General features: G+C 43.6%; 1 protein-coding gene across 1 annotated transcript; it reads left to right on the forward strand.

Annotated features, from left to right (window-relative positions):
• The first annotated feature begins 2,041 nt into the window (after positions 1–2,041).
• BMP2 (bone morphogenetic protein 2) lies at positions 2,042–55,778 on the forward strand. Its single transcript, XM_068279624.1, has 3 exons — positions 2,042–2,503; positions 9,071–9,429; positions 54,706–55,778. The coding sequence occupies exons 2-3, from the start codon at positions 9,078–9,080 to the stop codon at positions 55,548–55,550; spliced, it is 1,197 nt and encodes a 398-aa protein (XP_068135725.1). The 5' UTR covers positions 2,042–2,503; positions 9,071–9,077; the 3' UTR covers positions 55,551–55,778.
• Positions 55,779–72,089: the final 16,311 nt, after the last annotated feature.

Below are 72,089 nucleotides of genomic sequence, written 5' to 3' on the forward strand. Positions count from 1 at the left end.
ATTTGCTTTAGGTTAGATACTTACTGATGCAGAGGGAAGCCTCTGGATACCATTGAGCCTTCCCAGTCCTTTTGCCATCCTGTTGTTCCAGCACCATTCCCCACGAGCAGCATCCTCCTAGGTCAAATACCTTTTAGGGACTCCTCGTGCCGGCTTCGGAGGTACTTGTGTCATGGAGTACTCCCACAGACACGCGGATCTATACTGCACACGTGCGAGTCTGGGCTCTCGCATGCATGGTACCGATACGCCCGTCTAAGGAAGCACTCGGCGACACGTACTTACGTAGCCTGACGAGTGGTATTGAAGACACACCCTGGCGCGTAAATTCAACGCGGTGGAATCACGGGACGGACTGAGGACCGGAAAGGCTCTTTGGCATCCAGAGCCTTCCCTTTACATAGGCAAGTAACTAACCTGATGCAGGTTTCCTTGCTTCAGGTTCACTTTAAAGAGGACCTGCAGGGAAAACAAAATCATGAATAAAATTGCTTATTTTTTTGCAATATTCATTTATAGATTATTTAGTCAGTGTATGCCCATTGTAAAAATCTTTCCTCCTCCTGGTTTACACTCTGAAATGTATCACTGGTGGTGACATCTTTAGTCCTGCCAGGTGATGTGTACAGAATGTTCATTTACAGAGCGTTCTATGCACAGAGGGAGATATTTCTTGCTTGGCAGTTGGAAAAAGATGCCATTTCCCACAAAGCAGCAAGGTTCACAAACAGCAAATCATCAGGACCATGGTCATGACATCACACTGTGGGAGGGGATATCACCACAATATCACCCATACAGAGCCCCCTAATGATCTATTTCAGAAAAGGTAAAGATTTCTCATGGAAAAGGGGGTATCAGCTACTGATTGGGATGAAGTTCAATCCTTGGTTACAGGTTCACTTTAAGGCCTGGAACCCACTACAAATCGCAAATCGTTAGCATAATCATTAGCGATTTTAATTAGCATTTTGTAAGCAATTTCATGAGCATTTTCTGGCGATTTTGGTAGCGATTTTAAAAAGTGTAAGCTTTTTGCCAACGATTGTAATAGCGATTAGCAATTTTAATTCGGATTGGTCCTTTCAATTTGTTTTACATTTTTTTTTACAGTGTGCAGTCATTTTAAACTGCACACAAATCGCTACGTGTTGCAATTCATGAGCGATTTGCCAGCGGTTCAGAACTTTACATTGAAGCACAAACACTCCCAATCTCCTGCATGTCCTGCGATTGCGATTTTGCTAATTGCAAATCGCTACTGTGGAATGTTACATTAATTTACATTGGCAGAGCGTCTAAGGAAATCGCTATTCAAAAGTGCTTCCTAAATGCTCAAAAAAGCACTCTAGTGGCTTCCAGGCCTAAAGGGGCCCATATACTGGTTGATTTCAGCCATTGATCGATTATATGGAATCGATCAAAAATCAATTCTATCAAATCTAATAGATTTTGAAATCTATTGGTAATCTGTTACTAGTGTGTGGCTTCCACCAGATAGATTCCTGTCAGATCAATCGAATGAATCGCACACCTATAGTAGAGCAGTGCTGCAACCCGTAGCAGCGATAATCAAACAGTCAAAAGAGGGATCCGCACACAATCTTCAAGGAACAACGTGCTTTTATTGTTCCAATGCACACATATAATCGTCAATCGTCGGCTGAGACAATTTGGTGTGTATTAAGTGTATGCATTGGAATCTGCTGCAAATCTTTAGGTGTATGGCCACCTTAAGGCAGTAGACATGTAAAGACATGTAAAGCCATCTAAATACTTTTGAATCTGGGGAAAAAATACAGTTTATGGAAGACTTCAGCCTTTGATAGTGAAGTACCGGGCTTTCCCAGTAGGTGGCGCATCTATTCTGTTCTTTCCGTAAGAACGGAAGGAGGGATATATTGAAAGTGGTTATGGAGTGCACTCTGCGTGCTGATTGGCTTCTGATTAGCAAAGCGCTCCCGTGACATCAGCAGAGCAGCAAAAAGCAGACAAATGCAAAGTGCAGTCTGCAAGTGAGGAAGCTGACCGGTGAAGCATAGATGAAGCAGGTAGCCTCCAAGCCTGACTAATGCTGCACATGGGACAGAGAGGCAGCAGCTGGAAGCAGGACATCAGCTCTGGCAATTCTGGATCTGTGGACATGACTTTCCCATCTCTCTGCCACATCTCCCATTCACAGCTGTAGCAGATCTCTGATCGTTCTGCAGCCTGCAGGGGTACTTTGCTCTTGTCTTTATAGATTTTCTTTAGTAGCGCCGCTTTACCGAACAGGAGATCAAATCAGAAGTTGGGACAGAAGGAAAAGTTGGGACTGGCTGCTTGGGAAGGAGATCGGTTTCCCAAAGAGTAGCAAAACATGTTTAAAAAGAGGCGGACTGTGTTAAGGATAAGCCCGGCTTACTGCTCAGAAACCCTGGGGAGGACACGGAGGAGCAGCAAGTGATGTGGAAGGAAGACAGAGAGCATCAAACTCTCATCCGGATCCCAATTCGGCACACAGGTACCTTCCAGCCCTGCTCTGCGCGCGGCCACCTGCCCCGCTGCCGCCGACCCCACTTTCTGCAGCGAGCATCCCGTCCCCACTAGTAGGTCGCCGACACTTTATTCCTGTTAAAAAACGTAAGCTTTCACACCTCGCCATGACATGTGACTAAACATACATTGAAACGCACTGCAGCTTACATTTTTAACAGTTTAAAAGATAACCTTGATTCATTTTTTTTTTTTTTGATTGGGGTTCATCAGAGAAATTTTAAGGGACAAATTATGCATGCTTATATCTGGCATGACAGAGACATTATCCTAGACAAATGATCAATTCTTACATTTGTTTGCAAATATATAGAACATTAGTATTTATGTATATTTCATAGCAACTTTGTCCAAAACAAGTAGTGGGTATTATGAATACATGAAACATTTAAGGGCTAGTTTACACTTGGCGCTTGGAGCACCGCTAGCCCGTGATCACGTTTGGCTCCACGTTCACGGTTTTAGATAAAAATCTGGCGATTCTGCACGATTGGCGCTTGTGATTCCCGTTCCATATTACGAGAATAACAGAGCAATCGCCCCAGAAATGCTGCATGCAGCGCGTTTGCGATTAATCGAAATCGCAACCACCGCAGTGTGAATGTATCCATAGGGATACATTGTAGCGGCGCAAGCGCTGAAGAATCGCCCAAGTGTGAGCCAGCCTTAAAAACTTTGCGCACTCAGGACGTCCAGCAATATAAATACATACAAAGTTGATGTGTGGTTTGAGACATCACCGATACTGGCGCATGATCCCATAATAAATGACATCAGATTAGGAAACAGTAGGAGGAGGTCCCTGTCTTGCGAGCTTACAACTTAGAGTATCTCTCAATGTTAGGGCTCCCTCCACACTGTGCATGTTGCATTGTGATACATTGCACATTGTGTGTTAGATGTGCTGTGCAACCAAACTGTATACAATGAAAGCCTGCTTTACCGCCACTGTGAATGTGCATGTTGCCTGGTAAAAATCACAGCACGCTGTCGCTGTGCGTTACTGTGCGTATACTCCTATGTACCATAGAAATATCATGTCAGCTCGTTGGGATGTGATGGTTTTGTCTTTTGCAATGGAAGGCAACTGACTCATGAATGAACGATAGTGATGGTTGCCAAGTACCCACTGATGTAGGTCATTTGGAAACATTCTCCGATGCTTTTGAGTAACTATGCCTATTTCTATAGTTTTGTTTCTATAGGATTTGACTTAGCCTAGGCACACATTGGGAAGTTGTGTTCTCTATTCAACAGGAGCACAACAAAAAAAGTCGTACTGCACATTACCACTGCATTGCATCGCATACAATAGGTACAGTGAAGCATAAAGACAATGAAAAGTATGCTTCCCTGTACCTGTTACTGTGTACATTTAGAGGAAACTTCTCCATGCAGTGCGTTATAACGCAACACATTACACCTTAACACTAACACCACGCTGTTAACGTTGCATAGACTTATAATTACAGTGCGGTAAAGAGCGTTAGAAGACTTTAAAATGCGCGACCTAAGCGCCGCACTGTGAACTTAGCCTTATTGTTTTCTGAAACTTAAAATTTACCAAATGTTTACGGAAGCATTTTTCCCAAGTATTTAAACATCACTAAAATGCTCTCTGGCAAAATCTTCTTTTGCCCCACTTTTCCAGTAAATAAGGAAAGGTGTTTGAGGGTGGCCAAGTAATACATGGTGGCAGGTCGAGAGACCAAGTAATACATGGTGGCAGGTCGAGAGACCAAGTAATACATGGTGGCAGGTCGAGAGACCAAGTAATACATGGTGGCAGGTCGAGAGACCAAGTAATACATGGTGGCAGGTCGAGAGACCAAGTAATACATGGTGGCAAGTCGAGAGACCAAGTAATACATGGTGGCAGGTCGATAGACCAAGTAATACATGGTGGCAGGTCGATAGTCCAAGTAATACATGGTGGCAGGTCGAGAGACCAAGTAATACATGGTGGCAGGTCGAGAGACTTATTAATGGGAGGGGGGGGGGGGGGATTGCATTGGAACGCATTGAAAAGAATGCAAATCCATATTCAATCATCTATCGCCTCCTGATAAATGCATTCCAATGCTGTATACACTTTTCCAGCAATTTTGAAAACATCCGTGTAAGATGAGCTGTGAAAAGGGCACTGTGAAAAGTTGAAGTACCCACTGAAACCATCAGAAGTAGCCCTACCCCACGCTGAGAACCTGTGATGTAGCCCTCTGCAAACTATATTTAATACAGGGCACTATCACTGGAGTATACACTTATAATATATATGCTCTTCTCTCAGTGGCTCACACACTTCTGAAGTTCAGTGAAAAGTTTAATCTTTCATTCCTCACCTCATAATAGGCTGATGTAGTTGCAATGGTATAGTAACACCTATACTGTAGCTCCAGCTCAGATTCTGCAGCTCACAGACACAACGCTTACTGTTTACATGTGCTCCCACCTCACCTCTGCCCAGCTGCCCCCTGTGTCTGATCTCTCCCGGGGCATCAGCCAATTTCCAGCACCTCCTAGAGGGATCAGAGCCTCCCCTGCAGCCCTGGCACTCAGCTCGCTGTTCATACCTGCGCCTTGTTTAAAGTGATCCTCTAAGGAGAGCACTATAGTAGCTGCCATTGCTGCAACAGTTTTTTTTTTTTGTTTTTTTTTTAAAACAAGCACACCCTGAGATTGCCATTACATATCTTGGCTTAGCTACAAAGTGAATGGAACAATTATCAGCTAGAATTCCATATTGGAAGTCCCAGATGAAAAGTTTGCTAGGCAGTCACAACATCAGGGCTCGCATGTTTAAAGAAAAAAATGGCAGCCATGATCCTTATAGGGAAGTTCCATTTTTATTTAAAAATGATATAGATGGCTGCTTCATCTATAAATATATTTCTAAAATTACAGTACAGTAAAACAGTAATCTTAAATTGTAGGACTTTGCAGTCATGGTGGCAGCTCTCTGTTTGGATTACAGACTATCCACCAGCTCCTATCTTGTTGCACAGAGCAGGAGGCACTGTTTTTTCTCTCTCAACAGTTGCACTAATCCAATCATTGGCAGCAAGTTTTGAAACTCCCACATGCCAGTTAGAAACCTTTTTGCTTTTTTGAATGGCTATGTTTTGTATGTATGTATGTATGTATCTATCTGTCTATCTGTCTGTCTATCTGTCTATCTATCTCTCAAGTTGAATTAATGTTTTCTTAACTGAATGGATTGTGTATTTTTTTTACCCCAACAAAAGTGGCATTTCCCTTTAAGAAATTCCTTTCAACTCTGTTAACCCCTTCAACTTCCGCTAGCCTGCCATGTGTCATCATTAGAACAGGTCTTCTAAGTAATGTATTTTGAAAGCTTGTTATTAAGTGTCTTTTATGTGCGTTGACCCGGCTATGTTTGCTGCATGCAGTTGTTTCGCCCAGGGCTAGTGTTACACTGTTTTAATATATAAAATAAAAGTGTACAACTATGTAGAAAGTAGTTACAGACTATTAAGAATGAGTGTAGTATCATTTTGTTCATCTATGATGTCATTTTTGGGAGCACGTTCACGGTGCTGGGATTTCAGATGTAGTTATAGGTTATTGAGCAGCCAAAGTGTTTCTGATTGGTCACCAAAACCAGCACAGAGGTGTTCCCATATAACAAACCAATGTTACCACCTCCATGTAGTATGAGGGTTCACCTACATGATCCGCTTATTGTAGTCAATATCTGTTGACTATCATATTACATGGAGATGGTAAAATTAGTCAGTGATTGGCCAATTATAATTGAAAGTGTATACCAGGCTTTAGTAGCATGTAATAATCAATCTGAGATCACTCACTCACTCACTCACTCACTAGGTACTGGTTCAGATGCCCCCAGCCAGCACCTACATTTAGGGCTCAGACACACTATAAGCGCTTTTCTGAGAGTTTTTGATTGCTGAGCGCTTTTTAAAAAAAGTTCTCCCATTTACTTGCATTAAAATAGTGGTAAACTGGTGTGAGGGCTGGAACCCACTAGAGCGATTTTTCTGAGCATTTAGGGAGCGATTCAAACCGCTAGCGATTTCCCTAAACGCTCAGCTAATGTTAATGGATAACCCAAATTCCACTGGAGCGATTGCGATTACCAAATCGCAAAACTCAGAACATGCAGCATTTTTCGCGATTAGCAATTAGCGTTTCTGCAATGTAAAGTATATAAACGCTGGCATTATCGCTCGTCAAAACCTACACAGAGCGATTTTGCAAGCATTTTTACATTACTGCACACTTTAACAAAATGAAAATTGAAAGGGCCAATCAGAATTAAAAACGCGAATCGCTACACAACCGCTGGCAAATTACACTTTTTAAAATCGCTACCGAAAACGTTCATGAAATCCCTTACAAACCGCTCAAACAAAACGCTAGCGATTGCGATTAGCGATAGCGTTTTGTAGTGGGTTCCAGGCCTAAAAATCACCGCGATTACATACGTTTTTACACATCCGCAATTTTATGCAAGAGTTTTGTCAGCGCTTTTTCCTGCGCATGGAAAGTCGTCAGTCAGGAAGTGAACTCTTTCACCGAAAATGAATACATGCAATGTATTTATTCATAGAAACGCTCAGGAAATCGCTATACAAAGCGCTTTGCAATTTCCCTATACCTCGCATTGAGCCAAAGCGCTCAGAAAATGGTACAGGCAGCACTTTTAAAAAGCGGATCGCAATTGAACCGCTCATATGTCAACACTCTTATAGGGAATCATTGCACAAGCGCTTTTAGGGCGATTTCTAAAGGGAACCTGTAGCGAGAAGGCTTTCCCCCACCCGAGGAGAGTACCCCCTAGGGGAGATTTTTTCCATTACAGATTTTCGTTAAAAACGCTAGTGGTTGCGCTAGCGATTTGTAGTGGTTTCCAGGCCTAATATCAAGATGATTAGTAGGATGCCAGGCAACTAAAGTAAATATGGCAGCCCTCTGAGTACCCCCCAGGGGACGTTTTTCTTTTTACAGTGTCTCTTTAAAAAGCGCAGACTTTTTGCCAGCGATTGTGATAGCCATTTGCGATTAGCGATTTTAATTCTGATTGGTCCTTTCAATTTATTTTACATTTTTTTTAGTGTGCAGTAATTTAACGTCACACACAAATCCCTATGTGCAGCAATTCAGGAGCGATTTGCCAGCGCTGTAATACTTCACATTGAAGCATAAACGCTCCCAAAATGCTGCATGCCCTGCGATTTTTGCGAATCGCAATCACTACTGTGTAATTTGTTACGTTTGTTTACATTGGCAAAGCGTTTAAGGAAATCGCAGGTGAATTTAAAGCGCTCCCTAAACACTCAAAAAATAACTCTAGGAGGTTCCAGGCCTCAGTAGTGTTTGAATCACCGACCTGAAACAAGAATGTGGCTAATACAGTCAGATTTTGCCAGAAACATCTGAATTGCATGCTTGTTCAAGGTCTATGGGTAAACATATTAGAGGCAGAGGATCAGCAGGACCGCCAGGCAAGGTGCATTGCTTAACAGGAAATAAATATGGCAACCTTCATGTCCCTCTCACTTCAAGGATACATGAGCGAAAAAGAAGACATGCTGATCTACTTACCTGGGTCTTCCTCCAACCCGTTGAAGTCTCTGTGTCCCCCGCTGACACCCACTCTTCTGGGGTCCCCTCTGTAGCGGGCAATGACCTGGCCAGGTCGGCACCTTCTGTGCATGTGTGAGTGCGAGCGTGCGCCACTTGGGGCTGCGCCCATGTGGCTCGGAGCGTTCTTACTGCAACTGTACAGAATGTTCCTGGCCACGTGAGAGCGGTGCGTGTACTCACATCACTATGGAGGGGACCTCAGAAGAGTGGCTGCCAGAGATCTCCATCCAAATCAGTTAATCACTACGGATGGAAAATATCGATTTGGCGGTGGGTCGGAAATGGCAGCAGATCGACGAGCGCTAGTCTAGCTTAGGGCACTCAGCAGGAAACCCTTATGGGGAAATTCCAGTAATGGGTGGTTAGCACCTTCTTGAAATGCTAGGTTTCAGACAGGTTGTAGTAAACTACGCCCACATAATTCAGCCAATCGCAACACTTCATGTTATATAGGGAGCTGTGATTGGAGAACTGTTACCTATGGTTTTCTGCTGGTTCCCCTGAACTAGACTAAAGCCAATCGACCGCCCCCCATAGCGGTCCACTGCATTGAGCCATGCAGTGCTGTGGTTAGAGAAATTTTCAATAGTTTTCATGCTGAAATCTATTAAATATCCATGCCTTGAGTGTGGCAGTAATAGCTCCTTCTCAGACCAGATGTGAGGGATCTATCTGATGGTTCAATCTGGTGGCCATCTATAAGTGTATGGCCATCTTAGCCTGTGCTTAGACAGATGCTTGTTAAGAGGCTGCTGGGAACATCATCAAAGGGAGTTGAGACCTGCATGTGACTACTGCCCCCATACCCTTGCACTATGTACACGGTGCCCCCAGTCATCTGCATGCTACCTCTGTTTGCTGTAGGAGTTACTTATGTCTGCTCCTCTTCCTGCTTCTCCTCCAGGTTGACCATGGTAGCTGGGATTCAGTCTCTGCTCCTTCTGCTGCTTTATCAGGTGCTGCTGAGTGGCTGCACTAGTCTAATCCCTGAAGTGGGGAGGAGGAGGTACGCAGAGTCCGGCCGGGCGTCACCCCAGGAGTCGCAGGGCATCCTCAGTCAGTTCGAGCTCCGTCTGCTCAACATGTTTGGCTTGAAGAGGAGGCCGACCCCCGGCAAAAACGCTATAATCCCTCACTACATGCTGGAATTGTACCACCTGCACTTGGCCCAGCTGGACGAGAACCAAGACATGCCCCCTATGGATTATCAGAAGGAGCGGGCAGTCAGCCGAGCGAATACAGTCCGGAGCTTCCATCACGAAGGTAAAAAAAAAGATAGGAAAGATGACCTATTAAACTTTGTATGACCCATTTTCAGGCTGAGGAGATCTCTGCAGCTATGTAGTTGATGAAAGGATTAAAAGTTCCAGCACTGTGGGACATGCTGGGGCTTGTAGTTCCTGATTGTTCCTCTGCTGTCTTATTGATAAAGTATTTATGTGTAATAACCATTCAGTTTTTTTCTTTTGTAAATTGTAAACTTTTCATCAAATGGCATAAAAAAACCTCTCTAAACAGTATTTGTTAGGACCAGTGCACACCAAAAACCACTAGTAGATCTGCAAATGCTAGCAGTTTTTGAAGCTGTTTTTCAAAACAATTCTAGGCATGTTTAGAGAGATTTTCTAAACATGCCTAGCGTTTTTGTATAGCTTTTTTATTATATTGCTACAGTACAACTGTAACTGAACAGCTACTGTAACAAACGCTTGAAAAACCGCTCTGCTCTAGCGCTTTTCAGAGCGGTTTTCCACTTTCCTATACTTAACATTGAGGCAGAATCGTCTCCGAAATCAGCAAAAATGCAGGACCCGAGTTTGCGTTTGGGGAAAAAACAAGCCGCTCTGGTGTGCACCAGCCCATTGAAATACATTAGCCAAGCGGTTTCCCCCCCAGCAAGCATTTTAGAAACCGCTCAGAACCGCTCTTGGTGTGCACCAGCCCTTAGTTCTGTTGTTTATCTATGGCAGTCAGAGATGAGCAGAAAATCTGACTAATCTGCTAATTCAAGTTTCACAAGAAGTGGAATTTGTAGGGACTGAACTGGAACTCTGTGGGGAATAATCAAGAGTCCAGATTAAGGATGATCAATAATATGCAAATATTTCAGTTTATGCAAATGTATGTACATTTTTATGCAAATATATGCAGCTTGAAAGAGGACCTGGGTGGGACTTGATTGGTCTGCTTTCAAGTTGCAGATATTTGCATAAAAATTTGCATACATTTGTATTTGTCCCTTGTCAAAATCTGCAGGTCCGCTTAGCAGAATTATTTGACTGTTGATTCATTGATCGGGGCCCTAAAAAGTTACAGTTCACGCCCTCCACATTTGGGTTTTGCCACAAATGGAGGTCGCCTGAGCTGAGCCAGGACTTTTTATGAGGCATATGCTGGGTACACACGGTGCGTTTCCGCACTCGATGCCATGCTCGATTCCCGGCTGCTCGATTATTTCCGAGCATTTCTGATCACATTTCGATGATTGTTAACTCGATTCTCATGTAAAGTATGCCAAATCGACCTAACGATCCATCGAAGCGCGAATCGGACATGTCGGAAATAATCGAGCAGCCGGGAATCGAGCGGGGCATTGAGTGCGGGAACGTACCGTGTGTACCCAGCATAAGGAGTAGTGTTGATTAATGAGATGCAAATATTTCAGAGTTCATGTAGGATTATGTAAATGTCTATGCAAATACAGGTAGTCCCCGGTTAGCCAACGAGATAGGAACTGTGTTCAGGAACACACTAGGCAGAAATGCTAGCGTTGTGAAAAACGCACATAATGTAAGTCAATGGGCCACATGGAAAAATGCATGTTTGCGTTTTTAAAATGCAGGACTTGCTGCATATTTTTCTAAAACGTACATAATGAATGTCAATGGCGACGCAGAGGTATTGCGTTTTTAGTGCTTTTTTGCTTTTTTTTTTTTATTTTTTTTTTAGAAAAAAAGTTTTGTATTTCTGCTTCCTGTTAACTTCCTAGTGATTAGCATAAAACTCATACACAATTTATATTAAAACACACGCAAATGCAAGAAAAACGCATGTGCGGAAAAAATACACAAAATGCACCAACGCATATGCAGCAAAATGCCAGCTTTCACACACTGCCTAGTGTGTTCTCACCCTGTAGGTTTATTCTTAGCCTTAATCTTTATTTGGAACTCTGTGCCATCTCTGTCCCCTGTGTCCCCCTGTGTGTCACCTCTGCCCCCTGTATCTGCTTGTACAAGTTTAAGGGCTCTTCCACACTAGGACCTTGCGTTTGATGTGATGTTCTGGTCGCACAACGTGCCCCTAATGCAAAGCATGTCACATTTGAAGTGTGATGTGAAATTGCCCTGCATTATGTGTCTCGCGGTGCGCCATTTTCGTTGCGTACTGATAGAACAAAAACGGCGCATGCGTCACATTTAAAAAAACAAAACATTACTGAGCATGTGCAAACAGTCCGTCGTAGTTAATAACGCAGAAAACGCACAGCATGCAGCACTTTCTAAATATTGCTACACGTTACGCACAACGCAACGTGAGCACTGTGAATGTCACACATACCGTATTTTCCGTCGTATAAGACGCACTTTTTCTCCCCAAAAAATAGGGTGAAAAAGTCCCTGCGTCTTATACGGCAAAGGCAGGGAATCCCCGACTTATGAACGCCCGCCGATCGAACTGCAACCCGCCGCCATGTCGGGGATTCCCTGCCTGTTTGCCTGCTCTGTCCTGCACTTCCATTACTAGTGTCCCCGATACATTTCCGTGACCACGTTTCCCTCCCACGTGTCACCGATTCCCTCCCTGGTGTCACCACTTTCCTCCCTCATGTCCCCGCTACTAACACGTGTCATCGCTAAAGTCCCTGGGTGTATCTGCAGCCCATGTAAATGAGTACATGTGTAGCTGCAGGCTCTTACCTCTCCAGCAGCGCCCGCGGGGATAGCCGACCTCTTCACCGCCGCACTTCTCGCTCTAGTGACCGCAGCTTGTACTGACGCGTCATCAGTACAAGCCAACACTAGAGCGAGAAGTGCGGCGGTGAAGAGGTCGGCTATCCCCACGGGCGCTGCTGGAGAGGTAAGAGCCTGCAGCTACACACGTACTCAATTACATGGGCTGCAGATACACCCAGGGACTTTAGCGATGACACGGGTTAGTAGCGGGGACATGAAGGAGGGAAGCGGATGACACGGGGGAGGGAAACGTGGTCACGGAAATGTATCGGGGACAGGAGGTGAGGCACCTGAGGACAGGAGGGGGGCACATGGGGAGAGGAGGGAGGGCACATGCGGACAAGGGGGAGGGCATTTGAGGACAAGAGGGGGGCATTTGAGGACAAGAGGGGGGCATTGGAGGACAGGAGGGGGGCATTGGAGGACAGGAGGGGGGCATTGGAGGACAGGAGGGGCGCATTGGGGGACAGCATTGGAGGACAGGAGGGGGGCATTTGAGGACAGGAGGGGGGCATTTGAGGACAGGAGGGGGGTATTTGAGGACAGGAGGGGGGCATTTGAGGACAAGAGGGGGGCATTTGAGGACATGAGGGGGCACCTAGGAGAACAGAAGGGGGCACCTTGGGACAGAAGGGGACATCTTGGAGGACAGCAAGGAGGACCTGGGGACAGAAGGGGGGACCTCCTGAGTACAGCAGGTGACATTTGGGGGGGCACCTGGGGATAGAAGGGGACACGAGGATACCAATTAGGGGAGAACACCTACAAGACGCTCCTGCCTCCTGGAACACTTCAGGTTTAGTATATATATATTTTTTTTCCCTGGTTTTTGCCCTCTAAACCAGGGTGCGTCTTATATTCCGGAGCGTCTTATACGGCGCGAAATACGGTACTTTGTGTTGCTGTGCGTTAGTCTACGTTATTACTTTTTATAACGTGCGACCTTAACGTCGCACTGTGACCAAGCCCTAAAAGCCATTTTTTCTTTGAATTTATTTAAATAGATTTTCTCAAAAAAAAAGTCCAATTTAATTTTGTTTTTTTGTTTTTTTACACTTGTTCCCACAGAATCCATGCCATTCAGTTTGGCTATTCGTTCATAAGTCAGTCGTTTGTAAAGCCACCATGGACTTGCTTGACTTTGTAACTCACAGACACTTTGTGATTTCTTGAAAAGTGGTTCCCTGGCCTCAATGATATTCCAGAGCTTGTGGTGATAGCGTAATTCTGGGCTTATTTCCATTGTGTGCTGCGTCTGTTTCCCAATCGGATGCACCACCCATGCTACTATGGTATGGATATGGCTTCTGGCTTTAATAAAAGAGCTACTGAGCTTGATACAGCAGGCTGTCAGCCGCTAAAGCCATTTTTAGCGATGACTTGTAATTTTTTATGACTTTTTTTATAAAGAGCTACTAATTTACTGAAGGTGGTGCCTGCTTCGCTTGGATCTCCACCCATGCTACTGTGAAACCAGATTGCATGGCACGGCTATAGATGCGTGTTACAAAAAAACCTGCTGCCATCCAGAATGCACCGGCATGCGACGCAAACAGCATGCCTATTGACGGATAGGTAGAGTTTCCAGGTCTAGATCGGATGCTGGGAAACGCTGCGTTTATTCGTACATAGTGGAAATGAGCCCTAATTATCCAGCTATCAGTCAATTATTAACTCTTGAATCTGATCAGCCCTGTGCAAATTTCCAGTAAGCTCTGCTATTTCTGGTCCCTGCAGATAAGAAAAAGAAAAATATCTGCATAGTTGTGTTGACCTAAAAGCTTTACCTCTAATCATCTCTCTGCACAATGAGGAGGCAGCTCAGGTCTTGCACTCTGCAGTGCGGCTGATTACTGCTGGAGACGGCTGTGTTCACTTCAATTATCCAATCATGTCTAGAGAAGTTCTTATGTTTGTTTGGATTTCCTGGCATGTGATTGGAGGTTTGAGTTTAGCGCTGCAACTTTGCTTAGTAACCTACCCCAGTGATTATGTGGAAGTGATTTATGAAAGAATGTGAGCAATGATGGCTTCATTGAAGCACCCAATCATGTAAAGCCTTTGGAATCCCTCCATGGTGTCTGATAACTGTAGATGGTTATGCTACTTAAGGGGCCCATACACTCAGCCGATTTTCTGGCCAACCGATCGATCCCGATCGATTGCAAATCGGTTGGCCAATCGACCGATCGATGGCCGATTTCAATGGATTTCCATCGAACTGGCAGGGTGGAAAATTTAGGTTGATCTGATGAGATTGCTTATCATTTTGCATTGGCCTTAATGGAAATCTGATGGCAAAAAATGCCATCAGATCGAATTTCAATAGATTTCAAACTGAACTGGAATTCTATCCTGGTAAAAAATGTTCTAAAAACGCATCAGATAGATCATCAGATGCATTTCTTATCTATCTGCTGCCAATCTGACGAGTGTATGGGCACCTTTACACACAAAGCAAATTCCCCGCCTGATCGACAGTTGATTGGATGGGAAGTTGCAATGTTTGTTCATGTCCAAAGTGAACCCGATCGATAAAGCGATCGATTTTTCAATTATTAGTGCACAAAATGGATCACTTTATCAATCGGGAGCAAATCGGACTGGTTGGAAATAATCGCCCGATTCCCGTCTGTCGGGCATGAAATTGCATTGTGTGTGCCCAGCATACAAGACAGACCTCCCTGACAAAGAGCAAGTCTACATATTGCTTAATAAATCTTGTAAAGTTGCCCATACACCAGATCGACCAAGAGACAGATCTCTCTCTGATCATATCTGATTGGTGAGAGATCTGTTGGGCAACATAATCTGCAGGCCGATTCCCAATCAATTTCAGCAGGAAATCTTTCAGGAATCGGCCTAGTGACGCCGTCCCCCAGTTTAAAATGTGCCCTGTGCATGAATACTTTACATGTTGGTGTCCATGACAAAACAGATGGCGCTGACCCAACCCCCTCATCTTAAATGTGCCCCGTGCATGAATGTCTGCCGCTGTCTCTTACCTCTTCCTCATACATGCGTCCCACGTGGATGCTGGCGTATATGTGGGCTCCTGTGTGACGTCATACATGTCCCACATGCAATATGTCAACAATGGCGTGGATCGGGTGTATGTGAGGAAGAGGACGGGCGGGCACTGGGGAGCACATTTTATACTGGGGGGGACAGCCCGGCGTGTTCTGTCGTGTTCATCGCTTGTCCCGATATCGCACTCCGTCACATCGCTGTGCACCCGATTGAGCATGATGGCCCGACATCTTGCAGTCGGAGCAATTTTGGGTACCTGGAGTCGGAGTCGGTGGTTTCAATAAACTGAGGAGTCAGATGATTTGTGACCCAAATCCATAGCCTTTGTAAAAATTAGACTGAGTCGGAGTCGGGGCAATTTTGGGTACCTGGAATCGGAATCGGTGGTTTCATAAACTGAGGAGTCATGTCGAGTCAGTCGGATGATTTTTGTACCGACTTCACAGCCTTGTCTTGCAGTACGTCTGATTGATAAATGTGACAAATTTTCGGGCCAAAATTGGCATACATTTTCATCAGATTTGATTATAATAATCGAATCAGATGGTAGATTGGCCACCAAGGCACCTGATATATGGCCACCTTAACACATATACAGGCGTAACGAAGTAAAACAGGCAAGGGATGAATACTGATTTAAAGTGTCCAAGAATTTTGCTCATCTGCTCCACTACCGCTAGCACATTTTTGTATATGAAACATTTGCTGAAATTAATAACACAGAAAACCCAGGTTAGCCATAAAAATACTGGTCACGTGACCTGGGTCAGCCTCTCTAATTAAAGGTGCGTTACACATGTACCATTAGGCTAGGTTCACAGTGGGTGTTGCGTTCCCTGTAAAAGCAGGGCCGCAATGGCAAAGTCACGCTGCACGTTAACCATGCAGTGCGTCACATACAGTGAAGCACACAGTCAATGAAAAGTATGCTTCACTGTTGGTGTTAAGGTGCATGTTTTCCGATAAGGCACTGCATGCAATAAGTTGGATACTGCATACCATTAGATCGAAGCCCACCGGGTGCACTGCGAGCATCGCATTTGTTTTTTCATTGCAGTGTGGCTTTCTACATTATAATACGGTTTTTACTTTGCAGCGCCCCACTGTGAGCATAGCCTTAGTTTGGCCCATTAAAATAGACCTCAATCCTGGTGGCGGCACAGCAGGGAATGTGCACTGTACTGTTGCTATGGGAAAAGGAGGGAAGACTACACTGATCACAATGGAGCGGCTTCTGTTGGGTTGGGTAAGGAGCAGAATAGTGCGCTAGGGCCTTGCTGTCTTTATTTATGCTTGGTTAAAACAAACTAGGGGGACACCTGTACACACATTGGATTCTGGGCACCGGCAGCTGTTTGGAGCCATCTTGGTCGGGTTTTAGTATTGATTGTGTATGTATTTTTAGTGCGAATCAGCGGATTTCGGCGCGTGGCTCTGAGAGCCGAGCGCCGAAACTGGGCGCCCCATAGCAGCAATGCCATGCTGCGCGGGGCGCGTACCGGTAATTCGGGGCTCTGGCGGCTGCCAGACCTCGAATTACATCTCCCTCTGAGTTGCAACAACTCGGAGGGGGAATAGTATTTAACGCCGCCTCGGACTTTCGCGGCATCGGTGAGAGCCCGGCTGCGTGGTGTCAGTCCAGCTGCGTGGGTTGTGGTGGTTAGAACCGGCGAACTTACATCAAGCTTGATTTCTTCACAAAAGGCCTATGTACACCCTGTTAGACAGTGAGGGATTCAGGTGCGTGCTGCAGAAAATCGGGGTTCTTGCAGGAACGCGATGTTGCCCTTGTGTCCGATTGGATACCGCAAGGGACTGCAAGAAGTGTGAAAGTCCCCATATACTTTCATTGCTTCTGTGGTCCCTTGCGTCAAAATAAGGTAACGCAACACAGGTTTACCCTGCTAATGTAAAAGGAGCCTCTATGATCTGCTGCTCATGTGCTCCTGTATATGTTTCGGCAACCACAGGACAACTTCTGAGGTCTGAGGGATTTTATGCCTCAATGTACTGGAACTGTTTTAGGTTACACGTTTCCAGGACTTAATATTAGAACGGTTGTAATGTTTTCTCTGATCGATGTGTATGTAGGAGCTAAACATTGACTGTTTTCTTAGAAAACATGCTTTATTCTCATTACACAACTTCTCATGCTAGATGGCTTCACTACCAAGGATGGACATCTGAGGAAGGGCAGCTTGTCTTGAAATGTTGTGGCAGTCTTTGCCTGCTGCCTATGTATGTAATAAGTCTGGATGTTCCCTGTATTGGCTTGGCTGAACCCTGGTTGCCCATCATTTGATTTGGTCACACACCATTCAAGGAAGCCTATAGATATCTTCCATATTTGGGTCTGTGAATTTAGGCAACCTAAAAAGTATGCAACAGAAGAGGAGAGGGATCGGCACTGCAGAGATACGTTTATTATCCCAAAAGTGAGGCACAATTCAATACAATACGTATGCGACAGCTATACTTGTGAAGACATACCAGTGCTGCGAGATGTGGTTGGTGCGGTGGGTGCTGGGCACTGAACGCCTAAGCTAAAAAGTATTGCTTCTATTAAAATGAATCAGTTTTCCTGGGCAACAGTGGCCAATACCTTGCTGACAGCAAGAAAAAGATCATGACCACACGAGGTGGTGGAACATTCCAATGTGTTGAGTAAAAGACCAAGAAGACTGGTGGATTCAGTCAGTTGTGATTTGATTTTTGCTACAGGGTGACCCAATAATTGGTGCTCCTGGATTGGTGTTTACATTGGGGAGTAACTGGGCTGGATCAGCCCAGTTACTCCCCAGTGTAAACACCAGCTTGTGTGTGGCAAGATTTAGTATTGTTCTGAAAAAGTAGCAAATTGTGTGACAGTCCTGACCTGTTTCCTTTTGTTGTACTGTATATCACCAACTTGTGACATAATGACTCCATAAGACAACACTAATGGAACTAGCCATTAACCTCCCTGGCGGTACGCAGCTTCAGAGGCTGCGTTCGCGGGAGGATTTTTTAAAAATAAAATGTTGTTTTTTTTAATGTTTTATCTAGCACTTCGCTAGCTAACTACTGTATGTCCCCCAAGCCCCGTCGCACCTAACTAACCCCCCCCCCCGATCGCCGCTGGCAATATTTACCCCTCCGTGATTCTGCAAGAGCCGCAGCTTCACCATTCAGCTTCACTCATCGCTATGGCGACGATCGGACATGACGACGTCTGACATCATGCGCAGTCCCGATCCTCCCCATAGCGAAGCCTGGAGCTGATTGGGAGGCTGCGCCATCGCGGGATCCCTGGGGGGTACGTATTGTGGCTGCAATCGGTGGAGAGCGGCGAAACTTGAGGGACATAGTTAGCTAGCCAAGTGCTAGCTTAAGCATATACAGCAGATTTTATTAAAAATAATCTTTCCTGGGCCATGTGATCCTCTGCGGCGGCTAGCCCGAGCATAGCTCGGGGTTACCGCCAGGGAGTTTAATAAAGTTAGTATTGGCACTCTCATATTTGGTATCATTTCATGCTTATAGCAGGAAATGCATTACTGCCCAAGCGTATGTTTAATGTGTTCCCACCTATATTTAAAGTGTATCTGAACTGACGTGCCAAAAGAAATAAAAAAAAACAAACAAAACAAACCTAAGCACTTGCAAACTCTAAGTAGACCCTTGTATATTTTTGTATATCGCAATGGTTAATAGAGAATTGCTTTATGCATGCAGATAAGGAAGTTGAACTGCAGTGGAATGCAGCCCTAGCTCACCAAAAAACTTCGGGCTGGTAGACATGGATGTCTGGCAAGCTTTTGTCAAATGTTGCGTTCAGACGTCAGCTTTAAACGCTGAACTGCTTTCTTGGCGTTTACCGCACCTGAAAGCATCATGCTGCTTCTTTTGAGATGAAACGCAACGCCGGGATCTACCGCCAGGCTTTCATGTAAGCCTGTAAAAGCTTGCCCCAAACGCTCCCATTCACTTGAATGGGACGGCGGTGAATCACGAAAATGTTGTGTCCAAAACTCTGCGCTTAATGCCACAAAAGTGTCAGTGTGAACCAGCCCTAAGAAAGGAAACCATTTTATCAGGCTGTGCAGCCAGTCCTAAGAACCAGAGAGTGCTCAAAGCTAATTTTCTTTTTGATAGGTGCTGAATGAACCAGGTTCTACTCACACTGACATGGCTGCTGTGCTCAACCGAAATTTTAACTTCTTATGCTGGGAAATACACGGCTCGATTTTGAGCCATTTAGATGGCTCGATTGATCATTTCCGACATGTCCGATCTCCCGCCCGATCGATTCCGCGCTCGATTTTTGCATAGGTAACAATGGTAAAAGATAAGAAAGATAAGCGAATCGAGCGCAAAAAATCGATGGGGCGTGAAAATCGAGCCATGTATTGCCAGCATTCGATCAATAGTGCAGTATACTTGTATTACTGGCACATCATCCTCCGTGTGTACTATTTGCCTCTACTGATAATAAACTACCTGCATTGTGTGCTGATGCTGTTTTTGAAAAATACACTTCTAAAGTGCTCCCTTTCTCCTCCATGGTTGTAAATTTGTCTTCCTGTTTTCATTGTGCTTTATGTGCAGATCAGTATCATCCCTACAGTAAACCCTGAGTAATAGAGAGGGAGTATTTAACAGGTCTAATGCTGGGAATACACGATGAGATTTTTCAGCAGATTTACTGTCCCATCGTTTTTTTCTGATCGATTTACGTTTACTTCTGTGAGAAATCGATCCGATCAGACCTGTCAGAAATTATCTATCAAACCATCTATCTGTCAAAAAATCTCATGGTGTATTACCTGCATAAGTTTTATTTTGGCTCCCCAACATGTTTTAAAATCCCATAAAAGTTCAGAAATCTTCTGTGTGGGAGTGTTCTTCCCTGCTGCAGCAACTGGATGCATCTTTCTCTGAACTGTTGCTATTATTTATTTTACCTGGTTGTTTATTATATTGCATTGAGGCAGGGGTGGGCAAACTTTTTCTTTTTTAATGGGGCCTGCTGCATGAGTTAGTGTTTGCCTCACCCAATCCCTCGTTCCAGCGGTGATCTCCATGGCGACGGTGGCATCATGTGATGCACCTGTTACGTAATGATGGCAGGTCTCGTGATGCCGACCGTTGCCATGGAGATTGCTGCTGAAACGAGCGATTGGGTGAATTTCTTCTTTTACATGTGCTGCACATATATATTTTTTTTACTGAACCATGGTAGTGAGAAGGGGAAAGGGGTGGAATACGGCCCCTCTAAGGACGGTACACCTTCATAGCACCAGTTTGCATAGGCCTGCATTGACGGTCAGCGGCGGTGGCACTGATTGGCTGAGGGCAGTTTAGTGAGCTGCTGGAATCTGATCTATGCCGTGCTCACATGTGTTTACAAAGCAAGCTAAATATGACAGTGCAGTTTCTAGAAGAGTAAAGTAAGGGAGGAAATGGCATCAGGATTGGCTTCAGTCAGAGGGAATCAAGATGGGAAATGCCAGGAACAGAATTCTCTTTATTTACTATATAAAATTCACTGAAATCAAAACATGACAGTTCAATACATGTTATGTCTTGTCTTTTATGTAAATAGTTATCTACATATTTGTTTTTTTCCTTGAGATAGTATGGCTGTCCCTTCTGCTTTAAAGGATACCCAAGGTGACATGTGACATGATGAGATAGACACTGGTATGTACAGTGCCAAGAACACAAATAACTATGCTGTGTTCATTTTTTTTTCTTTCTCTGCCTGAAAGAGTTAAACATCCAGTATGTAAGTGGCAGTTCCTGTCTACAGTGTGACCCTCACTGATAAGAAATTACAACTATAAAACACTTTCCTAGGAGAAAATGGCTTCTGAGAGCAGGAAAGAAATAAAAGGTCAATGGTTCATAGATTTTAGCTCTGGCATACTTCAATGAATGTGTCATTGAGCAAAAACAATAAAACAGTAAAAACTTAAAAAAGTAGATTTAAATATAAAAAAAAGTCTGGCATATCTTAAAAAGTCATTTTAGGAGGAGGAAGATAGATACAATTGTTTGTTTCATTAGTTTATTTTCACCTCGGGTGTCCTTTTAAAAGGAAATAAAGATGGCAGCCTCCGTAATGCTTACCCCTTCAGGTCCCCCTTTAACCTCAGAACAGTAGCGCTCCCCATGGCCTTCATGCTAGGTGCGCCGAAGAAGCCCTGTTTAGCTTTAGCAGTTTAATTTCTAATACAGGCTCCTAATTGCTTCTAAACAAATGTTACATGCGTTGAGCCCAGTGCACACTTCAGCAGCGATTAGCGAATCCTCAGGCTGGTTGACTTGATGCCTCGTGAAGTTTATCCACTCCCCTTGTGAGTCCCTCAGAGTCCAATGCGAGAGTTCCCACCGATGGATTTCATCTCTAATGCTAAATGCGAGGTAAATCCCCTAATTTACAGTTGATCTGAGGTTGTTTGTAACGTTTTCTAATCCTTATCTAATCCTCGTGAGATATTTAGACAACTTGTAAATGCCTTGTTTTTACAATGACTTTTTTGTCTTCGCTGGAATCTTGGATGGGTCTCTGTGTGGCTATAAGATAAATCTCTGCAAACAGCCTGATAATAGACTTGCAGCAGCTGTCCTCTTGGCTCTGGTGCATTCCTCTGAGCACAGATAAAATGATTGCAGAAAGATGCAGCAGATTCTTTTCATACAGCATCTATTTTATTAGGTGTAAATCCTGCCTGTAATCTTGCAAATACCCCAAGCAGTCCGTGAGCCATCGGCCTGCATATAAACATTGCTGAGATGTTTTCTGGCATCCTGTTCCAAGTGCTTAAAGCCAAACAGGCAGAAAGCTAAATACACAACTGAAATGCGGTATGAGGCATATTGAATGGACTACTGCTCAACAGACTTCTAACTCTGTCCAACCAATCCTATAATTCAGTTTGTTTTAGTAGAGCAGTTGCTCTAAGCAACTCTGTGCCCACCGCTTTCTCAAATCTTGAGCTCAGCACCACAGTATGGGCAAAGCTCCTCCCTAGTCTGCTTATCGGACAGGGAAGATCATCAGCTCTGTGTCCATTCTCTTCCCTCTACAGTTCAGCGATACTGGAGACCACAAAAAAAAAGCTGCTCTCCCAGTCAGGTGATTGGACCGTGCCAATCAGCTACTAATGTTTGAGTCAGTAGGGCTTTGTCACCTTTTTGTTTTTGCGGGGGGTTGTATGCAACAATGTGACTGTCATGCTGATCTTTATTGGGACTTAAGACATATTGTTGATGAGTCTAATGTGCCCCTCTCGCCTCTGCACCAGAGGCTCAAACTACTTTTACCTCTGACTTGCCTGCTGCAAAGCTTCTTCTCTATTAATAAATGGTGGAACTATTTGGTTCACTAGAGCTAAGCCTAGAAAACAGATTACTACAGTTTAGTGGTGCTATAGCTCTGAGGACTGGTGATGATGTGTCCGCTTTATTTTAAAAACGGCAGTAAAGAACGTCTGTTATTGCACTGGACCCTTTGTGGATGTAGAAATTAGAGCGAGAGAGAAGGGTGTTTTGGAGCTCATGTAATCATTTGGTGAAGTAGACACATTTCTGGAGTCCTTCCATCTGATTGGCCACAACTTCTATGGGAAGTGGTGGCCAATCCGAGGATTAGTTTATGTTCTTACGCCTATTCCTACTGTTGAGAGTTCATGACAGTAGGTGTTGCCACCATTCTTAATTTAATCAATCAGGCATTGCCATATGGAGGTTCCATTTTGGCCACGATTTATGACATGGCCTATTTAGAAAATTTCAAGACGGCGGCAGCTCCATAGCAGTTTTTTTCAGGGCTGTGGAGTCGGAGTCGTGGAGTCGGAGTCGTGGAGTCGGGCAATTTTGGGTGCCTGGAGTCGGAGTCGGGAAAAAATGCACCGACTCCGACTCCTAATGAATTTGTAACTGTAATTAAAATAGAAAATATGATAAAATGTTCTATTTCTCAGATAATAGTCATTAAAAATAATGTATATATACAGTAATAGCTGTGCTTAGTCCACAAAAATGAAATAAACCAATCAAAATTAGTTACTTGTGCTGCTTCAATAAAGCAGTCCCCGTATTTTTAAGGTCAGATTGTGACTGTATATATGATGTGTACACAGGAATCTCTTATATATACTAAATAACATCTATGCTGTAAGAATAAAGCCTGATGTGTAGCTATGTCACTAATAGAGATGGTCAACGAGATGGAAATAATTCTGCATTGATGCTGATTTATGCAAATGTATGCACTCCCTTTGCTGATGAAATAAAATAATTTGATATGTTATTAAAATTTGGTTTGGTGATTACAAATTAAAGGGTAACTGAGACGGATGAAAAGTAAAGTTTTATACATACCTGGGGCTTCCTCCAGCCCGCTTTAGGCTAATCAGTCCCTCACTGTCCTCCACCACCCGGATCTTCTGCTATGAGTCCTGGTAATTCAGCCAGTCATCGCTGTCTGGCCGTATGCCGCTCCCACAGCCAGGAACATTCTGCACCTGCGCAATAGTGCTGCACAGGTGTAATATGCTCCTGGCGGCGGAGTGTGTGCATGCGCACTACGCTTGACTGGCTCAAGTACCTGGACTCATAGCAGAAGATCCAGGTGGTGGAGGAGGACAACGAGGGACTGATTATCCTGAAGGCGGCTGGAGGAAGCCCTAGGTATGTATAAAACTTTAATTTCATCTGTCTCAGGTTTACTTTGTTACACAGTAGTACTATACTCTACATATGCACTCCCCACAGAGCTGCAGGGAATCCACTGAGAATGCTGTGCACATTGAACACAGAGGTGTTGTTTGTTTACAATCTCCTCACATTCTTACATGCACCCACACTTGATAGATGTTCTTTGTTCCGGTTGTACCTTTTACAAGTACTCTTACCAAGGACTAGTTTTAGTCTAAAGGGAATAAATATAGTAGTCTACATATCCTTCTCACTTCAGTTGTCTTGTAAAATTCCTAAGCGTTGGCAGTTAAGAGACAAATTTCATGTTACATACTTTTAATCAACAAAATTGTAATATGCAAATTGGAGGAGTCGGAGTCGTGGAGTCGGAGTCGGTGGAATCCTAAACTGAGGAGTCGGAGTCGGTGGATTTTTGGACCGACTCCACAGCCCTGGTTTTTTTTGTCCTTGCATAATCTTGTAAAGTATGGATAGAAGTTCACTAATAAAGTAGCGTTACTTGCAGTGTCCCCTTCTTATCCCACTTACTTACTTAAGGTGGCCATACATCTATCAACTTGGTGGCTGATGGACCATCCGATTCGATAATTATTATTGAATCAGATGAAAATCTGTGGCGCCAAGTGCATGCCCAATCCACGAGGGGACCAAATGCTGCAAAGCTGGCTCCATTCTCCGTCCATTCACGTGCCCCATGTGGTTGCCGGGGTCATCTGACATCACACACTCGCCCACCTTATTCCGGCAACCACGTGGGGCGCGTGTATGGACGGAAGATGGAGCCCAGGGCCAGCGGCAGACTCGGACAGGTAGTCTATACTGCACTGGGCATGGGGAGTAGGGCACATTGGACATTAGGGGGGCGAATGCGGTGTCACAATGCCGACTCCGGATCGATTTCGGCATGGATCACGTCGCTGGATGCCATGACCGATGATTGATGTACAACGCTATATGGTCTAATTGTTACCATAGTTACTTCTGGGGACAGTAATAAATAAAATGCACTTTAAAAGCTGGTAAGTATATGTTTTTGTGCTTTATTTCAATAAAATATTTTTCAGGTAGTTTGTATTTTTTTTTTTTTTTTTTGCTTTGCTTTGTTAATAAATGAGAGGTCTGCTACGGTCACTAGATTTATTCTAGGGAATAACTTTTTTTTTTTTTTACTAAAGGTCACTTCCCCCACTATCTTCAGTTTTACTAACCATTACCTCTGGTCACTTGTCCTGCCCCAGGGTGATTGTGTCTTGGGAAGAAGGCTTTGATAACTCCCAATACCCTTCTGCCCACTGTTGGGGTATGTGGCCTAGGCTGGTCCAGGTGGTGCAGGACATGCTCAATGCACTCTCTTCCCTAGACATGACCTGTCTAGTTGCTTTGCCAGGGGACACCATTGGGGTATTATTTGTTGACATTTTATTGATGTTGCCCAGGAAGCACCTGAGATGCCAACAGTCAAGGAATGTTTAAAAAAGTTAAACTAACACACAATACAATTTTCTGTTAGATTATCTGTTAGCTTGATTATTTTCTGTGAGTGGATCGTTCAGGAATCAGTCCTCCTACAGTGCGTACACACGCACTACTGTCGACTGAAAGTCCGCCCAGCGCCGCAGAGCCGGGACAAGGTCTTCCAGCACCCAAGGCTGAGACACCAAAGTGCGCCCCTCCATCCCTGCCACCCCAGCCATCACACACTGATTGCTATTAGACTATGAGGGCCACAGGGCCCACAACCTCCCCAACACCTTAATATCTAGTTATCTGGCTTGCAGTCACTGCCATGTATCCCCTTTTTCTTATTTATTTCTGCTTCAAACACAATTAGGAATGACAGCTGAATGAATTCTGCGCCCCCTCCTACACTGCGCCCTGAGGCTGGAGCCTCTCCAGCCTATGCCTCGGCCCGGCCCTGAGCGGGAGGGTCTGACGGACCCGTCGTTGGCTTCCGTAGTGTGTGTGTACGCACCTTAAAGTACTGGTAGAGACTGGTCATTATCTCTGGTGCATTGACTTCTGGTTATCTCCCGCTGAGTAGAATAATGCCTAATTGCTAGGCAGATAGATGGTTAGATAGATAATTTCCAACATGTTGGAAATTATCTATCTGGCAGGTAAATCTACAGAAAATCTAACAGAAAAGTGTATGGTGTGTATCTAGCATTAAAGATCAAAAATGGAATCCATTATGAGATCTTCTTTTAAAAGTGAAACCAAGCTGGAGGAACGCTACACAAGATTACAAAATCTGTGAGGATGGAAATTCATAGAAAGCCATGATCAAGCAATAATTGCCGTAATTAACCACTTCTGCTCTTGTGAACACCCACCTGAAATGGCAATTGCAAGGTTACTGCATGATACTTCCTCTTGTTCCTGGACCGCCAGATCTTTTCATGAGGGAGGTGTAGGACATCATCTCACAGTCCCATCTTCACCTGAAGCGTGGAATTTGGGCACCTGCTGTATCACGACTCTGCCGAGATATATAGGGTTCTGCACCACTTGCTTTTGATGTAAGCAATCTTTATCTATTCCAGAGCCTGTGGTATCTAAATCAGGTGCTTAAAGAGGAACTCCAGTGAAAATAATGTAATAAAAAAAAAGTGCTTCATTTTTACAATAATTATGTATAAATGATTTAGTCAGTGTTTGCCCATTGTAAAATCTTTCAAATCCCTGATTTACATTCAGACATTGATTACATGGTGACATTTTTACTGTTGGCAGGTGATGTAGCTGCTGCATGTTTTTTTTGGCAGTTGGAAACAGCTGTAAACATCTATTTCCCACAATGCAGCAAGGTTCACAGACAGGAAACTGCCAAGAGTACTACTCAGAATTTCTTTGTGGGAGGGGTTTCACCACAATATCAGTCATACAGCGCCCCCTGATGGTCTGTTTGTGAAAAGAAATAGATTTCTCGTGTAAAAGGGGGTATAAGCTACTGATTGGGATAAAGTTCAATTCTTGGTCGGAGTTTCTCTTTAAGGGGAAACTTCATGAAGTTTCATTTGATTGGGTGCTCTAGAATAATAGTTGTAATTTATACTTTAAACCCCATCCCCCCCCCCCCCCCCCCACACACACACACACACACATCCCCACTTCCCATTTTTATATGTTCACTAAACTTTTATCTCCACAAGTTTTAAACAGTCTTTAGCCAACTGTCCCATTTACTTATTTGAGTGAGTCTGAAGATAACTAGTGAAACAGATTATTTGCATTTCAACTGTAAGAAAACTTGTGATATCTTTTTAAGACAATACTGTCTACCTTTACCTGTTTATTATTAACACAACAAGGGGTGTAAATAAACCACATTACAAAAGATTAACTTAAAACTCCCTTTACCATGCACAGTCAGCAGCAGCAATCTTTTACTGCATTTTATAAACAAAGGGAGAGCTGTATTCACAAATGAAAGCCTTAACCCTTCACATTTTTAATGTATGTTATAGAATAGTAAGTTGACACTAATCGGTCAACAACGTTTTGTCCGTTGCAAGTCCGTACGCTGTCCAATAACTATACAACAACAAATGTGTGTATGTATCATAGCTCCCAACTGTCCCTTTTTCGGAGGGACAGTCCCTCTTTGGGAGCACTGTCCCTCTTTCCTCCTCATTTGTCACTCTTTCAGGACTTTGTCCCTCTTTCTATGTAAATCTATGTATTGCTCTTCTAAAAAGTGTGTTTGACTCTAAACTTTATTCCCATCCTTTAAATTGATATATTACTAATTGTAAAATGTTAAAATGAAGGAAAATTAATCCGGATAGAAAGGAGCAGTGTGGTTTGAATTATAAAACAATGTATTTTTCTCATGAAATTTTTATCGTATGAGTAACTGATGAGTGTGATAGGGTGTGATCAGGGGTGTGGCATGGGCGTGGCTTAAGTGTCCCTCTTTCTCATCTCAAAAAGTTGGGATGGATGTGTGTGTGTATATATAGATAGATTTTTTTTTTTCATTATTTTTATTTCAAAGTACCTGGCTTCTGTATCTTCCATTTCCTGTTGAGATGATTTTGTGAGAGTGTGATTTTATTGGAGAGACTGCTATCCAACCTCCTCCGCATCTCATTATTACCCGCTGGAGACAATTAGGAACGAGGATGGAATAGGCTGCAGTCAGTCCGTTTCTATGTGGCCATATCTGACCACATCCACCTTCTTTCTGCTGATATTTTAACTCTGTGGAAAAAACTGGAGAGCTACGGTTTAGCAGAATCTACCTCTCTCTGTGCCTGCTTATAAAAGGGATAAGATTAGTGAGAAACTCCTGTCCCAGGTAACAAAGTGTAAAGTGGCTACTGGTCTTCACCAAAGTGTTCAGCAAGGGTTAAAATAGCTGTTGCCCCTAGTGGTCATTGGACTGCTTTGCTACAAGTGGCTGTCAGGTCATGAACCCCAGGATCACCCCTACGGAGAACAAATGAGTTTGGAAACTGGTGGACAAAACTTGGGCTCAAATTCAAGCCAGGGGTTATGGACAGGCAGGGGTAGTTGTGTAGACCACAGAGGATCATGGTTAGAACCTGGCAGGTGTAAAGAGGGGATGAGCAGGAGGTCCAGGCAGGCAGCAATCTAAAGCAGTTGTGTGGTCACAAGCAAAGGTCGAGGCAGGTAGGAGATGCATTCTGTACAAAGGCTGATCAGAACTGTCAGCACTTTAGGTGTTGTCAAGGGAGGCTGTGGCTAGTAACATGGCCCTGTGTGCACACAGAAACAGCTAACACCACCCATGTGCGTCTATATGTACAATTTTGTCATGTGAAAAATATGAGGCTCAACCGGTTGGGTGGGGTTGGGGGGAAGGAGATGAATGAAGTGCATCGTGGGCTAAATTGTCTCCTTTTGAGTGTCCAAATGCTGCTCTGTCTTCAGGGTCCCGCCTGTTCCACATATGCGGTCTTCTAAGTATGCAACGAGATCCTTCAGTTGAATACTCTTCTGGAAGTTCCCCAAGCGGTGGCGCAGATTTCAGGACTGTGCAGGCGTGTGTTCTGAATCGCGCATGCACTGCGAAAGTATGTGCTTGTCCACTAGGGCTTTATCTCTCTGCTTGTGCATGAATAGTTCAGAAACAATCTTCACTGCTCTGAGAAACATCTAAGACTTGTGAGGTAAGAGGTCCAGGTTCGTGGAACAGGAGGGAGCAACATCGGGACACTTGAGAGAATAAATCTAGCCCACCAGGGGTTTAATTTATAGTTACATAGTCCTTCCAGTTCAACCAAAAAGTAAGATGCTAGCATAATTAATTGTACAATTAACAAACTGACACTCCATTGCATTCCAGTGGTTCTGGAGGTGTGTTTAGCTTCCAGGGGCAACAAAGAGACAATTTGCATATTCAGTAGAGATGCATTGTGGGACACTTTATATGCGTACTCCAAACTGAATAATGAATTGTAAATACCTTGGCTCATATGCAATTCACTTTTTTCAGCTGAGTTTTCTCCTCAGTGATATTTTCACCTTTTTAGTCCCTTACACACTCGTAGGCGTTCTGGTTCACCATGAGCTTGCTGAGCAATCTGTAACCATGAATTTAAAGGTGGAAGAGAAGAGGGGTGAATCTAAAAATATCTTGGTTATATAGGCTGTGGGTGTAAATATCCCAGGTAGTGACAACTGTGTAAGCTGGCATTTGCTCTCTTTGGGTGAGTTCTAGCTTCCTGTTTTGCCTCTGGGAGAGGAAGTGAGGGGAAATTTTTCCAGCAGGAGCACCTTAACACTCCCCCCCCCCCCCCCCCCCCCCCGGTCTCTGAGCTGCTCTTTCACTCAACCCATTTGTGCATTTTAGGGTGGATGGGGGAGGGTAAAGATCGTTCAGTCCCCTCCCTATTAACAGGTAAATGTAAGGACCGGTTTACACGAACATCTGAGGAGGCCTGTCGTTTCTGTTCTTTCAAATGCTGAACACTGTCCACTTTGAAATGCCATGCCGTTTAGTCAAGTCGTTTGTATGTGGTTAACAGCGTTTGTTATAGCGTTTGGTTTGAAAGCTTTTTATGGTGATTTAATGGCCCAGAGGATTATGGTCCATTTCCTGTCTTCGCCACCTTGAGAATTGTGGTCCACTTCCTTTCAGCTGCATCCCTCCAGGACGCTTTTGAAAAGACAATCAGAGCGTTTGTTGGCTTTGGAAGATGACTGCCAGTGGTTTAAATTGTCGTTTGGTGAACGCTGATGACTCCAGAAGCCACATGCGGCTTCTGAGAGAAGTCACTCAACCGCAACACAAATACGCCCCCATTAGAACCTATTGAAAGAAACTGATTTAACAACAATAAAAACCACTGACTGTCATCCATGGGAACCGGCCATCTAGAACAGGGAGGGAGGAAAGAGATTTCCTCACCTGCTCTTTCAGGAGCTGTGCAGTTTCTACTTCGGTGTCAGAGAGCATGCTGCTCTTGTAGCGCGCTACAGACAGTTGCGGAATCTAGTTGAAGCAATTACGTGTAATAATGAGCTGATTACTGTCTGGCCGCGGGTGGAAGCTGCACGGACCTCATCTGTGGAACTGGAAATGCCCTTTAACTGTCTTTTAGTTCTAATATCTTCCCAAAACATTGCGTCTCTATTTACGAATGTTATTAAAGTGTTTTACACAAAACCTCCTGTAATTTATGTTTAGCGTCCCTTTAATTATTTTCTTTGGGTTGGTGATTTATTGTTCAATAGCCAAAAGAGGCATTTGTTTATGCGGAGCAAAGCGAAACATTTCTGCCTTTTTATAAAATCGGCTTTGAAAAGCCCTAGGTGAACAGAGGGCCATTGATGGTGTTACCGAGAGCCTGTAATCAGCAGACGCAACAATATCAACGGATACACTGTGTAAATCTTGACAGAACTCCAAAATTGTATATTTTGTTTTCCTGCTTAAAGGTCTAGTACGGGGTAGAGCAATCTGCGGCCTAAGTCCTGTCATCCTTGTTGAGCTACTGGCTATAGATCAGTGTTATATATAGTTCTTAGCGGCTGCAGTGTGTATATTCTGCTGGGCAGCCACGCACACAACAGTAGTTTGTTAATTTTAGTATTAACAGATGTTGAGACTTTTTACGGCTTTGGTTTAAAAAGGGGTGGAAAAAGTACATTATAAAAAAGTATCTCTTCACCATAGGGGTTAGATTGTGAGCTCCTCTGAGGGACAGTTAGTGACAAGACTATATTCTCTGTACAGCTCTGCGTAAGATGTTGGCGCTATATAAATGGTTAATAATAATAATCAAGTGTTTACTTACATCATTTTAAAGGACTAGTCCATCTCCTCATTGGGGATTCTCTAGGGTTTCTTTGTTTTCAAAAACATTTTCTGCTAAGTCTAACTGCCAAAATAATGTGCTGGCTGGTAGGGAGGCTGGCTGGTATCTTACTATTTTGATAGTTAAACTGCTTTTCAGGAAATTCTTTTGAAAACCAAAGAAAACCCTGATAATCCTCCATGAGGAAATGGACTAGTCCAAAACCTGTCGACTGCCAGATTTTAACTGCTTGCTTTTTTCGCTGGAGTTGTCCTTTTGGACGTTGGGCTGGTTTGGACGGACGGTTGTCGGCGTCTGTCAACGTCGTTGGGATCCACCACGTCCCAAATCACAATGCGTTGCCAGTGATTGCGCAAACACCACAGACGATGAATTTCCCGAGATGATGCACGTAGCTTCTACTGACGGTTGTGCCTGTTGGTTGCGTCCATGGACAGATGCTGGCATCTAGGAGCTTGGCATGCTCAGTAGTAGTACGTACGTAGATCAGAAATGTGGACACTAGCAAAAGGGCATGAACAATCGCTATGTAATATTACTGAGAGATGGTAAGGGGAATCCCACTCGCAGGGCATTTAAAAAGGAACTGTAACCAAGGATTAAACTTCATGCCGGTCTGTATGGCTGATATTGTGGTGAAATCCCTCCCAGTGTGATGTCAGGACCTAAGTCCTGGCAGTTTTTTGTCCGTGATCCTTGTTGCATTGTGGGAAATAACAGCTGTTTCCAACCGCCAAGCAACCAGTATCTCCCTTTGTGCATATGTATGTCTATAAAAAGAACAACCATTTAGCCTTTTAGCTGTCAGATTTTAAACTGCTAACAACAAAACACACCTTGTGAACTGCATAATGGGCTCCACTGAATAGCGTTGGTTGTACGTTTGCATGCAGTTTTGCATCGCAGGAGAGCTAATCCTGAACAGGGCCAGAACTGGCGATTGCTGATGAAGGAGAATTGTTTGATAAGTAAAGGAAAGTGATACCTGGAGTAGGGCTAGATTTACATAACCGGAGCCTATAGGCACTATAGGGGTGGACATGGGGCTCTGAGAGAGATTTGAAAGAAAAAGACCTGACAGGTTGTTATAACATTTTATACTAGAAGTGGATCAATTAAATGTGGAATTTAAGCTGAATTTGCTCTGTAAAGAGCAGTTACCTTTCCATGCGCACTTAAAGCCAATGTATATTGAAATAAAAAAACAAACCGATACTTGCAGTACCAATGGACGGGGAAGACTCTGGATCCTATAGAGACTTCCCATTCCTTTCCTGGTCCCCTCGTTATAATCTGCCGCTGTGGGAGTCTTCAGGAGCCAGAGTTCTCCCCAAGACGGGCGGCTCCGTACTGCACATGTGTGAGCGGGAGAGAGTGCGCCTGGGCAGGTACAGTATAGAGACGTCCGTCTTCCGAAGACCTCCGAAGACTCCCACGGCGGCACAGAGTGGTCAGATACCGCTAACAGGGGTGACGGCGCTGGAACAAGGGGAACAGGAGACGAACCCTGTCCTCTACAGGACCCTGAGCCTTCCCTCTCCATAGGTAAGTATTTGTTTTGTTTTGCTTTTTATTTCAGTTTACATTCACTTTAAAGAGGAACTGTAGTGACAATAACATAATGAATAAATTGCTTATTTTTTTTTACAATATTCATTTATAAATGATTTAGTACGTTTTTGGCCATTGTAAAATCTTTCCTTACTACAATCTACATTCTGCGATTCATAAGAGGTGGCGACAACTTTAGTCCTGCCATGTGATTTCTGTGCATAAACCTCTCAGTAAATGAACATTGCGCAGAGGGAGATACTGGTTGCTTGGCAGTTGGAAAAGGCTGTTACTCCCTGCAATGCAATGAGGTTCACAGACAGCAAACTGTCAGGACCATGGTCATGACATCACACTGTGGGAGGGGTTTCAACACAATATCAGCCATACAGACGTCCCTGATGATCTTTTCGAGAAAAGGTAAAGATTTCTCGTGGGAAAGGGGGTATCAGCTATTGAGTGGGATGTTCAATTCTAGTTTAAAGCTCATTCCTGCTATCAGATGACATGACTACAGTTATGTCACAGCACTTTGCTTTTAGATACAGGAACATGGAAGATGAGCAGCTGCAGTACTGCACACTATTCTTCACAGGTATAATTATGTATGTGATGTTTTCCCACAGCTGTTGCAAATTGGTTGGAAGTAGCTCTTTGAGTCAGTCATATATCTGCATTGTCAGCTAAAATGGTCTTATAACAGGCTGTAAACTGTGACCTCAGGATGTTAGAAGCATGGAGAGGAGGGAAGGGGTGGAGTAGGACTGCTTATGTCATTTTTAGAAATTCCAAGAGATGACAGATTACTTATCAATACGTTTCTTGGCACTGAATGCGGGTATTAAAATGCATGGACTTTTTTTTTTTCTCAATGTCCTCAGGATCCCCATCCCTATTAAATATACACCCATGCTCCCTGAAACATAAACTACAATACTTCCGTAATTGTATTCTTGAGGTTTGCTGCCAAGGCTGTGACGGGGTCCTCCAGTGCCCAAGGAAGTGATGCTAAAATGTGCCCCTCCACCCATCAGTCTTAATTGCTTAAAAAATAAACAACATTTCTAAAGTGATTTTTCTCCCGTAGGATTCAAAGTGCATAAGTATGGCTCAGACCAGTATTTGGTTGATTGGTAAATTGTGGTACAGAGGAAGAATTGTACAAGTCTGCAAATGCCAGGCTAAACAGGTGGCTTTTCAGTCTGGATTTGAGTAACTGCAGGGATGGGGCTGTCTTTACTGAGTGTGGTAGGTAATTCTAAAGTGTAGGGGCAGCATGAAAATCCTAGATTAAGGAAAACAAAAGTTTTGCTTTTCTTAAAACCGAAAGCGTTTGCAATAAATCAGGTTGGAGTTAGCTCAGAGTATTCTCCCAGTGCACCACTGCTAAATACTGATGCCATTTCTTCCCTTAACTTTTAGGGCCTGTTCATACTTGCTGCGTTTGTAGAACGCGTATAAATTCAAAGAAACGCAAGTTGAAAAACGCATGCGTTTTTCTTGCGTTCGAATGCGTTTTCTATTGCGTTTTGCACAAACACGTGACCCAGGGGAAAAAAAGAATTATGGGAACCGCAGAGGAAACCGTACGCTAAAAACGCAATAGTACGCGTTTTTGATATGCGTCCATAGACTTTCATTGCGTCCGTTTCTATGCGTGATGCACAGAACTGCGTGCAGCAATGCGGAAGAGAAACGTATGCGTCTCATACGCATACATGTGAACTAGCCCATTCAAAGACGTGTTCCCTGAAAACGGCTAGGAACGCGCATAGTCTGAACAGGCCCTTATTGTTCTTTTCTCCTCCAATCGCTAAGTCACCTCAGCCTTGCGTGTAAACACAAGTGAGCAGAGGATCATGTTGCAGCTAGGCAGGGAAATAAAGGGAAGAGGAGGAATATATTATAGATAAAAAGAACCCCCAGCATGCAACTGAATGGCAATGGCTATTAAAGGGCCAGTGCTCCTAAGGTATGTGATAACTCCAAACCATAACAGCAGAAAAAGTTTTGAAAGTTTTGAGTGCAGGATTAGCATCTTTATCACTTAATACACTCAGACTAGTTGTTGTTGTATTATGAATTTTATAGTGACAATCCCGCTTTAAGAAGGGTCACTCCATGCAATGTAAAGTTGATTTGTTGAAGGAAATGGATAATGTTCTTTACTCTGTGACCTCTACAGTCTGCCCTCCTTTCCTTTTTTTACTTGCTTTGAAGGGGCGGCCCATGTACTGGAAGGAAGAAGAGTAATAGAGTGGGACACTGGAGGACCCCCACAGCTTTGCACTTCCCTGTTGCTGCAAGGACTGCTCCACATACAGTTATGCTTATGACGCAAATTAACATAGAAGCACATGCAGAGAGCATTTCACGAGCTTCAAGGACACCTAAAGTAAGAAGCACATGGTGGCTGCCATATTAATTTCATTTTAAACAAAACCAGTTGCCTGGCAGTTCGGCTGAACTCTTTGGCTTCAGTAGTGTCTGAAGCACACACCTGAAACAAGCATGCAGCTAATCTAATCAGGTTTCTCTCAGAATCATCTGATCTACGTGCTTGTTCAGGGTCTATGCTAAAAGTGTTAGAGGCAAAGGATCAGCAGGACAGCCAGGCAATGTGCATTTTTTTCAAAGGAAATCAATATATCAGCCTCTATATTTCTCTCACTTCAGGTGTAATTTAAATGCTGCTACTAAGGTACATGAGGAAATTCCTACACTATAGTAAGTAATTTAACACCAAATGCACGCACGTGTGAAAGAGGGTTTATAAGCTGGGGAGTGGTTTGATTTAGGAGATATAATTCCTCTGAGTTAGGCCTGGAACCCACTGAAATCAGCAAACGCAAAACGCAACCGCTAGCGTTTTGTCTGAGCGGTTTGCAAGCGGATTCATGCGCGTTTTTGGTCGTGTTTTGCTACATTGTATTTTTTTGCCCAGCGGGTGCATAGCGTTTTGCGTTTTTGCGTTTTTATCCTGATTGGTCCTGTGAATTATTTTTAATTTTGTTACAGTGTGCTGAACCGCAAAACGCTAGCAAAACCGCTCAGTTTAGGTTTTGCTGAGCGTTTCTGCTAGCGTTTCAATACTTTACATTGAAGCGCTAACGCTCCCAAAATGCTGCAGGTCCTGCGTTTGCGTTTCTGGGAAACGCAAACGCTCCTGTGGAAGTTGCCCCATCCATTAACATTAGCCCAGCGTTTTGGCAAACTGCTAGCGTATCGCAGTGCTGCCAAAACACTGCCAAAAGCGCTCCTGTGGGTTCTAGCCCTAAAACATGCTTGCACTTAGTCCTCAAGGCCTACAGAGCAGGTGTGTACATCATGAGCGGCTTACTCTCCTGTGTACACTGATCATTAGTCCTGGCAGTGCTGCTAATAACATGTTTCACAGCAATGTCTTTGATAGCCCTTCAAGTCCTTGAGTACTTTATGGTCTTGAAATCTCTTTGTAGGGATCCTTGTTATTACTATAGAATGGTCACTACAAGGTAGTTCTGGGTGATTTATGTCTCGGCAAACCGATTCTTATGCTGGCTGTGCATGTGTGGCGTTTGCTTTCAAGTTTGTTTTCTCGGTGACTATACACCTTGTGTTACAAAATTGTTATTTAGGGCTGACAGTGTAATAAGGTGCAGTGCCTAAACTGCATTCCACAGTGTGTGTGAATTTGCTATTTTATATAAACAAGCCACACAGAGACAGTAGGGGCTAGAATAGGCATGGGCAAACTTGGCCCTCCAGCTGTTAAGGAACTACAAATTCCACAATGCATTGCAGGAGTCTGACAGCCACAGTCATGACTCATGAAGGCAAATGCATTGTGGGATTTGTAGTTCCTTAACAGCTGGAGGGCCAAGTTTGCCCATGCCTGAGCTAGAACATACTATCTGTTTTCAGCAAAGTATCTCCGTGTGCAGTGTGGAAGGACATCAGACGTTGCATAGACTGCATTATCTGACAGCATTATCATGTTTAAAGGGAAGCTGAGATGAGAAGCATCTCAGGTTCCATACTTATCTGGGTTTTCCTTAAGGCCGATCATCCCTCGCTGTCTCCCCTTGCAGTTTTGGGCCCCAGCAATTAAAGGAACACTATCAATAGTCAAGTGTACTAAAATGACAATGTCCAAATAATGTCTAAGTAGCAGGGTAAACCTTTTCCTACTTTTCATGTTAAATATCAGAAGCAGAAGCTTTAATTTATGGAGTGTAGGATTTAGCTATATTGGGACACATCAATTGCAGAAGGGGTGTCTGCTTCAAAGCACAGCCAATGTTGCATGTCTGACTACAGAGTATTTTTCTCTGAAAGGAAAAAAAAGTATGAAAAGCTGTGGTGTCACAGACAATTACAAATGTTTATAACAAGTTACATTTTCTCTGCTCTCTTCAGACACTTCAGTCAGAGACACAGTGCACAGGCAGCTGCAGCTACTGTAAGCTTTCTCTCTCACACACACAGGGTTAACAGATGAAGTGTGAGGGGAATTTCCCCTCCCCTCATGGTTCATTCTGCCATCAGTTTTGGCGGCAGTAAAGTGTGAAAGTATTTTGATGACAGTATACAATGAGGTTGCCATTGAAATGTATACACCAGTAATTAGCAGGACACTCCAAACAATTCCTATCTCAATTGAAAAAAACATGGTAATCGATAGTGTTCCTTTAAGCCGAAAGCCTGGCTGAGTTGCGCATGCACGGTCCGGCCAGTCGCGCTCCCGCAACAGCAGAATGTTCCCAGCTATGGGAGCAAGTCGAGGGAGTGGGATGCACAACGAAACACGACTCGGCCAGGCTTTCGGGCTTAACCACCCTGGCGTTTCAATTTTTTTTTTTAAAAAAGGGTTATTTTTCAGTGTAGCTATCACTAGGCTAGCTACACTCTCCCCCCAAGTCCCCCGGCACTGTAACCCCCTCCCTCCGCTCGCCGCCGGCGATATTTACCTGGCCGAGATCCCGCGATGGCCGAAACTTCCGCCCTAGCTTCAGGCGTTACTGTGGAGATGATCGGATATGATGTCTGACGTCATCGACGTCATGTGCAGTTCCGATAGCCACCATAGCGACCCCTGGAGGCTATGGAGAGGCTGCGAGTAGGAGGATAAATAACATTGTTTATCTCATCAGTTTAGTCTCACCTCAGGTTCACTTTAAGGTGGCCATTAACCATACACTTCTTCGGACAATCGATTCCCCGATTCAAATGTAACATCGATCGAATCGATCCGATTTTCAACACCACTGAAACATTTATAAAGTGCTTTCTCCCTGAGGACCCACAGGATATAAGCTTGTCTTAGATCAGTACATAGTGATGTGTACAGGTGAAAAAGTTATGTGATTATAAATGCCAGACTAAACAGGTGGCTTTTCAGTTTTGATTCAAACCGGACCAGGATTGGAGCTGTCTTCATTAAGTTTGGTAAGGCATTCCAAAGGGGGTAGGTGCAGCATGACAAAAAGCCTTGGCTCCAAAGGTTTTTAATTGGACACTGGGGGTGGTCAAGTTATTGGATCCTTTTGATCTGAGTGCATTTGAATGGGGGCCAGTGCTACAATGCAGGAGCCATGTATGTCTGTAAAATGCACAGACGCCTACGTTGCAGAGTAGGAATGGAATTCTCCCTTGGAAAGCCCGTTCCCAAAATCGCATCAGGATTTGCACTTCACAAATTGTTGCTCGCGTTTGACAGACGTGAACCTTTGGCCCATAATGCCCAGCATGTCTTTAAAATGGAAGGTCGGTTGTGCTGGAAAGGCCAATAGGGATCGAGCTTGCCCCAGCGATTGGATTCGCAAACATGAATTCATATCAGCATTAAGTGTTTGCGAATCCGTGGGATTAGAACAGCATTTATGTAGATTTATTGTGCAACCGAACTGCGGGAAGTTTGCAGACGTAAATAGAATCTGTATTTTAAAATTCTTACAATAAAAAGCATACCATTCTATTCATGATGTTCTCCTGGGCCCCTCTGTGCTGTTTTTGCCACTCCCTGCTGCAATCCTGGCTTTTATTTGCCAGTTTTAGGCAGTGTTTACAAACAAAAGACATGGCATGTGATAGGCTAAGAGGAGCGCAGTCTGTGACTCACACAGAGCCTGCAGTGGGCCTGGAGAGGGTGTGTATAGTCTCTATCCTATCACAAGAAAAGCAGCACATTCTTGCCTGAGTGCCTGAGCCCGACAAAGCCTTCAGTGGAAAGAAGATTAGATTATATAACATAGATAATACAGCCCCTGTGCAACTAGAAAAGGCTGCAGTAAGCTAGTCCACATTAGAACAGGTATAGTAACTTATAGGCTAGAAGAAATAAGGCTGACATTTTTGTTACAGAGTCTCTTTAAGAACAATGCCAGTGTGTTCTTAGGCCCTGAGCCAGGTGTGCTCTTAGGCCCTGAGCCAGGTGTGCTCTTAGGCCCTGAGCCAGGTGTGCTCTTAGGCCCTGAGCCAGGTGTGCTCTTAGGCCCTGAGCCAGTGTGCTCTTAGGCCCTGAGCCAGTGTGCTCTTAGGCCCTGAGCCAGTGTGCTCTTAGGCCCTGAGCCAGTGTGCTTTTAGGCCCTGAGTCGGCGTGTTCTAAGGCAATGAGCCGGTGTGCTCTTAGGCCCTGAGCCAGGTGTGTTCTTAGGCCCTGAGCCAGTGTGTTCTTAGGCCCTGAGCCAGTGTGTTCTTAGGCCCTGAGCCAATATGTTCTTAGGCCCTGAGCCAATATGTTCTTAGGCCCTGAGCTAGGTGTGCTCTTAGGCCCTGAGCCAGTGTTGGCATGCTCAAACATACTTTTGAAAAGTACTGATACATGGGGTCACATGACCATGCCTTATTCCCCTGGGCTCCTCCTCCTCCCTCTCTCTATCAGCAGCCCTGCTGACAGATGGTAAGCTGTCAAATGTTCGAGAGTGACAATATGATTTTTGTCAAAAAAAAAAGAAAAAAAGAATTAAGGAATTTACTCTGATGTTTGCCTGCGTGACTGACTGTAGGTGTTGCAGAATGTTGACATTTGTGCTATAGTGCTTCTAAGCCTCACAATGTATAATTGTCTTAGCCATTACCTTTTAAAAAAAAAAAATGAACTTGTATGTCATGTGACTTAACTAAAATTGCTTTGTGGGTATTCCGTGCATTCCGTGCAAATCAGGTTCATGGTGTTGGAGCTGCAAGGTTCCACGTACAGAAAGCACATTGACATTGTGTTATACTGGTTCATTCCAGTGTTCTTTCCAGTATCAGCCTTAAAGGGAACCTAAACTGAGAAGGATATGGATTTTTCCTTTTAAAATAATACCAGTTGCCCGACTCTCCTGCTGATCCTGTGTCGCTAATACTTTTAGTCACAGCCCTTCAACAAGCATGCAGATCAGGTGCTCTGACTGAAGTCAGTCTGGATTAGCTGCATGCTTGTTTGAGGTGTGTGATTCAGCCACTACTGCAGCCAAAGAGATCAGTAGGACTGCCAGGCAACTGGTATTGTTTGAAAGGAAACATCCATATTTCTATCAAGTTAAAACAGATTGTGCAGGTAAGCTCTCATACTATATGGATGTGGTAAAATTGGCCAAACAAAATTGGTGTACTAGGCAACCTTTAGCCTCGTACAGAAGCCTGACTAAAGTTGGCCGATGTGGCCTATAATGGCCACGTCTGGTGAGCATACAGCAGCTTGTGGAGTAAGAGAAGAAGAATTGGCACTACAGATAGCAGCAGCTTATTAAAAGAGGGAGGTTAGATAGACCGCCAGGATTCACTCGCTCCAATCACTCTGGTGCAATAGCGTGATCTGACAGTAGCAGTCAATGCTGTGTGGTATAGAGAAGGAAGAGAATCGGCATTGCTAAACGTTGCTTTTTAATCCAATGTGAAACATACATGAAGTCAATTACATACAGTAATGAGCTGTGACATACTAGTGTATACAGAGCGGTGCAGTATCGGTAGGTATTTGGTACCAGTAGCCTTACAGCCATTTCACGCGGTGATGCGCTTCTATGGAGGCTGTGAAATGGGCAGGAGGCTAACCGGACATAAATGCACTCCTTGCTCAGCAAGCGGCAAGTTTCCACCGCTCTAGACCGCTCAGCAATCTCTTCAAATGGCCAATCGTCTGCTGGAGCGCAAATGCGCTCTGGCTATGACACATGGGAGAGGACACCGCCGCCACTAGCAGCCACCTAATAAGTATGGTTTGCTTAGGCATCTGTAACAAGGAGGCGTCGTCCTCTCCCTTGTGTCATAGCCGGGACGATTGGCCATTTGGATAGAGTGCTTGGCGGTCTAGAGCGACAAACTCGCCGCACGCTGAGCAAGGAGTGCATTTATGCCCGGTCAGCCTCCTGCCCACTTCACCTCCTGCCCACTTCACCTCCTCTGTAGAAGTGCGTCACCGCGTGAAACGGCCGTAAAAACACCCACCGATACTGCACCGCTCTGTATACACTAGTATGTCACAGCTCATTAATGTATGTAATTGACTTCATGTATGTTTCACCCTGGTTTAAAAATCATCGTTTAGCAGTACCGATTCTCTTCCTTCTCTGTACCACAGTGCATACAGCCCCTCAACCAGTGGATCAACTTGGCCAAGCGACGGCAAGCTCCTTTGTGCTTGCCGCTTCCCTGCCCACTGTAGCACACGTCTTCCGTCATGCTCCCCCCCCCCCCCCCCCCCCTGCTTCTGCATAGTAACGGAATGTGTTGTCAGTTACACAGCTGACACAGGCTGGCCATGGCCAAACATGTCGCACAAAGGAATCAGGTCCAGATCCCCAACTGGCGACTTGAGACAAAGGTGTGTACACACCTTTTTTTGGCTACCTTCTTATCAGTAACCTTTATATTAACCAGTGTTTCTTGGTTCTCCAGGATATACCATTCTTGAGGACCCTTTTTGTACAATAAAAGTTGTGTTTCTGAAACTACATTGCAATGTTGTGCTTTAGTTACTATGATATTTGTTCCACAGTTCTTTCTGGTGGTGTGCTTCACTACACTCTATTCAGATGTCTGCTATATTTACGTGGTTGATAGTTGTGTCATACACATTTGTGTACTCCTGATCCTAAAATATTCATTATGTATTTTAAATGGTTGTTACATAACCATGTTATTATAAACTTCTCCTGATCCATGTATGCCTTGGTGCTTGCCAGAGACCTCGTAACAATGTAACGCATTGATTTCATAGGCATGACAGTATGTTGCCTCATTTTAAAATGGAGTAATGTGGCAATTTTTTTTTTTTATACATCAGTTGCAGATTTCCTAATGCTGCCCATACATGGTGCAATTTTCTAAAACATTTTTATATTAGATAATTTAATTTAATTATCTCGTTCGAATTGAATAAATAGATTTTTCCAACATGTCCGATCAGATTTTTTTATCATAAAAATGTGATAATCGTTACTTTTTCTTGATCGGAAAAAAAAGATTATTTTTGACTTTTATTTGATTCGATCGTTTTGGGAAAAACAAACGTTTTATTGTATCATGTATGGGCACCATTGTTCAGACACTGTGATTAGGGATGATCGATGATATGCAAATACTTCTGCATTTATGCAAATGTATGTGCATTTTTATGCAAATATATTCAGCTTGAAAATGGACCAATCAAGTCCCACCCAGGTTTAAATTCATTGGTCCAATTTTAAGCTGCATACATCTGCATAAAAATGTACAAACATTTGCATAAACTCAGAAGTATCTGCATACCATTCATCACTAACTGTAGGTTTAATGATGGGAGCATACTTGTCTGTGCAGAATAGCATGCGTTTTGAGGCATGTGCGTTTCTGTGTTTTTATCTGCGCTTGTGTTTTTGTATGTGGTTGCAATTGGGATGGCAGATATAAGATTGTAAGCTTTTCTGAGGGACAGTTAGTGACAAGGCAATATATACTCTTTAAAGGATACCTGAACTGAAATGTGACATGTGTCTAGCACACAAATAACCATGCTGTGTTAATTTTTTTTCTTTCTCTGTCTGAAAGAGTTAAATATCAGGTATGTAAGTGGCTGACTCAGTTCTGACTCAAACAGGAAGTGACTACAGTGTGACCCTCACTGATAAGAAATTCCCATTTTTATCACTTTCTTGCTCTCAGAAGCCATTTTCTGCTAGGAAAGTGTTTTATAGTTTAAATTTCTTATCAGTGAGGGTCACACTGTAGTCAGAACTGAGTCAGCCACTTACGTACCTTATATTTAACGCTTTCAGACAGAGAAAGAAAAAAAGGAACACCGCATAGTTATTTGTGTGCTAGGCACTGTACATACACATGTCTATCTCATTATGTCACATTTCAGTTCGGGTATCCTTTAAAGTGCTGCAGAAGATGTTGGCGCTATAGAAGTACTAAATAATAAGACTCTATAGGACCCAGAGGCTTCCCGCATCTCTTTGAGTTTTCTTTTCATACCCAAGGTTCACCTCAGATACACATTAAGGCAGGTGGCCATACACTTATAGATTCGCAGCAGATTTGACCATCAGATTTCTGTCAGATGCCTGTCAAGTAGAATTTGACCGAAATCTATCTGATGTGTGCCACACACTAGGAACAGATTTCCAATAGATTTCAGAAAGAAATCTATTGAAAATTGATCTACATGCATTATTGCACCGTTAGATCCAATGCAACTCTATAGGCCATCGATCTGCTGCCAGCAGCAGATCATCCTAGATTTTCCATCCTGTCAAATCAAATCGATCGATTTGCTGATTTAAAAGAATCGATATCTGATTGATCAATTCTATAGAATCGATCAATCGATTGATGGCTGAAATTGACCAGTGTATGGGCCCCTTAAGGCTTACTTCTGCCTCATCTACTTGTTCCTTTGTGCCCTCACCTAATGTCTCCACCCCGCAATCCTCTAGTTTATAAGCTCGCAAAGGCAGGTTTATTCTGTTTGGTCTGCTGTAGCATGAATTGCTGAAAAACTATACATATGCTGGCAATGAGAGAAAGGAGTTATAATATACAATGCATTGCACCTTGCTGTCTATAGGGATCAGCCAGTGCCCATGCTGCCCAGGGCCGAATTTCGAAAAAGGCCACAAAGGCCTGGGCCTTGGGTGGCTGGACAATGAAGAAGGGTTGCTGCATGTGGAAGAGGAGGCTGCAAAATGAAAGGGGAAGCTACAAGGGAGGAGCATCGTAAGAAAAAGGGATGCTGCTGCTCAAGAGAGCTGTACATGAAAGGGAGAAGCTGATGTGAATGGCTGTTACACTGAAAGAGGGGATGCCCTCACATGGAATTGTGGAGGGCCTGCTGTTCTTGGAAGGGGAGCAGCAAGAAAATTGTCCTAGGGGCGCTAAACTTATCCAGCCTTGATGTTGACCCCTGTCCACTGCCGATAGTGTCTACAATAGCAATGTGAACATCAGAACTGGACCATAAAACACTGGAAGAATGCGTGTTCTGATGAGTCATGTTTCCTGTTACCTACACATTCCCCAGATCTTATCCTGATCAAGTATCTAGGACGGGCTAAGAAAAAACAGGGCTTAAAGGACACCTGTAATCAGAATTTCGGGGGAAAGCTTCTGAATGGTCCAGAGGCTTCCCCGATCTTCATATCCCCTCCTGCTCTGTGCGGGGACCCTTTAAATAATCTTCGACTTTAATCTTCGCACATGCACGAGTGTGTCTGCACTGCCCAGGCTCGTAGTACAGCCTGTGCAGTAGCCTGGAGCCACTTGAGTGCGGCTTTTCCCTCCGTGTATAAAAGGTTCCATGGTACTGTGCAGGCATGAACTCACTGGCGCCTCGCAGTGCAACCACGCTTGTACATGAGGGGAATGTGGCCGTGAAGATGAAGTGGGTTCTGGCCTGCAGAGGAGGGGTTCCTTATTGGGTAAGTCTGAGGAGCATCCAGAGGCTTCCCACGATCCTTCGCAACTCCTCCTCTGCTGGCCAGGACCTGCTTTATCTTTTTGGCCACCTCTGGAGCATCTAGAGTAGTGATGGCGAACCTATGGCACAAGTGCCCGAGGTGGCATGCGGAGCCGTCTCTGTGGGCACGCGTGCTGCGTCCGCCACCACCGCTAACCGCCGTTTTGCCGCATGTCACCGCGTGTCTGGAGGAGGTGGAGCGGGAGGAGCAGAGATACTTTGAACAACTTCATCTGCACCCCACCCCCCCCTGCTCTTCTCGTTAGGCTTTTCTCTCTGCCCCCCTTGCCGTTTTCCCGCTGACTACACCACAGCTTGCAGACGGTCATCTACTGTCTCTGTGGGGTCTAGAAGGTGAGAGAAAGGAGGTTGGAGGTAAATGTGTGTTTCGCTACTGTCAGAGTGGGGTGCAGGTGGGGGGGTTCAAAGGTGTGTGTGTGTTTTTTTTTTTTTTTTTTTTTTTTTTTTTTACTGTCGGGGGGGTTCAGAGATATGCATGTGTGTGTGGTTTGTCTCTGTGGGGCGCAGGAGGGGGGGATGGCATAGGTGTGTGTTCTTCTGTTGTCTCTGTGGGGTGCAGATGCATGTGGGGGTCGGATCAGAGCAGAGGTGTGTGTGTGTGTTTTTTCTACTGTCCCTGTGGGGTGCAGAAGTGTGTGGACAGGTCGGGTCAGGGCTGTGTGCGTTTTTATTTATTTTTATGTCGGCCAATTCGTCTTTAAAGAGAATCTGTATTGTTAAAATCGCACAAAAGTAAACATACCAGTGCGTTAGGGGACATCTCCTTTTACCCTCTGTCACAATTTTGCCGCTCCCCGCCGCATAAAAAGTGGTTAAAAACAGTTTTTAAAAGTTTGTTTATAAACAAACAAAATGGCCACCAAAACAGGAAGTAGGTTGATGTACAGTATGTCCACACATAGAAAATACATCCGTACACAAGCAGGCTGTATACAACCTTCCTTTTGAATCTCAAGAGATGATTTGTGTGTTTCTTTCCCCCAGCAGCTATCTTCCACTGAAGTGTCAGGCTGTTTCTTCCTGGAGAGTGCAGACAGCTCTGCCTGTATGTAATTCCTCAGTATGTGAAAGCCCAGCCAGCTCAGAGGAGGATTTATCCAGCTTGTAAAAGATAAGAGAGAAAAGAGAAGCTGCTCTAATCTAAATAATACACAGGCAGTGTGCAGAGAGGGGCCTGGAGGGGGGAGATGCATCACAGAACCACAACACTGAAGAACTTGGCAGCCTTCCAGACACAGGCCGACAAGTCTGACAAGAGAGAGATAAGTTGATTTATTACAGAGATGGTGATAGTAGAACGTGCTGCAGTAAGCCAGAACACATTAGAATAGCTTTTGGAACTTGTAGGATGATAAAAAACAGGATGCAATTTTTGTTACGGAGTCTCTTTAAAGGGTACCTGAGATGATTAAAAAAAAGACAAAACTACACATGATTTAAGTGTTTTCTGGTTAAATCTGCCATATGATTGAAGTGTTTTCTGATCAAGTCTGCCGACATGATTGAACGTATTTTCTGGGCAAATCTGCTCATGTGTATTTTCTTGAGAAAACCTGCACAATTATGTGAATTTTCTGGGGAAAGAGTCACCAAAACTTGGGCCCACTGTCTTTACGTTGCACTTGTAAAGGGAACCCGAGGTGAGAATAATATTGAGGCTGCCATATTTATCTCCTTTTAAGCAATACCAGCTGCCTGGCTGCTGTGTTGGTCCTCTGCCTCTAATTCTTTCAACCAAAGACCCTGAACAAGCATGCAGCAGGTCAGGGGTTTCAGACAATATTGTCAGAACTGACGAGATTAGCTGCATGCTTGTTTCTGGGGTAATTCAGTTCACTACTGCAACCAAATAAATTAGCAGGGCTGCCGGGCAACTAGTATTGTTTAAAAGGAAATAAATATGGCAGCCTCCATATCACTCTCACCTCGAGTTCACTTTAAATTAGTTAGCTCCGCCCTCATGACCACGTCCATATTTTTTTTTTTTTTTTGCCCTTTTGGGTCGCAGTTTGGGCACTCGGCAACCGAAAGGTTCGCCATCACTGGTCTAGAGGCTTCTCCTAACTGACTTAAAGTGACTTTTTTGTAGCTACAGGTGTACTTCAAAGGACTTGTCAGTGTCTTACAGCCAGATCCCACAAGATACATGTGTCTTGACTTCTCAGGGCTGTTTTAGTGGCACAAGGAGGAAAGTGGTCTTTCTGTTTTGGACTGATCAGTGTGTGTATGTGTAAATGATGTGCATGTTCTCTCTGCCCATGAGCTCATTTATTGGCAGTCACCAGAGAAATGAGTGAAGGAACAGGATGGGTGTTGCACTGCGTTGGACCATTTTGCAGACTTCTCAGTAGTGAGTACTAAGTAGCCCACAAGATGTCTTTTAAAGTTTGCTGCCACTTGCACCACTAATTCCTCAACTTCCTAAGAGTGTTTGGATTACTGTTTCTCCTCACATTTAGGAAATGTGCTATGTACTACTTCCCAGATTGTTGGCTGGCTGCTTTATAGGCCCTTCATTGTGTACACAGGCTCCTACTCGTTACTTGCAAACTTTGTTTTGTCATCTAGTGCTTGCAATTTATATGTTTTCATAGGTGTGTGTTCTGTATACCTAATTGTCTTCAATCTTTTAAAATATTGTGTTAATCTCTAAAGTAAAATCTAAAGCATGTATTTTATTTTATTTTTTTCTTTCAACATTTTTTTTATGCAGTTTTGCTTACCATTTCTTGCTTTTTTATTATTGCAGTGGATTACTTTTTTATTTTTCTCTGGAGTAGTCTCTTTTCCAGTAGTCTACTGTTACTAATTAATTCCGTCTGGATCCTAACTGGTTAGTTTTGGGGCAAGCTACTAAACCTACTATACTGCTGCTTAGGTCAGTTATGCCTTTTTTTAAATTATTCTAGAAGAGTAGAGTAGAAACAAATTTGTGTTTTATTGTTACTTTTTTGCTTACCTCTTTACTAGCACTTTACAGTTCCTGTCATAGTCTAAGGGCAACTTTTTTTTTTTCTCTAAAAAAATAATCATTTTCCACCGCAGCTGATAATTATCAAGTAAAACATATAGTCCCCTGTAACCTACCCTTGTAGTTTGCGAAAACATAACAGGGTTCCCTGTGGTGTATGTGTGCTAGACGTTTTTCTAAGAAGGCAAAGCTATACCTAATCCATAGTGCTAAATCTCAACCAGACTCCTTATCCATAACCTAACCCCCAAATGGAAACCTGAAACATAGCGTGCTACACAATCTGCTCATAATTTTCAAAATCTGTTGGCCCTCGTACTACATGGGAGTGGTAAAATTGGGCAGTCATTGGCCAATCAAAACTGGGACTGTATATGCACTCTAACCTTAAAGTTCATCCATTCTTAGAGTCTATTACCACTAAACTTGAATACGACTGAATATTTTGGGTTTCCCCGCATGTGAGCTGAAAGGGGAAACTCTATCTCCCTGGTGGCTTGCCAATCAGATCTAACTGCGGTGTGAATCTGTAAGGCATGCGGCAGATGTCTGCAGCCCTACAGATGTGATTGGCTCGGCTTAGCGATTCGGGCTGCAGCTACACAGCAAAATGGGAGCCGCAGCTGAATCGGAAGCGTCTGCGGCTCCCAGTGGAGATAAGCCCTTAATCCCTTCTTAATCTAAGCCTGACTCTCAAAAGAATCGTCAAATTTAGTCATGCTCCATCTACAGCCATGACTGGATTTATAATTTTTTCGCCCCTGGGCCAAGTGTGTTGTGACTTCCCTTCCTTGTACAGCATTGCTGCTCCCATGCCATGTGCAGCCCTCTCTTCCATGTGTAAGGGCCAGTGTGCACCAAAAAGCGCTAGTGTAATCGCAAACGCTCTGCGCTTTTTCAAGTGATTTTTCTAGGCGATTCTAGGAATGTGCCTAGCGATTTTCTGATCATGCCTAGCGATTTCTGGAGCGTTTTGGTGTAGAGTTTTTATTTTATTTTTTGTTACAGAAGCTGTTTAGTTACAGTCCTACTGTAACAAAAATGCTTGGAAAATCGCTCTTCAGAAAAACGCTTTACAGAGCAATTTTCCACTTTCACAACAAACTTTAACACAAACAAACACAGAACATTTATATCGTGCTTTTCTCCTGGCGGACTTAAAGTGCCAGAGCTGCAGCCACTAGGGCGCGCTGTACAGGCAGTAGCAGTGTTAGGGAGACTTGCCCAAGGTCTCCTACTGAATAGGTGCTGGCTTACTGAACAGGCAGAGCTGAGATTCGAACCCAGGTCTCCTGTGTCAGACGCAGAGCCCTTAGGGCTGGAACCCACAGGAGCGCTTTTGGCAGCGTTTTGGCAGCACTGCGATATGCTAGCAGTTTGCCAAAACGCTGGGCTAATGTTAATGGATGGGGCAACTTCCACAGGAGCGTTTGCGTTTCCCAGAAACGCAAACGCAGGACCTGCAGCATTTTGGGAGCGTTAGCGCTTCAATGTAAAGTATTGAAACGCTAGCAGAAACGCTCAGCAAAACCTAAACTGAGCGGTTTTGCTAGCGTTTTGCGGTTCAGCACACTGTAACAAAATTAAAAATAATTCACAGGACCAATCAGGATAAAAACGCAAAACACTAGGCACCCGCTGGGGAAAAAAATACAATGTTGCAAAACACGACCAAAAACGCGCATGAATCCGCTTGCAAACCGCTCAGACAAAACGCTAGCGGTTGCGTTTTGCGTTTGCTGATTTCAGTGGGTTCCAGGCCTTAAAGTGGATCCAGGATAAACTTTTAATCATTGCATAATTGTGTTCCTTTCATATAGTTTATAGGGCATTCCTCAAGCCAAATATTTTTTTGTTTTGTTTTAATACTCTAATTCCCTGTAAACTAAACGAGTCTCGCCCACAGCTTTTCACAGTGCCTTGGCACCGTAGCAAGGGCTTATGGGAGCTCAGTCTGGGCAGAAGGAGGAGGAGGTTACTAGCCATTGATTTCAGAGGCAGAGGGGAGGAGAAGAGGGGACTGAATGTACACACAGGCAAGCTGATAGCATTTCCAGCCCTCAGCCTGTGACAATGTGACAAATAGCACATGGCTGCCTTCATTGTATCACAGGAATTAGATAATCATAAACTGTTGAAGCTGTTGGCAGCTAGATATGCTGTGTAAACTATCTAAACTTTAGATACGATATATAGATAATTTACTTGTTATAGTTAGTTTTTCATCTCGGATCCGCTTTAACCATTACACTATCCAGCCACTGATAACATTGAGGCTGAATCACCTCAGAAATCATCAGAAATGCTGCAGGACCAGCGCTTGCGTTTGGGAGAAAATTTCACCGCTCTGGTGTGCACCATCCCATTGACTAACATTAGCCAAATGCCTTTCAAAGTGCTGGCATTTTTAAAAGTGCTCAAAAGCACTCTTGCTGTTCACCAGCCTTAACTTCCATGCAGCACCTCCTTTATTGAACAGCTCACTTGGCTTGGACATTAGTTTTCTTTCTTTATGTGTTGCTCCCCATTTGCAGCCTCCTCTTTCATATGTATCAACCTCTTTTCCCTGTTCAGGTGCCACCTTGGCCTGCAGCCGCCCAAGGCCCGGGTCTTTGTGGCCTGTCCAGAATTCCGACCCTGTCTACAGCCAATTCCTTTCTCTGCTTGCACGCTTTCTCTACTGCTAACTCCTCTACCTATTTAGCATCAATGTTCTCTTCTATGGAAATGTACCTTTCATCTTATTTAGAAACCTGCTTCCCATTTTTCCAATTAAGTCAAGAAATGTTGACACACCCCTTGTTAGTGCGGTAAAGTATTTTTCAACATTTCATAGTTTGGGTTTTAAAAATACAGAATCTTACAAACATTTAACTTGCATTCATATTTCCAAGACGTTTCTATATTGCAGCAAAGGACCCTTTTATTGAGCCGATCGGCGCATTGAAGAAGCTTGTGCTTATTAGAAGCGAGGCTGGTAAAGTGTGCTTCTCTTATGTGGTTTGCGCATTTCTAGCTATGAGGGTAAACAAGCTCCGTAATAAATAGCTAAGTCTCGGTGTGTGTGATTCGTTCCAGCCAGCTCCGCTTTGGAGTCGGGAGTTTACAGAGTCTTAGTGTTTAATCATCCTTCACCTAGAGCCAAGACATACATTTACGGAGTAATGATCTTTGCTTTGATAGAGGATTCTGGGCCCATTCAACGCATGTATAATTTAAAAAGTTCTTTACAAGCACATTATCCTTTCGGTTAACACTGGAGCTATGTAAATGTTTAACTTTTGTGTATAGGAAAATAACTTTTATCTCTTTATAGGATAAACATCAGTCCTTAAAGCTGAACTGTAACTAAAAGCAGATTGTCCCATCTTGGATAGAGTACAGAAAGTTTAGAACCACGGCCAACTTTTTTATTGGCCTTGAGACCTTACAGAGAGATAACTACCTCTCCTCTCCGCACACTGACGCGCATGCACACACACACACCTGGCTGCTGCTGACTGGCGTTTAGACAAGTTTTAGCCATTGGTCACACTTGAGTCCGCAGGAACACACACACACACACACACACACACACACACACACCGACTTACCTGGCTGCTGCTGACTGGCTTTTCAGACAAGTCTTAGCCATGGGTCAAACGTGAGTCCACAGGAACTGGCTGTGGTTTTCTGTGGACTATTCTTTACAGTACCGGCATACTTGGCCAACAGCTGGCTGATAGCAGCTGACTGTCCACAACAAGGAATTGCACATGGTGTGTGAAAAAGAAGCAACCAGGCTTGTATTTGTTTTCACCTGCAGTGGAAAAAAACACGTTACCACGAAGCAGGTGGTTTGGCGCACGGCGCTCACTGCCGAGCACTGAAACTAGGCACCGTTATATCAGCAATCCTATAGGGCATATAAGGGTATTTCGGGTTTCCTAGAACTTGGAGGGGCAATAGTATTTAACGCCACTGGGGACTTGAGTGACAGCAGGGTGAGCCATCATTGAGCAGTGAGCACACCCTGCACCCAGCTTACAGGCGGCGTACTAATATGTATGCTATTACCACCACTTCGATGCACATAGAAAAGCATTACCGGTATGTGCATTTTTGCATTGAGGTAAAAAGTATACGAATCTTGCAAGTGTGACTCCTGCCTTGGTGTCACCATATGAAGCAAACGTTATACTTTTCATCCCGCTAGTGGATCCTTTAAGGGCTTGTTTTATCCAGTGGCAACAGAACCTATGAAGGTACATACACATAACCAATGATTATTGCCCACAGGGAACAGGACTTTATCCCTTCTGGTGAATTTTTAGGGCCGAGAGCTGTACAGACTTATTGCTAGGCCACAGCAGCACACAACAGAGTGGCTTCCAATCGGGCAAGGTAAAGTGGGGAAGAAAAGTGTTCTGCCACGACGGGTCAGCACTCCTGTTTTTTTGTGTCTTTTTTTGGGAGTTAAGTGGGCACTCTTGATTGACCCACTAGCTGAATCCACAGGCGCTAACCTGTTTCCTTACATGAAAAACAGTGTTTTTGTGTGGTTTTTGTTTTGTTTTTATTTTTTACTTGTGTTTTTTCTTTTTTAACTTGTGTTATTTTTTTTTAAAATGAAAACTGTGCTTTGATTTTGGCTTTCCTATCCTAACCCTGACCTCATGATATTCTTGCTAAAAAGAAAATGAGATCAGTGAGGCTTTTACCGTTTAAGCTTAGCGGGCGTGTCTACTTCATCACAGATGTTTTGTAGTCTCTAATTAGATCTAGATGTGAGAATTTGTGCATTGTCGAAGTCAAACGTTAACACATTGTGGTTATAAGCCGTGATAGGCTGTTTTTGTGTGAAAGAAAAGACAAAACATTTTCAATAATGCATAAGGATGGAGTTTTATTCATCTCGAAGGTCATGTGCAGGTCATATATAGAATATAATTAATTGCCTGATCTGACTGTCATTACTCGAGCCAACCATTATAGATCTATTTGACTTTTGAATAGTGTTTCCCCAAAAATAGATAATTTTTGTCTGACCAATACTCCTGCTTCTCACTGCAAAAATGAATATGCATACTTGATAAGGTCATTCCTCCTTCCCCCTTCTTTGAGCAGAACATGCCACTTGGCTATACCCAGGCAACGTTTCTATAAACCTCATTCATCAGTGTAGCGATCGAGCCCAATCATTACAGGCGACACTGATTTTACATATGTGCAGCTTTAATGCCGCAAACTCTAATTTACTGACCAGTTTAGCAATCGTTGCCGTACTATACGTTCTACGCGACGACTGTAAACTGTTGCCACCTAATAGCAGACACTTTGTAAAGATACACATTCCAGGTTTGCTAGAATAGGTTTGCCCTTTTAGGTTTGCTAGGATAGTGCATGTTGGGTCTTACAGGCTACGAAGTATGAAAAGAATTAAAGGAGTTTGCTTTGCCTGGGTATTGGTGGAAACTGTTTCTTGTAAGGCTTGGATTTTCCTGAAAAATCACACATTAACCAGCTGAGCGGTTTGGACGAGCTCAGCTCGTCCAACACCGCCAGCGGCTGCCGCTCAGGCCCTGCTGGGCCGATTTTAATGAAATAAAAAGCAGCACACGCAGCCGGCACTTTGCCAGCCGCGTGTGCTGCCTGATCGCCGCCGCTCTGCGGCGATTCGCCGCGAGCAGCGGCGAAAGAGGGCCCCCCTAGCCGCCTGAGCCCTGCGCAGCCGGAACAAAAAGTTCCGGCCAGCGCTAAGGGCTGGATCGGAGGCGGCTGACGTCAGGACGTCGGCTGACGTCGATGACGTCACTCCGCTCGTCGCTATGGTGACGATATAGGCAAAACAAGGAAGGCCGCTCATTGCGGCCTTCCTTGTTTATTCTGGGCGCCGGAGGCGATCGGAAGATCGCCTCCGGAGCGCCCTCTAGTGGGCTTTCATGCAGCCAACTTTCAGTTGGCTGCATGAAATAGTTTTTTTTTTATTTAAAAAAAACCCTCCCGCAGCCACCCTGGCGATTTAATCAGAACGCCAGGGTGGTTAAAGTCAATGGTGAAAGTGAAAAGGAGTGCCAAAGTGGTTCTTTGAAGACCTGTTTTGTGGGAACCAGAAGCCAGCAACCCCCATTCCTATTTCTGGGCTTGTGTCAAATTATTGCAGATGCCTTGTTTTTGTTTTAAATAACTAGAATTTAATATTCAGGGTTTGTAGATATGAATTTATTCTGCAGAAATTTTCCTCAGCAAGAATTCATGAAGAAACCTCATCAATTTGTTTCTTGTGTGAGCTAAAACAGGAAGTAGAGTCAAGACACACACCCCAGTCTTGCAATTATGAATGTTTTATGTTCAAAAGACATTTCTTTTTATCAAATTCTACTAGTCCTTGATTAATTGCTTACTGGTATTCTTTTCCTTTACCTAACGTATGTGCCTTCATGCACTTTTACGCTGTACAGTACTGAAAAAGAAATTTATTTTAATGGGTAAATTTATCTATGAACTTTTTATTTACCAGATGCAGATTGTGGGTATCGTTTTAGATAATCCACTAACTTTGAGCAATCTCTGGTTTACCAATTAAGATCTTACCAACATAGACACTTCTTTTCCTTATTTTAATGGCAAGTGCACCAGAGGATACACTGTTTTACTAACTACAGTGATTTATAGAGTGCTTCCCAACATTGTAGACTGCATAAAGCAGGGCTGTAAAGTCTGTACAAAAATCATCTAACTCTGACTCCATTTATGAAACCACAAACTCTGACTCCAGGTACCCAAAATTGCTCAGACTATATCTTCCGACTCCTTAGTCGAATACTTACCACAACTGTGGAGTTGGTACAAAAATCATCCGACTCATCAGTTTATGAAACCGCCGACTCCATGTACCCAAAAATTGCTCCGACTCCTCAACCCTTATTCCACAGTCCTGGTATAAAGCGTGTTATGTTTTGGAGCATGGTTGACATGGCTTCATGCTAAGTTAAAAACTTGAACATAAATTATTTTTTTTTTGCTTTTTAAACAATGTGTGAAAACTTATAAAGTTACATGAATGAATACACATTGTCCAAAACCATTACACGTCTCTGTTAAAAACCTCTTTCCTTTGTTTTTATCTCTTAGAATCAATGGAAGGGCTCCCTGACTCTGGAGAGAAAACCATCCAACGTTTCTTCTTCAACTTGACCTCCATTCCTAATGAAGAGCTGATCACATCAGCTGAGTTTCGTATCTTTCGAGAGCAAGTTCAAGAGCCCATTGAAAGTAACAGCAGTAAGACTCTCCGCATTAATATTTATGACATTGTCAAGCCAGCTGCTGCTGCCTCCAGGGGGCCTGTCACAAGACTATTGGACACCCGCCTCATACATCATAATGTAAGCACGTGGGAAAGCTTTGATGTCACACCAGCTGTTTTAAGGTGGATGGCACACAGACAGCCCAATCATGGCTTTGTGGTGGAAGTGACTCACGTGGATGGTGAAAAAAATATCACCAAGAAGCACGTGAGGATCAGCAGGTCCTTACTGCCCGATAAAGACCAATGGTCCCAGATGAGGCCACTTCTTGTAACTTATAGCCATGATGGCAAGGGACACCCTCTTCACAAGAGAGAAAAACGACAAGCACGACATAGGCAAAGGAAACGGCTCAAAGCAAGCTGTAGAAGGCACCCATTATATGTAGACTTCAGCGATGTGGGCTGGAATGACTGGATTGTGGCCCCACCTGGCTACCATGCCTTCTACTGCCATGGAGAATGTCCGTTCCCACTGGTAGATCATTTTAACTCCACAAATCATGCCATCGTACAGACATTGGTGAACTCGGTCAACCCCAATATCCCCAAGGCTTGTTGTGTCCCAACAGAACTAAGTGCCATATCAATGCTCTACCTTGATGAAAATGAGAAGGTTGTATTAAAGAATTACCAGGACATGGTTGTGGAAGGGTGTGGGTGCCGCTAATAAAGGGTAACCTAAAAAAAAAAACCCCAAAAAAACACAATATATGAACACTATCACGTATCAAAAAAAAAAAAAAAAAAAGGTTGACACTTTAATATTTTTCAATGGTGACTTTATTTATGTAATGAAAAAAAAAGTTAACTGTTATTTTGAATATCTATTTATGTCTACAGAAAGTTCAGAAGCAAATATTTTAATCTGAGAAATCTCCCTTTTTTCTTCTCTTAGTTGTACATTTTATATGGGTGTTTGGCCCAGCACATGAAGTATAATGGTCAGATTCTTATTTTGTATTTATTTTCTATTATAACCACTTTTTAGGTAAAAAAAAAAATAGTTGTTTCATATTTATATGTAATCAAAAAATATAGAATTGTAAATACGTTTAAGGGGAATGTATTGTGATTTTTTTTTTTTTTTTTCCATTTTTGTTTTATTTATAAAGTTTAGTACTAAAATTATATTTAAGTGTTTTTTGTTTTTCTTTTTTTCTTTTTTTGAATTGGGAAACCCATTTACTATCACAAATGAAATGTGATATATGCATAGAGCTCCATCTGCAAGTCTAGTTGGGAAGCAAGGCGTAGTATAAGGTATTCTCATGGAGAAGATGAGGTCCGGGGACTTTGCTCATGTAATGTTACCAACTGCAAGAGTAAAGCCTTGTAGATGCGTAGGGAACATGTTGCCTGCACCTGATCCTTTGGGCAACATTGCAGGGCTAAGGCTGTACAGATGCGTTGCTAGCCTGTAGGCTAGCGATGTGTTCTGCTGCTATGCAGGGGGTGGAGTGCCAACAGAGCAGCACATGAATGGTATTACACAGTGACCCGGGTGAGTGGGGAGAACAATACTCTCAGCCAGCGATCTGGCAAATACTGATCACTGACCAAGGCATGGCATTCGGGGCCATTGTACTACTTCTAGATTCTCAGCAGAGGCAGTTGTTATTGTCCACCTCGGACAAAGTTTCATCTAGCGCGTGTACGAGGCATAAAGTGTACCTGAGGCGATATTTGACATGATGAGATAAACATGTAGTACATGTACAGTACAAAACATACTAATAACCAGGCTGTTTTACTTATATCATTTTGCTGCCTGGAAAAGTTAATTTCTAGGCATGGAAGTGACAGCTTCTGTCATATAGGTACCTTGTTGGGAATATAGTAAACATCATTGATAAGCAAATTACAGCCATAAAAGTTTTCCTGGCAGAATACAACTTCTATGGGCAGGTGAGAGATAAAATACATGAACTATTGATCTTTTTTTTTAACTCTGGGACCCTAAATAGGCTGCCACTGATTAGAGCCTGTAAAACATTCAACCTACTTTGTAAATGTTTAAATCTAAAAGAAAATCTCGGTATACTAAAGTCATTTTTAGGAGTAGGAGGATAAATATAATTCTTCAGTTTATTTTTACATCAGGTTCACTTTAAAGCAGGGGTCTGAAACTCGCGGCCCGCGGGCCATTTGTGGCCCTCGATACAATATTTTGTGGCCCTCGCCTGCAAAAGCTTCCTTATAGTTCGCTTCAGTGCTCCCAAGTAATCCGCCGCATCCCCGCCGCTAAACAAGGGCTGCAGAGCCCCCAAATCGCCCGGGGAACAATCCGCCGGCATTTCCTGGAAGGGACAGAGCTTTCAGCTCTGTCCCTCCTGACAACAATCGCCGCCTCTCCCCGCCCCTCTCTGTGAAGGAAGAGTGAGAGGGGCGGGCAGAGGCTGCGATGTGCTGCGATCGACGTCAGGAGGGGCAGAGCTGAAGCTGAAAGCTCTGCCCCTTCCAGGAAATGCCGGCGGATTGCCCCTTGGGCGATTTGGGGGCTCTGCAGCCCTTGTTTTGCGGCGGGGACACGGCGGATTACTTGTAATGGGAGTACTGAAGCGATCTTTAAGGTAAAATAGGCAAAATAGTTCGCTTTAGTGTAAATTTTGATTTTGAAATAAAAATCAATGCAAGGGACCCGGGGGTGTGGGGGGGGGGTTGGTGGAGTGCTGCTGATTGTGAAATCCCTTATGCGGTCCAGCCTCATCCTGACTTTGCCTCCTGCGGCCCCCAGGTAAATTGAGTTTGAGACCCCTGCTTTAAAGCATCACTCTTAATCTCAGAATTTTTTTTTTTTGTTTATTTGTAATATTTAAAACTTTTTTTTTTTTTTTTTTTTTTTTTACATTTTAGTTCTGAACATGACTTGTAAATAAAACAAATGTGCTGGAAAAAGAAAAAAAAGCTATACATTCTCTCTAAAGCAGATTTGACATATTTAAGTTGAAAGCTATACACGGGAGTTAAAAGAAAAGATGCTAAATATTTTACTTTCTTGTATGCTACTGTTCATGTCATTACTTTTATACCTAGAAGAAAGAAGCTAATCATGGGTATTACCTGGTCACATTATCATACTGTGCAATTCTCTGGCATTCTGCACTCTTCTGCACACTTAGTCCTTCAGATTTATAAAAGCTATGTAAAGTATATAATTTGTTTATTAGGTTTTCTTTTTACTTGATAAACCTATACAGATGACCCATATCTACTGTTACTGATTCAGCTACAGGCCAGTAGACTTGGTTAGTAAAGTTTAACATTGTAGAAAGCAAACAAAAAATTATATATAAATCTACACAGATTAGGTTATCAAGATAGTATTGAAATTTAGCTGCTTCAAGTGTCTGATGTTTCGTGTTACTATGTGCAAAGTCTGGAGAACAGTTCAACGCAACATACATCCTGCATAGTGATGGTCATGCGTAAGAGCACTTGCGGAGAAGCATGTGATCAATTTGGTCAGGTGATAGATGTGGAAGTCTCTGATTTGCCAGTCATGATCATGTGCCAAAGCAGGATGTGATCACAGCCAATCAGAACTTTGCAAATCTATCGGCTGATCAAACAAATCCCATGCTTCTCCATGAGTTCTCTGAGGGCCATGTCGCTCCAAAAAGCGTTTTGCAGTTCATTTTTGTTTTTTTGAAAAACGCTTCCATTGACTTGCCTTAAAATTGCTGCGATCGTGCCTATTTTGCCTCGATTTTACCGCGATTTTAATGTTAGTCAATGAAAGTGTTTTTTTCAAAAACGAAAACTACCCACAAAACGCTTTTTGTTGTATCAGGGCCCTGAGATACGACCATCACTAAATTCCTGAAACATTCCCAAATAAGCAATGCTCTTAAATTAATGTGGCCGTTGAGTTTTGTTAGTGAGACACAGCTGCTCCCCCATTTCATTTTTTAACCCTTCGAGGAACTTTGAGGTGTCTAATCAGCTGCCGTTACTTGTTTAATTTGTAAACCATTTCAAGGATGTCGGTCTGTTGTACATGAAAAATCCATTTTAGAAGCAATGAGCTTAGACAGTACAACAAATGGGCATAATGATCTGGCATGGAAGTACTCGGCTTAAAGCGGACCTGAACTCAAAACTACCTCTCTGCTCTAAAAGATAAGCAACAGCATAATAACCTTTAAAGAAAACATTTCTTTGTTACAGCTTACAGAACTCCTGCAATAAATCTGCAGTGTGTCTACTTCCTATTTTCATAGAAGCAGACAAAGATTTAAAGTGTTCCAGAGATGTTAAACTCTAAAGATTTCATACTTACCCAGGGCTTCTTTCAGCCCCATAAACACGTCTGAGTCCGGCGCCGTCCTCCCGCGGTCTGCCGTTCAGCCGCAATCAGCCTCAGTAACAGGCTCAGTCAGGTCCAGTCTGGGTCTAATGCGCATGTTTGGACCTCCCTCACATGCGCAGTAGACTCAGAATGAACACAACTGAGCCTGTTACCGGGGCTGATTAGGGCTGAACGGCAGACCGTGGGAGGCCGCGTCGGACTTAGACGAGCTTATGGGGCTGGGCGAGGAAGCCCCGGGTAAGTATCAAATCTTTAGAGTTTAACGTCTCTGGTACACTTTAACAAGCTGTGTTTACATATTAGCTGTGTCTGCCGCATTTCTGTGCTGATGCAGCTGAAAGATCAAATTACACTTGTGATTGCTTGAAGATGAGGGGCAATTAGACAGGCTCTTCTCTCTAAATACACACGGTGCATTTCTCACTGTGTTCCTTGAGTTTTGTGCAAGAAGAGTTCAGGTCAACTTTAATTTATTTAACTTTAGTTTCAGCTATGTGAGTTTTTCATTTCTCTCATATCATTCAGCTAACAAGTCCTCCTCCTGGTGCCAAAGCTCAAACTCCTCACACCACCATCGCTGAGGGTGCATTCACACTATATCCAGCTGAGGGTGCATTCACACTATATCCAGCTGAGGGTGCATTCACACTATATCCAGCTGAGGGTGCATTCACACTATATCCAGCTGAGGGTGCATTCACACTATATCCACTACATAGCATGATAATTCTGCATGTCAACTCTCTGCTCATACAATTCCATGGGCCTGTTTACATTTCTGTGTGTGTGTGTGTAACGGATTGTGTTATTCTAACCTGCTGCATGCAGGCTTTGAATTAATGTGTGAGTTTGTATTCACAGTGTCCATTGCATTTCACACACATTATATTACGGGCGTTATGAAATGTTCAGTGTGAATCCACCCTAAATCTTTTCTAAGCCAATCCTCTGTGCCTTCGCCCTTTCCCCTGAACTCAATACCTTCTTGGTAAAATGGGCATTCCTGTCCCCAAATCATAATCTCCTTATTAATAGCTAACCCTGCTTGTAACTGTAAGGTGTCTTTTCCACGGGAGCCTAAGTTGTGCACTTGTCGGGCAGTTCAGCCTCCCGGCTGCAATCCACAAGCATCTTGGCAGCTTTTGGTAACAATGCTGCTTGTTGGTGTAACCCAGCAGCTGAAAACCATCTCATGCCGTGCCTGAGGAGGGCAACCGCCGTGCTCAGATGCAACTCCATGGGTGGGGCCGCCTGCCCACTGCCTGTGCCGAGTGCTAGCAAGTGCCTGACCGGTGGACCGCCGCAGCTAACAGGCAGTGAATTCGCCTCTTTCAGCTGCTCTTGGGAAAGACCCCTCACTCACTGCCCCAAAATAAATTCTGGACCGTTACAGATTCACTGATTCGTTTTGATTGGAGATTCGAATTTTTACACGTAAATATTTGAGAAGGGGTTTCTTTAATTCACAATCGATCTGAAATATATGTTGCTGGGATAGACACACTCAGAGTGTACATCCAATATTTGTTTTTCCTGTTCTGGTAGACTTGGTTTTAAGTGGGCTTGTTAAAATTCACTTATGTGAATCAACGGACCCAAATATCTGTGTTGCCAAATTACAGTTTAAATTTAATAAAATAAGACTTCTTTTTTTGCATTAGAATATGCTGTTCCTGAACTGGCGTATGTAAAATCCAGCCTAGGCAAATGATCACATGGTCTCTGGCTCCAAGTAGTATTCTGTACGTTTTTACATGACCAAAGTACACAGTCTTTTTGGAATCAGATGAGATAAGTTAATGTGTAAATACAATTACAATGTGTAACTTTAGGTGAAACTCGAAAAATTGGAATATTTTTCAAAAGTCCATTTATCTCAGTAATTCAACTTAAAAATATAACTAATATGTGAAATAGGAACCCTTTGCAGGTGTTTTGGATTAATGAGCTGATTAGAGTCTGACACTTTGACCCTAGAATATTGAACATTTTCATTCTAACGGTCTGAGATTTTGATTTTGGGGGTTTCATAAGCTGTAAGCCCTAATCATCAAAATTCTAGCAAATGCTTGAAATGTCTTGCTTTGCATGTAATGAGTCAATTTCATATATTAGTTTCACCTTTTAAGTTGAACTACTGAAAAGTTTTCACTTGTAGTCACAGAAAGGTGTCCACAGTGCAGTGGTGCAAATAGACTTGGGTACTGTATACAATTTTTCCAACCTAGATATTGTTTATTTTAAAATCCAGCTCCAGCCAAACGTGTTTATTTCTCTTTAATTTTATTGGTGGAGAAACTTTAAAACTTTTCTCATTTGCTGGCCTGTTGGTGGCTGCTGTCACGGGAGATGGATTTAGTACTAGCCGCATATTATGCTTAAGCCCCCCACCAAAATTTTTTATATTTCTGATCATAAATGTACCATTCAATTTCGATCATATTTCTGCAAAAATCTGTTAGAAAATATATCCAGCCCCTAGCTTTGTACAGTGCAGTACAGAGATAAGCGTCAGAGACTAGCTACTTCTAAATCAATTGAAAGATCGATTTAAAAAATTGCCAATTTTCCCAATCAAGTTTTAGTTGGCATTTAAATCAAAATGTATCAACTCAGACAAAATCAGTGTCAGAAGAGGAAGGACACTTCTAAGTGCAGAAAAAGTTAGCTGTGAAGTTCTCCATGACCAGATTTCCTGTTTACTTTGAGCTCGTATTTCACTTGGGCAGAAGTCCTATTAAGTGGAGACTAGTCCTTAAAGTACGACTGAAGCAAGAGGGATATGGAGGTTGCCATATTTATTTCCTTTTAAGCAATACCAGTTGCTTGGCTATCTTGCTTATCCTCCGTCTCTAGTACTTTTAGCCATAGTCCCTGAAGAAGCATGCAGCAGATCAGGTGTTTCTGACATTATTGTCAGATCTGACAAGATTAGCTGCATGCTTGTTTCTAGTGTGATTCAAGCACTACTGCAGCCGAATAGATCACCAGGGCTGCTAGCCAACTGGTATTGTTACAAAGAAAATAAATATGGCAGCCTCCATATTTTCACTACAGTTGTCCTTTAAAAAAAAACTGGAACACAGAGATGGCTACACTTTTTTTATTTTCTTTGCAACAAAAAGGTGACAATCAGCTTAACCTCCCTGGCGGTATGATTATTTCCTGATTTTAGGGTCTTTTTCAAAGGCTTCAGGCCTTAAAATCAGGGTAAAAAATCATGCTGCAAGAACGACAGCAGCAGCCCCTTCTCTCACTCACCTCCCTGAGTTCCAGTACTGCAATTTTACCTCCGTCCTTTGGGTGGCGCTGTAACACTTTGGTGTGATCCATGACGGCAATCTCACCAGAGTGATTCAGAGCCTCCTAGGACAGAAAGGAGAATGGCTACTGACGTCTAGATCCCCCGGCAGGTGAGTAAAAGCTCCCACTGTGCGCAATACTCTGCATAGAGCTCCCTTTGGCTAGCAGATTGTAGCTCGGAATTACTGCCAGGGAGGTTAAATTGTACATGAGCTGAAGCTTGGGTACAAAATCACATACATGCCTAAGAAGAGGGAAGCCTTCGAATCCTACTGAGGCTTCCCTAGATGTCCTCTGGTCTCCCGTCTACGAGCACGGACCCTCCAAAGACCACCGACATGGGCTTGTTGGTAATCTGATCGGGGTCACTCCCCTTTAAGCACGAATGTTTCAGTTCTGCATCTGAGAACCCCTGCTGACTTGCGTGGCTGCGCTTGTGGTAGAAGAGGTGCGTGGTCCTGATCAGCTGGGGGGTGCGCAAGCAGCAACAGGGAACCAGAGGACAGTGAGGGAAGTCTCATTAGGATCCACAGACTTTGCTTTTCATAGGTACATTTCTGTTCTTATGATAAATGTTGGCCATCTCTTCTCTACAACTATCACAAATAACAATGATCACCATATTGGTAATGGGGTGATAAGCTGATTGCCAGAAATGCTCTTCATTTTGTTAGGGGGGAATTCCACAGGCTTTAAAGAAAGTGATAGGGAAAGCTCAATAGGATCCAGAGCCTTCCCTCTACATAGGCAAGTATCATACTTTTTTTTCCCCAGCTTCAGATTTACATTAAAGAACAAGTGACACCCATGCTAACCTAGAAATTAAAAAAAAAAACTATGTAAGTAGATAATTACTAGTTCTGCTTACATAACAGATGTATTGCACTATCCACATTATGATTCCTGTGAATTTTATAAAGGAAAAGCAGAGAATCCTATTCTAGACAGTTTCCATCTTGGTTACCTTTGAATTAAGCTAGTCCTGACATCATTTCCTCCCTCACTCTTTTTTCTCCTCTTGCTAATTGTGTATTCGTTACCTGCCCTCCTTCGAGTCTTCAGACACTCCCACTGAGGTCTACACTAGGAAGTGCACGGTCTTATGTCATTAGAAGTATGGGAAATAAAGGGAAGAGGGGGAATATATTATAGATAAAAAGACCCCCCAGTATGCAACTGTTTTTCCAGCCGATGGCAATGGCAATTAAAGGGCCAGTGCTCCTAAGATATGTGATAACTCCAAACCATAACAGTAGAATAAGTTTTGAAAGTTTTTTTAATGCAGAATCAGCATCTTTATCACTTAATACACTCAGACCAGTTGCTGTTGAAATTTGATTTTTATGAAGACAATCCCGCAGTTAATATTCTGAGAAGCAAGGAGTGCAGGTCCATTGGGCTGCTAAAATTGGTATCTAGCAAATTTTCACTGATGTTCCACTGAAAAAAACACTATATAGGTGCACTTATGGCAGAGTGCATCTAGTCCGCATATAATGTTAGCATATTTTTAATATTTTGTACGTTCATACATTTGTTAATGTTGCACCTTTTTATGTTTATGCAGTATAAGAATAAAAAAAGTCAACAAATAACGGACTGTATGTCACAATCTTAATCGTAATAATGAATATTAATGCCTTTGCACTCTTCAATAAGAGAATACACACCACAGAGACTTCTAGAAGCTTTTTCATTTCAGGGGACTAAAAGGAACCCGAGGTTTGAGACCTATGGAAGCTGCCATATTTATTTCCTTTTAAACAATACCAGTTGCCTGGCTGTCCTGCTGATTGTTCATGCATTTGTAGTGTCAGAATCAGAATCACACACCTGAAACAAGCATGCAGCTAATCTTATCAGATATGTCATAGGCCTCTGATCGGTAAGTTCTATGGCTTAAAGTATAGAGGCAGAGGATCAGCAGGACAGCCAGGCAATGTGCATTATTTAAAATGAAATCAAGATGTCAGCCTCCATATCCCTCTCACCTTGGGGTCCCTTCAAGGAAAATATTGGTGCTGCTGTTAGGTGGTTTCATATGTCAGTTTTGTTGGGGGGAAATAATTTATTGTGATTTGTGAATGAGCTTGACAAAATGCAATGTTTAAATATTTTCATCTCTGCCTCACTAAGGAATAGTTCTATGACTGTCTGTTTCAGTGCAAGGGATTAAAAGAGATTTTGATTTGAGTTCACTAAGAAGCACAGATCTTCACTGCAAAGTTGGGCCAAATAACCAATTTGGATTAAGCCAAGAAACATATGCAAGAAGTCAGTTGTTGTCACTTCTTTGAGTACTTAGTTGGTAGTGTCTTCTATTTTCTTCTCACCAGAAATTTTCAGCACTGCTCTTGTTATATATTATTTGTCAGTCTGCCAATTCTAAGTTTTGTATTGAGAAAAATAAAAAAATACGAAATGTCCACATTTTGGTCAATAAATGATGGAGTTCTGGCTTCAGTTCTTCTAAGATTATGTATGTCTCAGTCTTTTATTTATTTATTTTTTATTCTACTATCCAGAAGAAAACAATGTATTGGATAGGTAAATGAAAGACATTCTTGAAATCCTTAAAGGGATACTGTGGGGGGTCAGGGGAAAATGAGTTGAACTTACCCGGGGCTTCTAACGGTCCCCCGCAGACATCCTGTGTTGGCGCAGCCACTTACCGATGCTCCGGCCCCGCCTCCGGTTCACTTCTGGAATTTCAGACTTTAAAGTCTGAAAACCACTGCGCCTGCGTTGCCATGTCCTCGATCCCGCTGATGTCACCAAGAGCGCACAGCGCAGTCCCAGTATGGTCTGTGTCTGCGCAGTACACTCCTAGTGACATCAGCGGGAGTGAGGACACGGCAACGCAGGCGCAGAGGTTTTCTGACTTTAAAGTCAGAAATTCCAGAAGTGAACTGGAGGCGGGGCCGGAGCATTGGTGAGTGGCTGCGCCAACACAGGATGTCTGCGGGGGACCATTACAGTATCCCTTTAACTAAACACATTTCAAATGTGTTTGCTCTTGTAAAAGCAGGAAAATAATAGAAAACCTTCTTACCTGACAGTCTCTACCTTTGTCTACTTCAAGAGAACACACGGCGGTTCATGGGGGGAGGGGGCAGATAGGACACAAAGGCATGTTCTCTTCACCACTTTCTGCCCCCCCACCGCCGCGCTATAGCCCTTGAGATTAGAGACATTATTTGTCTCTATCTTGGAGGTAAACATAGGATAGACGGATTCCCTGTTTTAAACGGCCACTAGTGGCGTTCCTGCAGGGTTTCCAGAGCTGCCATTGGGCAGCTCTCTCCCTGGCCATGCCCCCTGCCGCTCCCCTGCCTCCCTGCATACTGTGAATGAGAGACACTCTCATTCCAGCGTTGTGAACCAAAGGTCGTGAAAGTGGGCCAGTGCAGCCCACAGGAGCGGCGGTTTTTGTGGCTACCTGATCCGCCCAGCCCCCTGGAACAGTGAGCCTACAGTTTTTTGTTTTTGTTTTAAATCTATGAGCCCACCTTGGACTCTCTTTAACCACTTAAGGACTGCAGTCATAAAACCCCTTAAGGACCAGAGCCTTTTTTTCCATTCGGACCACTGCAGCTTTCACGGTTTATTGCTCAGTCATACAACCTACCACCTAAATGAATTCTACCTCCTTTTCTTGTCACTAATACAGCTTTCTTTCGGTGCTATTTGATTGCTGCTGCGAGTTTTAGTTTTTATTATATTCATCAAAAAAGACATGAATTTTGTCAAAAAAATGACTTTTTTAACTTTCTGTGCTGACATTTTTCAAATAAAGTAAAATTTCCTATACATTTGAGCGCGAAAGTTATTCTGCTACATGTCTTTGATAAAAAAAAAACCATTCAGTGTATATTTATTGGATTGGGTAAAAGTTATAGCGTTTACAAACTATGGTGCCAAAAGTGAATTTTCCCATTTTCAAGCATCTCTGACTTTTCTGCGCACCTGTCAGGTTTCATGAGGGGCTAAAATTCCAGGATAGTACAAATCCCCCCCAAATGACCCCATTTTGGAAAGAAGACATCCCAAAGTATTCAGTGAGAGGCATGGTGAGTTCATAGAAGATTTTATTTTTTGTCACAAGTTAGCGGAAAATGACACTTTGTAACAAAAAAAAAAAAAAAAAAAGTTTCCATTTCTTCTAACTTGCGACAAAAAAAAAATGAAATCTGCCACGGACTCACTATGCTACTCTCTGAATACCTTGAAGTGTCTACTTTCCAAAATGGGGTCATTTGTGGGGTGTGTTCACTGTCCTGGCATTTTGGGGGGTGCCTAATTGTAAGCACCCCTGTAAAGCCTAAAGATGCTCATTGGACTTTGGGCCCCTTAGCGCAGTTAGGCTGCAAAAAAGTGCCACACATGTGGTATTGCCGTACTCAGGAGAAGTAGTATAATGTGTTTTGGGGTGTATTTTTACACATACCCATGCTGGGTGGGAGAAATATCTCCGTAAATGACAATTGTTTTCTTTTTTTAACACACAATTGTCAATTTATAGAGATATTTCTCCCACTCAGCATGGGTATGTGGAAAAATACACCCCAAAACACATTATACTACTTCTCCTGAGTACGGCGATACCACATGTGTGGCACTTTTTTGCACCCTAACTGCGCTAAGGGGCCCAAAGTCCAATGAGTACCTTTAGGATTTCACAGGTCATTTTGAGAAATTTCGTTTCAAGACTGCTCCTCACGGTTTAGGGCCCCTAAAATGCCAGGACAGTATAGGAATCCCACAAATTACCCCATTTTAGAAAGAAGACACCCCAAGGTATTCCATTAGGAGGATGGTGAGTTCATAGAAGATTTTTTTTTTTGTCACAAGTTAGCGGAAATTGATTTTAATTGTTTTTTTTTCACAAAGTGTCATTTTCTGCTAACTTGTGACAAAAATAAAATCTTCTATGAACTCACCATACTCCTAACGGAATACCTTGGGGTGTCTTCTTTCTATAATGGGGTCATTTGTGGGGTTCCTATACTGCCCTGGCATTTTAGGGGCCCTAAACCGTGAGGAGTAGTCTTGAAACCAAATGTCGCAAAATGACCTGTGAAATCCTAAAGGTACTCATTGGACTTTGGGCCCCTTAGCGCACTTAGGGTGCAAGAAAGTGCCACACATGTGGTACCGCCGTACTCAGGAGAAGTAGTATAATGTGTTTTGGGGTGTATTTTTACACATACAGATGCTAGGTGGGAGAAATATCTCTGTAAATGACAATTATTTGATTTTTTTTACACACAATTGTCCATTTACAGAGAGATTTCTCCCACCCAGCATGGGTATGTATAAAAATACACCTCAAAACACATTATACTACTTCTTCTGAGTACGGCGATACCACATGTGTGACACTTTTTTGCAACCTAGGTGCGCTAAGGGGCCTAACGTCCTATTCACAGGTCATTTTGAGGCATTTGGATTCTAGACTACTCCTCACGGTTTAGGGCCCCTAAAATGCCAGGGCAGTATAGGAACCCCACAAGTGACCCCATTTTAGAATGAAGACACCCCAAGGTATTCCGTTAGGGGTATGGTGAGTTCATAGAAGATTTTTTTTTTGTCACAAGTTAGCGGAAAATGACACTTTGTGAAAAAAAAAACAATACATATCAATTTCCGCTAACTTGTGACAAAAAATAAAATCTTCTATGAACTCACCATACTCCTAACGGAATACCTTGGGGTGTCTTCTTTCTAGAATGGGGTCATTTGTGGGGTTCCAATACTGCCCTGGCATTTTAGGGGCCCTAAACCGTGAGTAGTCGTCTTGAACCCAAATGTCTCAAAATGACCTGTGAAATCCTAAAGGTACTCATTGGACTTTGGGCCCCTTAGCACAGTTAGGCTGCAAAAAAGTGTCACACATGTGGTATCGCCGTACTCAGAAGAAGTAGTATAATGTGTTTTGTGGTGTATTTTTACATATAACCATGCTGGGTGGGAGAAATATCTCTGTAAATGACATATTTTTGATTTTTTTTACACACAATTGTCCATTTACAGAGAGATTTCTCCCACCCAGCATGGGTATGTGTAAAAATACACCACAAAACACATTATACTACTTCTCCTGAGTATGGCGATACTACATGTGTGACACTTTTTTGCAGCCTAGGTGCGCTAAGGGGCCCAACGTCCTATTCACAGGTCATTTTGAGGCATTTGTTTTCTAGACTACTCCCCACGGTTTAGGGCCCCTAAAATGCCAGGGCAGTATAGGAACCCCACAAGTGACCCCATTTTAGAAAGACGACACCCCAAGGTATTCCGTTAGGGGTATGGTGAGTTCATAGAAGATTTTATTTTTTGTCACAAGTTAGTGAAAAATGACACTTTGTGAAAAAAACAATAAAAATCCAATTTCTGCTAACTTTTGACAAAAAATAAAATCTTCTATGAACTCATCATACACCTAACAGAATACCTTGGGGTGTCTTCTTTCTAAAATGGGGTCACTTGTGGGGTTCCTATACTGCCCTGGCATTTTACGGGCCCAAAACTGTGAGTAGTCTGGAAACCAAATTTCTCAAAATGACTGTTCAGGGGTATAAGCATCTGCAAATTTTGATGACAGGTGGTCTATGAGAGGGCAAATTTTGTGGAAACGGTCATAAGCAGGGTGGCCTCTTAGATGACAGGATGTATTGGGCCTGATCTGATGGATAGGAGTGCTAGGGGGGTGACAGGAGGTGATTGATGGGTGTCTCAGGGGGCGGTTAGAGGGGAAAATAGATGCAATCAATGCACTGGGGAGGTGATCGGAAGGGGGTCTGAGGGGGATCTGAGGGTTTGGCCGAGTGATCAGGAGCCCACACGGGGCAAATTAGGGCCTGATCTGATGGGTAGGTGTGCTAGGGGGTGACAGGAGGTGATTTATGGGTGTCTCAAGGTGTGATTAGAGGGGGGAAATAGATGCAAGCAATGCACTAGCGAGGTGATCAGGGCTGGGGTCTGAGGGCGTTCTGAAGTGTGGGCGGGTGATTGGGTGCCCGCAAGGGGCAGATTAGGGTCTAATCTGATGGGTAACAGTGACAGGTGGTGATAGGGGGTGATTGATGGGTAATTAGTGGGTGTTTAGAGGAGAGAAGAGATGTAAACACTGCACTTGGGAGGTGATCTGATGTCGGATCTGCGGGCGATCTATTGGTGTGGGTGGGTGATCAGATTGCCCGCAAGGGGCAGGTTAGGGGCTGATTGATGGGTGGCAGTGACAGGGGGTGATTGATGGGTGGCAGTGACAGGGGGTGATTGATGGGTGATTGACAGGTGATCAGTGGGTTATTACAGGGAATAACAGATGTAAATATTGCACTGGCGAATTGATAAGGGGGGGGTCTGAGGGCAATCTGAGCGTGTGGGCGGGTGATTGGGTGCCCGCAAGGGGCAGATTAGGGTCTAATCTGATGGGTAACAGTGACAGGTGGTGATAGGGGGTGATTGATGGGTAATTAGTGGGTGTTTAGAGGAGAGAATAGATGTAAACGATGGATTTGGGAGGTGATCTGATGTCGGATCTGCGGGCGATCTATTGGTGTGGGTGGGTGATCAGATTGCCCGCAAGGGGCAGGTTAGGGGCTGATTGATGGGTGGCAGTGACAGGGGGTGATTGATGGGTGGCAGTGACAGGGGGTGATTGACAGGTGATCAGTGGGTTATTACAGGGAAGAACGGATGTAAATAATGCACTGGCGAATCGATAAGGGGGGGGGTTGAGGGCAATCTGAGTGTGTGGGCGGGCGATTGGGTGCCCGCAAGGGTCTAATCTGATGGGTAACAGTGACAGGTGGTGATAGGGGGTGATTGATGGGTAATTAGTGGGTGTTTAGAGGAGAGAATAGATGTAAACGATGGATTTGGGAGGTGATCTGATGTCGGATCTGCGGGCGATCTATTGGTGTGGGTGGGTGATCAGATTGCCCGCAAGGGGCAGGTTAGGGGCTGATTGATGGGTGGCAGTGACAGGGGGTGATTGACGGGTGATTGACAGGTGATTGACAGGTGATTGACAGGTGATTGACAGTTGATCAGGGGGGATAGATGCATACAGTACGCAGGGGGGGGAGGGTCTGGGGGGGTCTGGGGAGAATCTGAGGGGTGGGGGGGTGATCAGGAGGGAGCAGGGGGCAGTTTAGGGACTAAAAAAAAAAATAGCGTTGACAGATAGTGACAGGGAGTGATTGATGGGTGATTAGGGGGGTGATTGTGTGCAAATGGTGGTCTGGGGGGTGGGCAGGGGGGGGTCTGAGGGGTACTGTGGGCGATCAGGGGGCAGGGGGGGGCAGATCAGTGTGTTTGGGTGCAGACTAGGGTGGCTGCAGCCTGCCCTGGTGGTCCCTCGGACACTGGGACCACCAGGGCAGGAGGCAGCCTGTATAATACACTTTGTATACATTACAAAGTGTATTATACACTTTGTAGCGGCGATCGCGGGGTTAACAACCCGCCGGCGCTTCCGATTGGCCGGCGGGTTGACGTCGCGGGTGGGCGGAGCCTATTGCCGGTGGATGCGCGCGCATCCCAGCGCGCGATCCCCGGCCAGAGAGTGCCCCAGGACCTGACGCCAATCTGCGTTACGTGGTCCTGGGGCTGCCACTTTGCCGCCGCCAATATGAAGTAGGCGGTCGGCAAGTGGTTAAGATGAAAAACTTTGAAATGATTGCAGGATAAGAAATTCTTATGCTAGGCATATATTTTTTTTTTTAAGTTTTCTCCTTTAGTTACTTAGGTACATAGGCCCGGATTCACTAATACTATACAACAGTAAAGTTGCAGTGTGCAGGTAGCACCTCCGCATGAATGAAGGAGCTCCGCTCCTCCATCATCCTCCCAGCGGAGATTGCCGCTAGGAGACTGTTAGATGGCGAAACCGCTGTCTTTTATAGCCGTACAGCGTTGCGATATATGGCAGCACTGTACAGGGGACAGCCGTGTGACACAGCTGTCCCCCTGGGAGACATGACAGTGATCGGCAGTCATAGGCTGAAGCCTATGACCGCCGATCACGCTGACTGGCTGGTGGTGGATGGATAAAAAAATAAAATAGGATCATTTAATAGAAAAATTATAACAGAAATAATTGTGTGGCCCTGCAGCAAGACCTTAAAGTTGCAGTGGCCCATTTTGTAAAAAAGGGCCTGGTCTTTAGGGGGGTTTAAGCCCATGGTCCTCACGTGGTTAAAGCATACATTGCTATGGTAAGGTGCATTGCCATAGCAATGGGTGGTTAACCTGGTAATGTGTGCATCGCTAATTGTTTAGTATTCTGTACCACCACGGCAACTTTAGCAGCATATAGCGCATCAGGCCCATGGTAACTACCTAGTTTGGCTGAGAAAGAAAGAAATATGATCCTGAAACCCAGTCTAATTGAAAAAACTAAGCCAACTAGCATAAAAATGAGAAAAATCCTTACTAGCTCTAATGGTTATTGGAAAAAAAATCTTGGGATCAGCTTTCTACTCCCTTATTGGAAATATGGGTAATTGTGGAGTTGTTAATAAAGGGAAAAACAGACGCCTGGAAAGCTTGCATAAGGTACTCCATTAATAGCCTGAGGAAGCGGGT

This window comes from Hyperolius riggenbachi, chromosome 4 (genome assembly GCF_040937935.1).
Source record: "Hyperolius riggenbachi isolate aHypRig1 chromosome 4, aHypRig1.pri, whole genome shotgun sequence".
NCBI lineage: Eukaryota > Metazoa > Chordata > Amphibia > Anura > Hyperoliidae > Hyperolius > Hyperolius riggenbachi.

Excerpts from the sequence above, each read along its gene's own strand:
- BMP2 (XM_068279624.1), top strand. The coding sequence starts at position 9,078 with ATGGTAGCTGGGATTCAGTCTCTGCTCCTTCTGCTGCTTTATCAGGTG. Across the intron at positions 9,430-54,705 it reads CCGGAGCTTCCATCACGAAG|AATCAATGGAAGGGCTCCCT; the intron begins GTAAAAAAAAAG and ends TTTATCTCTTAG.